General features: G+C 39.6%; 1 pseudogene; it reads left to right on the top strand.

The window, feature by feature from the left end:
- Positions 1-48,870: 48,870 nt before the first annotated feature.
- On the top strand, positions 48,871-49,636 carry LOC101422599 (mediator of RNA polymerase II transcription subunit 6 pseudogene; annotated as a pseudogene).
- The last annotated feature ends 22,453 nt before the right edge of the window (positions 49,637-72,089 follow it).

Below are 72,089 nucleotides of genomic sequence, written 5' to 3'. Positions count from 1 at the left end.
GACACACCCAAACCTGATTCTGGTAGCACTCATTTTAGATCTAGAGGAAATCAACAAGATGCTCTGTGCCTCGGCCTCTTAGTTTCACTCTCTCTTGCCACTTCTTCCTCCCTTCCCCAGTGGCTGGGATGTGAGAATTGACCTTCGGTGTGAAGTAAAGACACAGAGACTTGGTTTTTTTACTTGTTAAAGAGATGTGTGTGTGTGTGAGTCAGACCAATATCAAGATGCCAGAGTGGGTGACACCATGGGGTAGAAACCCAAGTAGTGAGAGTGGGGGTGGACCCACATCCTGGGGAGGACTAATGCCATCAAATAGAGGGAACTGTATCCCTCGAGAGAAAGGGTGGCTCCCAGGGCATTGGGGCAGCTGAGCAAGTTAGGCCCTGAACACTATTCCATCTATCTCTGGAAGTGGCTCCTCAGGAAACGGAGGTTGGCTGTCACTGTGGGCACCAAGGTGGAAGGGAAAATGGACGTTAAATGTGTGTAACCAAAGTAAATGGAGGGTAAGAGAGGAGTTTCGTGAGAGTACACAAGGATGGATATAAAACATGTAATATTACACCATAACATATAGGAGATGACAGACTGATAATGTAAACCATAATGTAAAACATAGGATAACTAAGAATGTAAAAAACTGTGTATCCTAAAGTATGCACCACAATGTAAGCACAGATGTCACCTTGTTTGAAAGCTATTGTCTCAGACTCTGTACATCACGTTAAGTAAATATGATGTGAATAGGGTGTAAGAGTATCGCTGTGGAAGGGAAAAGGTTTTGTGGTGGATGTATGGGAGTGCTGTATACTATATATATGCATTGCTGTGGTCTAGGGCTCCTGTGAAGAGAAGCTCAATAATTAGGGGGGGGGGGTGGGGAAAGATAGGATGTAGAATTTTTTCCAAGTCAACACGTATTCTTTATCTAACCTTTAAACCCATCGCCATATGCCATTTCCTAGTAAGGGACCCTGACATTATATTGGGCTTCAAATTTCAGGGAGTTCTGGATCACAGAGTGGTTCAACAAAGGCAAAGGAGGAATACTGGTATGGGATACCATTGACAGGGGATATATGGCTGACAGGGAGCTGTACAGAACATATGTCCAGGGTGCATGGCAAGGTTTGGATATACTCATAGTGGCAACAATTAAAAACCACAGCAGGGGGGGTACTGGGTTCCTGGCCAGTGGTGCTCTGTCGTGGTCCGTAGGGGAGCAGCGACAGTCTCCCAGGTGCAGCGGCGGGGACCGGGAGGGAGTGAGGGTTCAACAGTGAGCCCCTGACGCTAATGACTATGCTTGTGAGCTGATTTGGTTTTGTGCTAGCATTACTAAGGGGTAAATTACCTACAGAAGAAAAATGATCTTCTACAATTGTACATTTCTATGAAAATTGGACAGAATCTGTTAAGCTCTGCACTATTGACATTGCACACCAGGTGATGCTTTGCTTTGCAGAGATGCTAGGCATTGTAGGAGGTTTAGCAGCCTCCCAGGACTCTCTGCAGTACATCCTAACAACACATTTCTCCAGCTCTGAAAACAAAAATGTCCCAATGCCCTGCAAATGTCTCTGGTTGGGGAAAATTCCCCTGGTAATCAATGACCTCCCTTATTGGCATGTAAACAATTTCTCAGGTTACTCAACATTTAGGAAATAACCACAACTGGGGAAAAGTCAGAAAAGACTCAGAGGCCTGTTACGTTTAGTTCAGAACTGAGGTTCAATAGGAATGTAATTTACAACTTGAAATGTTCCGGAATTAAAGATTATGATATTATATGGATATCACAAAGAGAGGATCCATCAAGAAACAAGGCTGAGGTTGCCAGCCTACCGAGGATGAAACAATTCCTGAAATAAAATTGTCTAAGTTAAAAAAAAAGGGAAATTTTAATAATTCTGCACATTCCCTTCTGGAGATGATAAGGATAAACAGGAAACATGGACTTCCATGAATATAATATCTGATGTTCTGACTCAGGAAAGAGTAGGTTTGCATGTAGGACCCTGAGTGGGGTAAGCCCAGCTTCTGAAATGAAAATCCCTCCCAGCATCCACTGCACATGCAGGTGAGTTGAGAAACTGCTCTTGGTGGGTCTGTCAGCCCCATCCTGACGACCTGCGAGGAAGTTTATGCCTGGTGTCCCAATGTTTTCTAATAGCTGTATCTCCAGAGAGGAAGGCAGTAGCACTACTATGTTCTTGAGAGCTCAGCCTCAGGAGAAACGGGTTTTGGGATATGTCAGCAGAAATGGAGATGTGGCCCAATATACAAGGAACATTTTCTGTATTCTAAAATGATTATACTAGGTATGCTTCAGTTATTTTTCCCCCTTCCTGGAGTCTGAAAGACACAGTTCTTATTAGAACCAATGGAAATGGAATACCAGAGACATACAGAGGAGGGAGAGGCTCTGCAATGACTCCTTATTCTACCCAATTCCTGAAGTTGGACCTAGGAAAGGGCACCTGAAACAATAAGAAATACAAAGACATATGCTCAGATTTATAAATTAGAAATAGAATGAGTCACATGCTTGGATACATCATCTCCATTAACTTCATGTCTGAAATCCCTGGGACACACACACCTTGAATTACCATACTAATTTCTGTTAATTTCTGAATAAACAAGTAGCTGGTATTTTGGTAGAAATTGTTTTGACTCTGTAGAACAATTGGGTGGCAATGCCATTTTTTTTTTTAATTTTTTTATTTTTTATTGACTTTGTAATAATATTACATTAAAAATATATATGTGAGGTCCCATTCAACCCCACCCCCCCACCCCCCCTCTCCCCCCCCCCAACAACACTCGTTCCCATCATCATGACACATCCATTGGATTTGGTAAGTAAGTCTTCCAATCCTTGAACACTTGATGACTATCCATCTACTTAGGTCTTCTTTAATTTCTTTCAACAATCTTCTTAAAATGATTTATTTAAAAATCATTGGAAAGTGCTTCACATTTTTGGTTACATATATTCCTAGCTCTTATATTCTTTATGTTGCTATAGTAAATTTTATTTCTTATTTTATTTCAAGGTTATTATTTGCAAGTGTGTAGAAATATATTTGGCTTTATTATTTTGATGTTTTATCCTACATTTTTGCAGAATTTGTCCATTTGATCATAGTTTTTTAAACTGTTTGTGAATGTGTATGCTCCTTAAGATTTTCCTATACAAATTTTCATTTGTGAAAATGAATAATGATGGTTTTATGCCTTCCTTCCCAAGAACTGTATATATTTTCTAAACTTTTTTTTGGTTCTCGGATATCATTATTTATTCATTTTTAAATGTTACATTCAAAAATTATAAGAGATTCATATATACCCCCTACTCCCCCTCATCCCACTCCTCCCATGTCAACAATCTCTTTCATCATTGTGGCACATTCATTTCATTTGGTGAATACATTTTGAAGCACTGATGTACTGCATGGTTAATAGTTTACATAGTAGTTTACACTCTCCCCCAGTACATTCAGTGGGTTATGGAAGGATATATAATGTCCAGCATCTGTTTCTGCAATATAATTTCGGACAGCTCCAGGGCCCAAAAATTCCCCCTCATCACATTTCTTTTTCCCTCTCCCTGCCCTCAGCAACCACTGTGGCCATTTTCTCCAAATCAATGCTACAATTTCTTCCATTACTAATCACAATAGTTCTATAGTAGAATATCAGTAAGTATACTCTAATCCATATATTATTCCTTCATCCTGTGAAATTCACAAAAATATAACAATAAACATTGTCCCTACCCAAGTGATTAGTATTTTTTCCCTTTTATACAGAAATCCCTTCATTCTCCCAAGTCCCCCAAATATTCCTTCCCCACTAAGCCCAGGAAGCAGCAGCCCTTGGCACTTGCAGGGTCTGGGATTAGACATCAATAGGAGCAGCTGGAGCCTTCCTCACTCCCTAGCAGAGGGTTTCTCTCCTCTTTCAGGGGAGGGCTTGGGGCTCAGAGAAGGCCAGGCTCCCTCACTCTCTAGCTCTGAGCAGCTGTCAGAATAAGTGCTAGAGCTGACACTAAGGCTGACTCTAGACCTGCCTCTAAACCTTGAGCTGCCTCAAACCAGAGACTGCATCTGGTTTCAGGGGTGGTGCTAGGGAACTCTAGTTCAAGGGCTGCATGAGGCTTGGCTGTGCAGATGGTGCTTGAGCTCCAAGTGGAGAAAAGATCACCCACATGACTGCCATCCCATTATCCCTTCAAAGACACAAAATATTCCACTACCCTTGAGGAACCCAAGCTGAAAAACCCCACTCTAGGAAATCCACCCTGACTTAAGTCCACAAGATGAATAGCCTGAGGTTGCTCTTCATTTGTTCCTGACCAACACAAACCTAGACGAGCTCATCTCTGCACCCCCAGTCACCTCTATCACCTGCTCACAGGCACCAAACACCAGTCCTGCTTGCCTTCTGACTTTTCATGTGTGGACTTTGCCTGCTTTTGTTAGATAAGAAGAAGATAGGCATACTGAGGCTGGGAAAGTCCAGGATCTGACAGAAATCCTGAGAATTCATAAAGCTAGGTGCTCAAGGTGGAGGAGATGGACATAGGGGTTGTCAGGTGGGAAAAAGTGTGAGAGAACTGACCCTTTCTTCTACAGTGAGCAAATGTGTAGGGACTTGATCCCAGCGCCTGACCCTGACCTTCAGAAGGCCAGCTCCACCCCACCTATGAACACCAAAACACCAATTCTACTCTGGTTGTCCTGATATTACAGGCATGGTCACTGAGCATAGGGCTAGCAAAAGTCTTGATTTTAGGGGCTCTAAATCACTAACCTGATCATCTCTGCCCTTCTTCAGGGAAGACTGACATACTCCTTGATCCCTCTCCTCTCACCTAATCAATGAAGGCAGAGGGGCTGTGTCTGCTCTGCTCATTGCACTGTTCTCCACAAATACCTGATGGCTATGACAACAAGCAGAATCTGTCCTCCCACCTCAGCTCTCTCAGTGACACTTTTTACACCTCAACATATAGCTTTTGCACCATGTGCTACATTGTACAGCGTGCCTTCTGTGGGTCTCTGCTTCCCACTGAGATTATTCTCCTGATAGGTGGAAACAAAGCCTTCCCCAGATTTAATGCAGCTGTGTACCCTCACTGAGGGGTGGAAGAAGATTTGTGAGTGGTTGCTTGCCACACTTCCTTTCTAGACCCTTGATCATAGGATGGGGAAGGCTGGGTGGGGCAAGAGCTGAGTATGGGTTGTGGTGGGAATGGATTTTTTACATGACTGTCCCTGAGATCCCAGACCCCTTTTGCTCCCCTGGTTTCCCAAGGGCCCACCCACAGCTCTCTCTCTAACATTGTTCCTCCTACAGGGTGAAATCCCCAGGCTTCAATCCTCCAGCAGGATAATCAGATATATGGGAACCAGGGTTCAGCCCAGCCCTTCCTGATCCACAAAACCCAATTAACACTGTTCTCCACTGTCCTGTGGGAAACAAGGGACCCTCCTACTTGACCCAAGTCTACTCACTTTTTTAGTTGTTCCAGGAGCCCATCATCCCTTTCATTATTCAGGACAATGCATCCATATCTAGAGGAAGCTGGGTGACATTTCCTCTAATGTACTGTGTACACTACTTGCTTTTGTTGTGCATTGTTACTGTCTGAACTCCCAACAAGAATGGCAACTGGGCAGTCAGGGAATTTTTTCTCTTTTTTTCAATTACTTATGCTTAGTGCTCTCAAAATGCCAGAAAATAGTAGGCACTGTATGTATATATTTATAGAATGTACAGGCACCAACTAGCACCTTCAAAATAACTGAGAGTGCCCGGGCCACTTCTGCCTGTACCTAGCAATCCCTGTTTGAACTGCCCCAATTAAGGGAAACACTTGTATGAAAACTCACTTCTTCTTTACCAATATGCAAATAGCTTTGACCATGGCCACGGTGTCAGAGGGGTGAGTCAGAGTGCTTCTTCATAGGATAGAGGAAAACAGTAAATACGAAAAAGCACCGCACTCCAGCAACCCTTAACCCAGAGCCAGGCATTTGTTGAATACATTTCGTGGTTTATCCCATTTAATCCTGACAATAAACCTTTGATGTTTGTCATCTCTATCCCACCTCAGAGAGGAGCTACCTGAGGCTTAAAAGAAGTGAAGTGATATTCCAAAGACTCACTGTTTGTGACGGAGTCAGGGCTGTGGAGACATGAGGTGCTCACCATGTGAAGATCAGATTGAGGACCTGTTGGTGGGTGGCCAAGTCTCTGTGGCTGTATAAGAAGTTGGTAATGAAAGAGAAGGCCCCACCCTGGAAGGCAGGCACCAGTATCCCACCAACTTCTCCAGCCTGCCCTGCTTTGTCTTATTCTACCACGCAAGTCTTGGCTAAATCAAAGCTAACTCATTTTCACACTGAGGTTGGGACAAAGGAGGGACATGTGATTCCATTTGCTGTCTGACACAAGATTGACAAAAAAAAATGATACCCATGCCTGACAGAATGCAGACTCTTGATGATAACAGAAACAGCCCTTTTTTAAAATTTATCTGGCTCTAGATATTATGGATTTATGTATGCCCACATTTCAACCCAGCAACCCCACTCCTGGGGTGTTATATTGAGTGTATAAAGAGCATTAGAATATTAAAAGGCACATATGGTGTCTCCTTCAGCACTGTTGAAATGGCAACAGAAAGGAATCAAGTTCCATCAGCAGTGAGAGGCTGTCTCTGTGGTAAGAGGACTCTCCTCTGGTCTATCACACAGCCCAGTCACCTGGCCTGGAGGTGTCCCGGTATAATATTCCTCAGCATGGCAGATTACAGAGACATAGTATAGTATTATCCACAAACCCTATTTCCATAAACACATTCCTGTTAAATGTGATTAGTAAGGTTGTGGAAAGTATGGAAGGCAATCAAGCAGAGCATACCTGGGATTGGGTGATTAACTTAATCAAAAGTATAGCAAAATGCAAAGACACTCATGGTCTAACCTGAAGTAAAAACACTATAAAAGCCCATTTTCTGATATTTCTATAAATATAGGAAAAGTGACGTTGTACCTGGCCAGGGCAGGGGCTGGGCTGTCAGAATGGGGGAATGATGTCAGCCCAGATATCTTTAAGAGTGGGACCACGGATCAATAATCAGGGAAGCCCTGGCAGGGAGCCTGGGGACTTATCACAGTGGAGTCTGGGGATTACTCTTTGATTGTCTTTGTCCCTGTGTGTAGAGACCATTCTTCACCTACTGTTACCTCAAGGCCGCATTGACACTTGATGGCATTGTGCTCCACCTGATCCTTGCCTGTGGAGGTGGTGTATATGTCTGTTGTCCAGTTCCTCACCAATTTGCTGGGTAGAGGTCTATGAAGACAGTGTTCCACAGCCAAGTCAAGAGGCATCAGGACACAGGCCATTGGCACAGGGGAGAACACATCTTATGATGTTCTGCTACGTTCACTAGGAAGAGAAATATTTCTGCACAAATTTCTAGCTCGTAATGAAAGGGGATGACAGTTCTGAATGAATGAACACCTAAGCAGATAAGCACCACCCCTACATTTCTTTACTTGTCCTGGCAGCTTTGTTCTGGCTGTGAACATTGTATGCCCACCAACTTTTATCTTCCCCAAAATGTGATCCTGCCAGGGCCTGTCCACTCATCATTCCCTCCCCTCCACATACACATGCTGAGAATGGAAATTGTTGTTACGTTGCCCAGAAAGGAACAGAAGTATTCACCTTGTCCTCTTTCCCCTACTCTGTGTCATCCTGTGTTATGTTTGGGTATCTCCTGCTAAAGGGCCAGTCTTCGGGGGAAGAGTTTAGGCAAAGTCTGTAGCACTGGAAATGCTCTCATATCAGGATTTCCTGAGGCAAGAGCCTTGGGAAATAGGCAAACAAGAAGACATCTTGTTCTCACAAGTGACTCTGCTAAAGTGAGCTGGGTAGAGGACTGTCTCTAGATTTAGGGTTCCTGGTTACCAGGGTTCCAAGTTCTATTGGGTTACATCTCCACCGAAGTGAAGTTAGTTCCTGGGATCTCTTTACCTCTTCCTCCTCCTTTGATAAAACATGACCTAAGGCTCCTCTGGGATTCTGACTCTTCACCCTCCTCTCTCATCTCATTTATGAATCTACAGTTACACCAACAGTCATCTCTGCAGTTCATGATGCATTCATTAAAACTTAATATTGAATTAATTGAATGAATTAATTAAATTAAACAGGGATATTAAGAACATATATCCTTTCCTTGACACTTATCTTAGTTTTACAGCATTTGGTTTCTCACCATTAGTATGATAATATCTATATCATTTTGGTAATGCTGTTATGCTAAAGGAAAGTGCTATTCTATTGCTAGTTCATTACATATATTGTTATGAATGTATTTCTCATTATTAAGTGCCCATTCAGTATTTTTTACTGTGTATTTTAATTTTTATAATCTATTAAAATTGTTAATTATACTGGTTTTACTTTACATATTATGTATCTTTCATACCGATTTAGGATTAAGCTATCTATTGATACATTGACATGAGGGTTTGTTTTTGTTTTTGTTTTCTGTTGCAAAATAGCTCTCTATCTTTTGGCAATACAAACTAGCCTGGGATCAATTTTCTCTGATATAATCATAGCCACACCAGCTTTAATAAGATTAGTGATTCCACATAATAACAGAGCATTTGTAAACTATCCTGCCTGCACTGGAGACACTTGGGAATATAGAGAGAAAAAGGAAATAAATGACCCAGGTAAATCCTGTCAATTTTTTATTTGAACTCCGGATGACATTTACTGTCAGACAGATAATGGACACAAGTGTTCCTTGGAAAGTTTTCAGTAAGATATAGTGGAGATTTTTAGTTCACTTATGATAAGTAAACTTTACGTATTTTGAATTGCTGAGTCATGGCCTAAAGTATCATCCTTATACTAGTACATTTTTGTGTATGTAGAAATACATCCTGAAGGATCTCCGAAACTCTCCTGTGCAGCCCCTGGATTGACCTTCCATTCCTACTAGATGGAGTAGATTTTTAGGCTCCAGTGTAGAGGCTGGACTGGGTGGAAAATCAATGATACTAGCAGTGCTACTTATATCAAAGAGTTCACGAAAAGCCAATTCACCAACTACAGATAAAACACAATGAGCATGCAGTTATCTGCAGTCTGAGAGCTGAAGATATGACCTTCTTTCACTGTGGGAGAGACACAGTGAGGGTTGAGAATGTGAGCCCAGGCACAAACATACCCTGAAGGAAGGAAGAGGGTTCTGGGCTGCAGGGGACACTTAAATTTGTGTTCAGCACCAGAAGCACGTGAAAATTGGAGAGTAAGGGCTAGTTTCTCTTAAGGTCTTGCTTTGTTCTCAATGTAGCAGATGCCTTCAGGGACTCTCACTAGAATTATGACTATATGCTTATCACAGTCATCTCTTAACTCAGAATTTTTTTATTTTCAGAAAAATTCTCACATGTCCCAAATGCAGATTTCCACGTACTGAGTCAGAAATTATTTTGTCAATGTTCATCATGACCAGAGTTCTGGGGAAAATCAGGGAAAACTATCGAAAGTTCCCCATTTAGATTCAGGACAGAGACCTGTTTGGTATTCTCTGGTTTGTACACTCTTTGACATTCAGATTAGAACTAAAAATTGTGCCTATGCCAAGGTTAGTAATCCATAGAACGTAACGCGCTCTGCATCTAACCTCTCATCTGTCACTCAAAAGTTACACATCCGATGCACCAATATTGTGTTTCCTTCTTTCACTGCAAATCCATTTTCTTTCTCCTCAGTGTTTATTCTTACATCTTACTTTCCATATTCTGCAAGTCATCAAGGTTTAATATGGTATCCATGTTCTAAATCCCAGGTTTCTGTCACTTTCTGAACTCAGGTTGTGTCTCAGGCTGTGGCTCATGCAGGTATGTGGGAAAGGCTGAGTGGACTTCATCATTCACCACTGACTGGAGCCATCCCTTCTTTCTTCTGGGTCTAGTCTAATTTTTAAAATACAATTGGTGATTAATAGACAAGATGATCACATATATGATCAAAATGGCGTGTGAATGTAGACTTGTTCTCTTGTGATGATCATGTTGTTCCATCATCACCTTAGTCAACTGTGGCTTGAGGGAAAGATCCTGATGGCTCCCAGTGGGAAATGAGCTCTGGAATATGGTGACCAGATCTTTGTAATGTGTTCTTGTAGCTTGACCAAACCCACTAGGAGCTGAATATTACATAAAGTGACAAACCCTAGGTCATAATTTGTCCACAAACTTCCTGTCTCTTACTTTCACCACTCTTCCTAGGTCTCCTCTTACACTTTTCTCTATCTTCCAAAATGTACACTAGTTATATTTAGTAGTTACATATTTATAGGCCTTGGTGTTTCTTGAGTACTTTTTTGAGGTATCTGAGATGTAAACAAAATTGATTTTCCTCCTACTTCCTACTTTCCCATCCAAGGTATTATTTACTTAATTTTACATATGTCCAAGGAATAGATATTTGGTATTATATTTTCTCTGTAATACTTGCCATTGTTTAACGATTTCACAAATCTTATCAGAAATACAAAATACTAATATTCCTTATATTTTAATATTTATATTCTAACACATACAATGCTTATCTTCATGAGTTAAGATATCTTCAAAGAAAAAAAATTTCTTTCATGAATAGGCAATTTTATCTTGATAATATAAGCATATTTTTTTTCCATTTCCTCCTATGACACTCTTGAATAATGGAAGGCTTGTTTGAAGAAAGAGTGTGTGCTATTAGGAGTGAGGATGTGTCACACCCTTGGCTCTCCCAGTGATTTCACCTTATTAGTGTTCCTCAGTTCAACACTCATGTGATGGCTCTAATAAATGATTTGAAACCATTTATGCAGGTAGCCTCACCAGTCATCTTACCATGCCTGATTCTATGCTTCATGCCAGGTTTTTTTCCTTTTTCATGTTCTAAATTCTCTCCAACTCCACATCTTCGTTTCAAATGTAACATCTTATATATAGCTGGCTGGGAAATTTGGTGAAACAATTAACATACTGTGAAGAATAGATAATAGTATCTTAAATTATTGTAGCATAGACACCAAAATGACAGTCAATAAATTACCGATTCCCATTTTGACAATGAATATACTCTGAGGAAAAAAAGTAATGAATTATTTTCACTGTATTGAAACCATGAATTGTTATGTTTTATTTCCTTGTAATAGTTGTTGATATCTCTCTTCAAAGATATCTACAGGGCAGGTTACAGGAGGGTCAAAGGACAACATAGCCTAAGATAAGGATAAGGGGCAAGTGAAGGGGGAGCTCAGGACCACCAACCAAAGAGCCAGGTTTAGGGATAGATGCAGAGGAAGCAGGAAAGCTTGACCTTTCTAGGGGCAGCATCCAATTCACTCACTTTATTCCCTCTCTCTCAAGTAGCACCAAAGGCAAGGTATCTTGACTTCTATTAAGTTCCTCCAAAGTTTTGATCCTATTACATACAACACTCAACAGGTTTTCAATATATATTAATAAATATATAAGAGAAAAATAGTGACCTTTCACGTTTTATTATTATTTAATCAAAAGAGAATTTCTTTTTTTTCTTTTTTTATTGATTTTGTAAAAATATTACATTAAAAATATGAGGTCCCATTCGACCCCACCACCCCCACTGCACCCCTCCCCCCCCAGCAACACTCACTCCCATCATCATGACACATCCATTGCATTTGGTAAGTACATCTCTGGTTATCTCTCCACCTCATGGTCATTGGTCCACATCATGGCCCACACTCTCCCCCATTCCATCCAGTGAGCCCTGGGAGGATTTACAATGTCCGGTGATTGCCCCTGAAGCACCATCCAGGGCAACTCCAAGTCCCAAAGGCGCCTCCACATCTCATCTCTTCCTGCCATTCCCCATACCCATCAGCCACCATGTCCACTTTTCCCACTCCATTGCCACCTTTTCTCTGAGGTCCTTGGATTGGTTGTGTCTGTTGCACCTCTATGTCAAGAGGAGGCTCAGATTCCACATGGTTACTGGATGCAATCCTCCTGCTTTCAGTTGTAGGCACTCTAGGCTCCATGGTGTGGTGGTTGTCCTTCTTCAACTCCATCTTAGCTGAGTGAGGTGAGTCCAATAATTCAGATTGTAGGAGCTGGAGTCTGTTGAGGCTCAGGGCCTGGCTATCATATTGTCAGTAAAAACATTCAATCCCCTAAATATATCTTAAACCCCAATACCAACTACAATTCCAGTAAAGTAGCATGATAGTCTTATGAAAAGAGATCCCCTCTGGGTCCAGTTTCATCACGCAGAAACACCAGCTCCAAAGAAGGGCCATCTGACATGGCAGTGAACCCTATCTGCCATGACCGTAGAACCCGTGGGTCCCTTTAGCCCTCAAAGGAACCAATACCTGGGGATTGTATCTACTTTATCTGTCTCTTAGACTCTGCTCAGTTGTGCATAAGGGAAATCCTTCTGACAGCCTCCAGACTCTTTTTTTTTTTTTAGAGACTCATAGCCATATAAACTCATTTCTCCTTTCTATTTCCCCCTTACATTAGATCAAACAGCATTTTAAAGTCATATTATTCTATGTAGACAGGGATATTCTACTGATCCGCATCGAACCTTCAATTCAAGGTCATTTTCCAATTGCATTATCAGTTGTTAGTTGATAGTGATCCCTCGGTGTCAGGGAGGCTCATCCCCGGATGTCATGTCCCACGCTTGGGGGAAGGCATTGCATTTAGATGCTGAGTTAGGCTTCGAGACTGGCCACATTTGAGTAACATGAAGGCTGTCAGGAGGAAATTCCCAGGCACAGTGCTGCTCTAGGCCTTGTTCTTATTTCAGGCCTATAGGCTACCAAGCATAGTCATTAGTATCAGGGGCTCACTGTTGGACCCTCATTCCTTCTTGGTCCTTGCTGCTGCACTTGGGGACTGCCGCTGCTCCCCTAGGGACCACAGCATAGCACCCCCGGCCAGGGACCCAGTACCCCCCCAGCTTTAGTTTTTAATTGTTGCCACTATGAGTATATCCAAACATTACCATGCACCCTGGACATATGCCCTGTATAGCTCCCTGTCAGCCATATATCCCCTGTCAATAGTATCCTATACCAGTATTCCTCCGCTGCCATTGTTGGACCACTCTGGGATCCAGAACTTCCTGATTATTGAAGCCCCAATATCATGTCAGGATCTCTTACTAGCAAAATTGGATATAGCGATGGGTTTAAAGGTTAGATATAGAATACGTGTTGACTTGGAAAAATTCTACATCCTATCTTTTTCTTTTCCTTTTTTTTTCCCCCCTAATTATTGAACTTCTCTTCACAAGAGCCCTAGACCACAGCAATTCATGTATGCAATATACAGCACTCCCACACATCCACCACAAAACCTTTTCCCTTCCACAGTGATACTTTTACAACCTATTCACAACATATTTACTTAAAGAGATGTACAGAGTCTGAGACAATAGCTTTCAAACCAGGTGACATCTGTGCTTACATTGTGGTGCATACTTTAGGACACGCAGTTTTCTAACATTTTTAGTTATCCTATGTTTTACATTATGGTTTACATTGTCATTCTGTCCTCCCCTATATGTTTATGATGTAATATTACATATTTTATATCCATCCTTGTGTACTCTCACGATACTCCTCTCTTACCCCACATTTACCTTGGTTTCACAGATTTAATATCCATTTTCCCATCCCCTTGGTGCCCACAGTGACGGCCAACCTCCGTTTCCCGAGGAGCCACGTCCAGAGATACTTGCAACCGTGTTCAGGTCCTAAATTGCTCAGCTGCCCCAATGCCCTGGGAGCCACCCTTTCTCTCGAGAGATACAGTTCCCTCTATTTGATGGCATTAGTCCTCCCCAGGATGTGGGTCCACCCCCACTCTCACTACTTGGGTCTCTAGCCAATGGTATCACCCACTCTGGCAAAATGAGCATTCAGACATTCCCCAGGAGCCCGTCCCGCATCGGACCATCCCTTCCAAGCATCCTAAACAGGTAACCCTCTTAATTATATTTTGAAACGATTTTTTCAGCATTTTACTCTCAACCAACACCTGACACTCTCCTGTGTTCGTATGCTACCCCTCCCTCCCCCACTTTTTGGGCAATATTACCCATCCGCCCATCCCCAGCCCCCCTCAAACCCGCAAAGCCCCACCCAAAGGCAACCCCCTTGCCCCCATTTTATCTCTTCTTTCTGTTCATACTTACCGCCAGCTCATCATAAATTCCACCCCTGCAGATGTCGGCTCACATCCTTCCTCCACCCCGATTTCCTGTAAGCCTATCGTTCAGTCTCTAGCTCTCTGAGGCAGCTTGCTTATTTCATATCATTGAGGTCATGTAGTATTTGTCCTTCAATGCCTGGGTTGCTTCACTCAACATAAGGTTCTCAAGATTCATCCATGTTATCACGTGTGTTTGTAGTGTATTTGTTCTTACAGCTGCGTAGTATTCCATTGTGTGTATATACCACATTTTATTGATCCACTCATCTGTTGATGGGCATTTGGGTTGATTCCAACTTTTGGTGATAGTGAACAATGCTGCTATGAACATTGGTGTACATATATCGGTTTGTGTCCTTGTTTTCAGTTCTGCTGGGTATATACCCAGCAGTGGTATTGCTGGATTATATGGCAAATCTATGGTTAGCTTTTTGATAAACCACCAAACTGTCCTCCAGAATGGTTGGATCCTTCTGCATTCCCACAAGCAGTGGATGAGTGTTCCGCTTTCTTCACATCCTCTCCAGCATTTGTATTCTTCTATTTTTTTTTATAGCTGCCAATCTTATGGGTGTAAGATGGTATCTCATTGTAGTTTTGATTTGCATTTCCCTGATAGCTAGAGATTTGGAGCATTTTTTTCATGTGCTTTTTAGCCATTTGTATTTCTTCTTTGGAGAAGTGTCTGTTTAAATCTTTTTTCCATTTTTTAAATGGGTTGTTTATCTTTTTATTTTCAAGATATATGAGTTCTTTATATATGCAAGTTATAAGTTTCTTATCAGATATATGGTTGCCAAATATTTTCTCCCACTGTGTAGGCTCCCTTTTTACTTTCTTGACAAACTCCTTTGAGGTGCAGAAGGCTTTAATTTTGAGGAAGTCCCATTTATCTATTAGTTCTTTTGCTGCTCGTGCTTTTGGTGTGATATTCATGAAGACATTTCCTATTACAAGGTCCTGTAGATGTTTCCCTACACTGCTTTCCAAGGTTTTTTTTGGTCTTGGCTCTTATATTTAGGTCTTTGATCCATCTTGAGTTGATCTTTGTATAAGGTGTGAGATGGTAATCCTCTTTCATTCTTCTACATATGGATATCCAGTTTTCCAGGCACCATTTGTTGAATAGGCCACTCTCTCCTAGTTGAGAGGGTTTGGTGGCTTTATCGAATATTATATGGCTATATATGTGAGGTTCTATATCAGAGTTTTCATTTGATTCCATTGGTCTGTGTGTCTCTCCTTATGCCAATACCATGCTGTTTTCACTACCGTAGCTTTGTAGTATGTTTTGAAGTCAGGTAGTGTGATTCCTCCAATTTCATTTTTCTTTTTCATTATGTCTTTGGCTATTCGGGGTCTCTTTCCTTTCCAAATAAATTTCATAGTTAGTTTTTCTAGTTCTTTAAAGAAGGCTGTGTTGATTTTTATTGGGATTGCATTGAATGTGTAGATCAGTTTTGGTAGGATAGACATCTTGATAATATTCAGTCTTCCTATACATGAACAAGGAATATTCTTCCATTTATTTAGGTCTTCTTTAATTTCCTTGAACTGTCTTGTATAGTTCTAAGTGTATAAGTTTTTTACCTCTTTAGTTAAATTTATTCCTAAGTATTTGAATTTTTTATTTTCTATTGTGAGTGGTATTTGTTTCTTGATTTCCTCCTGATCTTGCTCATTATTGGTGTACAGAAATGCTACTGATTTTTGCGCATTGATCTTATAACCTGCAACTTTACTAAACTCATTTATGAGTTCTAGAAGCTTTGTTGTAGATCTCTCAGGGTTTTCTATGTATAGGATCATGTCATCTGCAAATAATGAAATTTTGACTTCTTCCTTTCCAGTTTGAATGCCTTTTATATCTGGCTCTTGCCTCAGTGCTTGAGCAAGTACTTCTAAGACAATGTTAAATAGGAGCAGAGACAATGGGCATCCTTGTCTTGGTCCTTAGATTAGAGGGAAGGATTTTAGGACTTCTCCATTGTAAACAATGTTGGCTGTAGGTTTTTCATATATACTCTTTACCATGTTCAAAAAATTTCCTTGTATTCCAATCTTTTAGAGTGTTTTTATCAAGAAAGTGTGCTGTATTTTGTCAAATGCTTTTTCTGCATCTATAGATATAATCATGTGATTTTTTTCCTTCAATCTGTTTATATGGTGTATTACGTTGATTGATTTTATTATGTTGAACCATCCTTGCATACCTGGAATAAATCCCACTTGGTCATGGTGTATAATTCGTTTAATGTGTTGTTGAATACGATTAGCAAGTATTTTGTTAAGTATTTTTGCATCTAGGTTCATTAGAGAAATTGGTCTGTAATTTTCCTTTTTTGTGGTGTGTTTGTTTGGCTTTGGTACTAGGGTAATGTTGGCGTCATAGAAGGAGTTCGGCAATGTTCCATCTGTTTCGATTTTTTGGAATAGTTTCAGCAGGATTGGTGTCAGTTCTTTCCGGAATGTTTTGTAGAATTCACCTGTGAAGCCGTCTGGCCCTGGGCTCTTCTTAGTTGGGAGATTTTTAATGACTGATTCTATCTCTCTGCTTGTGATTGGTTTGTTAAGATCATCAATTTCTTCTTTCGTCAATATGGGTTGCTTATGTGTTTCTAGGAATTTGTCCATTTCCTCTAAATTGTCATTTTTGTTGGAATATAGTTTTTCAAAGTATCCTCTTATGATAGTCTTTATTTCTGTGGGGTCAGTGGTGATATCACCTTTCTCATTTCTTATTTTGTGTATTTGCATCTTCTCTCTTTTTTTCTTTGTTAGTCTTGTTAAAGGTTTTTCAATGTTGTTGAACTTCTCAAAAAGCCAGCTCTTGGTCTTGTTTATCTTTTCAAGTGCTTTCTTATTTTCTATTTCATTTAGTTCTGCTCTTATCTTTGTTATTTCATTCCTTCTTCTTCTTGTTGGGTCACTTTGTTGCTGTTTTTCTAATTCCTTCAAATGTGCAGTTAATTCTTCAATTTTTGCTCTTTCTTCTTTTTTGATATATGAATTTATGGCTATAAATTTCCCTCTCAGTACTGCTTTTGCTGTATCCCATAAATTTTGGTATGTTGTGTTATCATTATCATTTGTTTCAAGGTAGTCATTGATTTCTTTTGAGATTTCCTCTTTGACCCACTGTTTTTCTAAGAGTATGCTGTTTAATTTCCAAATCGTGGTTGGAAACCTGGGCCTCTGTCCCTTGCAAATTTCCAGCTTGACTCCACTGTGGTCAGAGATATTGTTTTGTATGATTTCAATCTTTCTGAATTCATTCAGCCTTTCTTTGTGGCCTAGCATATGGTCTATCTTGGAGAATGATCCATGTGCGCTTGAGAAGAATGTATATCCTGCTGTGTTTGGGTGTAATGATCTATATATGTCTATTAGTTCCAGCTCCTCTAATATACTGTTCAAATGTTTTGTTTCTTTAGTGATTCTCTTTTGAGATGTTCTGTCCAAGGTAGATAGTGGTGTATTAAAATCCCCCATTATGATTGTAGATGCATCTATAGTTTCACTTAGTTTTTCCAGCGTTTGTCTCATGTACTTAGAGGCACCCTTGTCAGGAGCATAAATATTTATGATTGTTCTATCTTCTTGACAGATTTTCCCTTTCACTAAAATGTAGTATCCTTTTCGGTCTCTCACAATTGTTTCACATTTAAAGTCTATTTTGTCTGATATTAATATAGCTACTCCTGCCTTTTTTTGGTTATTGTTTGCTTGTATGATTGTTTTCCAGCCATTCACTTTCAATCTCCATGCATCTCTGGGTCTAAGATGTGTCTCTTGTAGACAGCATACAGATGGATCATATTTCCTTATCCAATGTCCCAGTCTGAATCTTTTGATAGGTGAGTTTAATCCGTTGACATTCAGTGTTATTACTTTCAAGGAATTATTTGTGTTAGCCATATTTTTATTGGATTTGTGTTTGTCATATTTTGTTTGTATTTTCCCCCCGTCTAGTTTGTCTTTTTTTGTTGCTCTTATACTCTCCTCCAACTCTGCCTGTCCTGTTTTTTCCTTTCTTCCTGCAGAACTCCCTTTAGAACTTCTTGAAGGGGAGGTTTCTTGTTGGTATACTCTTTCAGTTTCTGTTTATCTGCGAATATTTTGAACTCTCCATCATGTTTGAATGTTAGTTTAGCTGGATAGAGTATTCTTGGTTGGAAATTTTTTTTCCTTTAGTACCTTGACTATATCATACCACTGCCTCCTTGCCTTCATGGTTTCAGATGAGAAATCAGCACTTAATCTTATGGAGCTTCCCTTGTATATGATGGTTTTCTTTTCTCTTGCTGATTTTAGGATTTTCTCTTTGTGTTGAGCATTGGATAATTTGATGAGTATATGTCTTGGGGTGGGCCTGTTGGGGTTTATGACCAGTGGAGTGTGCTGTGCTTCTTGGATATGTACATCTGTCTCTTTCAGTAGATTTGGGAAGTTTTCAGCCATTATTTCCTGCAACACTCCTTCTGACCCCTTTCCCTTCTCTTCTCCTTCTGGAATACCTATAATATGTATATTTGAGCATTTTGCATTGTCATTCAGGTCCCTAAATCCTAGCTGGATTTTTTCTATCTTTTTATCGACCCCTTCTACTATCTGTTTGATTTCTGATGTACTGTCTTCCACATCACTAATTCTCTGCTCTGCCTCTTCTAGTCTGTTGATATTTGCTGCAAGTGTATTTTTGATTTCTTGAACTGTGGTGTTCATTCCCATCATGTCTGTTATCTTTTTGCATATGTCTGCAATTTCCCCTCCCAGTGTTGTCTTCATGTTGTTAACCTCTTTCATTACTTAATCAAATTTGTTGGTGATAAATGTTCTGAGATCTTTCATTGCTTGTGCGAAGTTCTGCTCCCCTTCCTGATTTTTAGTTTGTTGATTGGATTCAGCCATATTTTCCTGATTACTGATTTAGTTTGTTGATTTTTTTGCTTTCTGGTCATCCTTTTATCTTGACGGGTTTAATCAGTTCCTTAGCTTCTTTGTCTAGTCTTGGAGATTAATTAGCTGTTATTTTTGCATAAGTGTTATATCTTCTTTTTGTCACTTTGTTCTTCTTATTCTAATTTCTTGTTGCTGGTTAAGTTCACTTTAAAGGAAAGTATTAGTGCCAGGGAAAGGCAATTGTGTAAGCAAGGAAAAAATGAGGAATAGTATTGGTGATATATGTTAACAAAGCAAGAATATGAGATCTGGGAGGATGGAGGTTAGATTCATGTAGATTGTGTAGAGTTATAGCTGTAGGTAGAGTACCAATTATGAGGTAGATAACTGAATATGGGAGGAATATGGTATGAGCTACAAAGCTATTGTTTTTGTGAGAGAGGGAAAAAGGAAAGAAAGGTAATAGTTTCAAGAGTGGACACCAGACAGAAAACAAAACAAAGGTATTAGAAATTAAGAGTTAGACACTTTGTGGATCAAAGAATGGGAGGTGGGGGGTGGAATATAGGAGAGACAGTATATGATAGCGGATATCAAGATGCAGGGGAAGGGGGATAGTGTAGGTAGCCTAAATCAGTTCACACAGAAATGAGGCAGTGGAGGATGGGAAAACCCAGCAAATGTGAGGTGTTCCCTGTAGCACCTATTGTATACTTGAATTAAAATAAAATAAGTGGAAAATGAGGGACAAGAGGGAGAGAGAAAACCGAAAAAGAAAAACTAATAATAATAAAGAAAAGAAAGACGAGAAGAAAGGAAGAAAGAAAAAGAGGGTGGGCAAACGGTGGGGAACAGGTAGGGGGAAGAGAAATACAGGTATACACGAGCCACAATTGCAACACTATCTAAAACAACAACGAAAAAATCCCTAAATAACTGTATTAAAAAAAAGGACTTTGGGGGACACGCTAGGAGAAAAGACTAGGGGATAATGCAATATTAGCAATCAGGGCATCAAAAAGAGTAAAAAATAAGATAAAATGAAAATAAAAACAAAACAATATGAACCAATAAAGATAAAACGCAAACGTTAAGGTCCAGGGCACTCAAGGACCCCAGGTAGACCCCAGGGCATGATGGATTCAGGGGTGGAAAGTCTGAGACACTGAAGACTCAAGATGTGTGAGTCTGGGGTGTGGACCACCAGAGTCCAGGGGACCCAGGCCTGGCAACCTCAAATCTGGTCAACAGGAAGCTTAGGAGCCCTGCAGTGCAACGCAGCCCTCAGGGATCCCCGTAGCTGGGTGCCAGCCCCATGGGGGAAGCCAGATCCGCAAACTCTATATTTAATGTCTGAACCCTGCAATTCACCTACTCCTCAGGGTTTCAGCCTTTGGACAGCTCCCTCCCTGTGCTCCCACGCAACGGCCACTGGAGGGCGCCTCTACACCACAGCCAGTTCAATGACCCAGATCCCAAGGCCCGCCGGGTGGGCTGGGAAAAGAGAATTTCTGATACCATTTATATTTAGCTAATTCCTTCCCTAACCCAATATGGCTCCTTAGTCTGTTTGTGCATTGTTCTTGTTTGTTGTTTGTGTGCTGTTTGTGCTTTTGTCTCTTTTTTTTCCTTTTAGGAACCTGGGATCTCCCATGTGGGAGGCAGGTACTCAACTGTTTGAGCCATATTCCCTCACCTTAGCTAATACCTTTTAAAAATATTTTTCTTGTAGCACCAACAAATCAATTATAAGCATATTCTATTTTCCCTCAAATTATCAAAGAAATTATATAAGTATAATATCTAACTCATTCTAGTTTTTTATGAAGCAGGTATGGTCATCTGAAACAACTTGTCACAGTCTTCCTCCCTGCATATCCACAGGCTTCTAAAGGCAGGGCTTACATGATGGTCCTCACAGGGAGGCCAGGCTTACTCAGAAATGTGTTTGGACCTGAGGTCCCAGTGCAACCTGGGAAGTCAAGCATGAGTCCAAATGACTCCACCCTGCCCTGCCCCTCATTATGAGAGCCAGCTTTCCCATTGTTGCCTCTTGTGCTCTGTTTTACAGATCCCAGTGCACATATAGTGTCCAGGTCAGGGACAGAACATCCAGATCACAACTATCCTATGTAGCATCCTGGCTCTCTGATCCAAGCTATCTGGGGAACATCTGGGATAAGAGTAGCTGGGCAGTGGTGTGAAAGCCATTCAGGTGTCCTTGTCACTTCTAAGTCAAATTTGGTCTTTCATGGGTTTCTGTGCCCTGAGTACCTTTTTCTCAGTTTCTTTCAACCAAGCTGCATTGGATTTTCACCAGTGTTTTCAACTGTCTATTTCAGAGTCTGTCATCTACAGATTAAGGGTTTCATTGCTGGGTGGCGGACTTGGCCCAGTGGTAAGGGCATCCATCTACCACATGGGAGGTCCGTGGTTCAAACCCCTGTCCTCCTTGACCCATGTGCAGCTGGCCCATGTGCAGTGCTGATGCATGCAAGGAGTGCTCTGCCACACAGGGGTGTCCCCACATGGGGGAGCCCCATGTGCAAGGAGTGTGCCCCATAAGGAGAGCCGCCTAAGGCAAAAGAAAGTGCAGCCTGCGCAGGAATGGTGCTGCACACACGGTGCAATGACACGATAAGATGACGCATCAGAAAGAAACACAGATTCCCGTGCCACTGAAAACAACAGAATAGGACAAAGCAGCAAACAGATATAGAGAACAGACAACGTGGGTGTGTGTGGGGGCAGGGAGGGGAGAGATATAAATAAATAAATAAATCTTTTTTTAAAGAGGGTTTCTTTGCTCAGTGAGGAGAGGGGATGTGGTCTGGACATACTTTCTATGATGGCCTCTGTTTCCTTCATCTTCTATTGAATCCCCACAGTGTCCATAAGATAAGAATTTTATTTGTTTTCAACATGCAGTTAATTCTTTTTGGTAGTGGAGCTAGGGGGGTGATAGTGGTTACATTTCTCCAATGGATGCACTCCCTCTCCCTAAACACCAATTGATGAGTGGAATTTTCTTTGCTTTGTATGTATTTTACAGTTTTGTGGTGTTTTTTGTGGATTCTCCTTAATTCTAGAAGAAAACCCTGCAAGAGTGTAGGGATCTGGCCTCTGGGAGATTCACTCTAGCAACTTTACCAGACTTACAGCTTAGAAATGTATTAACAATTTCTAGTTCAAGCTTCTGACTATCTTCTATGTGAACTAGTGATACCTGCCCAAACTAGGTTGAAGTTTGGGTCCTATTTTTCTTTCTTGGCACCTCTCTGTCTCCAGATTTCAGATTTTTCTTTGCTCTGTGACTTCAGTTCTTTGATGTGTTTAATATTTTGAGACTTTACAGTTTTGGCAGGTTTCTTGTTTTCCTTATTAGAAAAACAAAGGTTTTTCTTACTGAGCTACATCTCCAATAAATGATGGTTCCTTTTAAATTAATATCTCAGTCCTCAATTTATGTTTTTCTGCTTGTATTTTACTATAATCATCAAGGAGAACCAGGCCATACCTTCCATGCTTTTCTTGGTAATTTCCTAAGCTAATTATTTAAGGCTGACTTAAAAATTCTGCCTTCATCAGATAACAGAACACAGTTCTGAAAATTCTCCTGGCACCTTATAACAAAGATTGCCTTTCTTCCAACTTCCAATAACAAAATAAGTATTTTAAACTAAGTTCTCAACAGAATTAACTTTAATATTCATATTTCTAACAAGAGTTTCTAAAAGTCAATCTAGACTGTTACTATTAAGCACCTCTGAATCCTTCTGGCCTCTACACATTACCCATGTCCAAAGCCATTTCTACATCTTTAGCTCTTTGTTACAGAAGCACCCACTTCCCATTGCAAAAACCCCCTTCATATGGCAGGGCATCTGTAAAAATTACCACAGGTTGGTTGGCTTGCAAAAATGGAAGTTATTGTCTTAGAATTTTGAAGATTGGAAGTCAAAAACCAAGATATCGGCACGGTCAAACTTTCTTCAAAATCTGGAGTTAACTTGCTGTTAATATGTAATATTGCTGAGACCAACTCAGCAATTAGGTCTGCATGAAAGGAAGGCAATGCAGAACTGAATAAAAGGACAGAAAGAAAGACACAAGAGAGGAAAAAAGATGGGACCAGAGGACATCACAGATTTTGAAACTGAGAGCCTCAAACCTAGGTTCCACATCGTATTTATTTGAAAGCTAACGAGCAGCTGTTTGCTATGGAAGGCAACTTGCAACATCTTCTACGATAGCAGGAAGCAACTTGCAACATCTACAATAAGGTAATTTACAATAACAGGAAGCAATTTGCAACATCTTCTACAATATCAGGAAGCAATTTACAACATCTTTTACAATAACAGGAAGCAACAAATAGGTAAGCCAGTTTTCCACAACATATCCCCCTTTTTGTTTTTATAAGCAATGAAGGCAGATTATGTGGTTTCTTAATGCCTCCTACCCTGAAGAGCTCATTGCATGCTTATCGTTTAAGTAACAATGTCAAATCAGAGAACTGCATTTTATACATAATCCATAACTACAGCAGATTATATACAAACTCTCAACTAGCAGATGGTTTATTTCTCATGGGCTTAATATTTCCTACCAGGAAGATAATATAGGCCAATACTTGATCAAAAATGACCTCATTTCCCCCAGTTTGTATAGTTTGAGGCATAGGCAATGACAAATTACTGTTAGTTCCACAATTTGAGCTGAGGGGCAGCTGGAAGTTTATCACATAATTTCAGTGCCTTCATTGGTCCTGCTTTTAGCATCTTCACTGGACTTGAGGCCACAACTCGGTATGAATTAGCTTAGTTCATCATTGTGAGGACTCATTTTCCAAGCAGAATACAAGAGCTGGCATGTTATAAGAGCCCCAATATAGTGACTATAACTGAGAAAGCATATCTTGCCCTTCCTTAGTGCAGGAGGGAACTGATGTCACAGTCATTGAAGTGAGCATGAAGGACACCCATGGATTATGTCCACAAACTGCTGATGAACAACAGGCAGGTGGAACTGCCGGGCTATGCACCACAAGATCTGGTAATCATGACATTTGCCTTTCCAGTGGAACCACTCTGCTCCTTCTCAGGTCTCAGTTATATGACTCTGGATCTTCATGAGGCATCTGCCTCAACAGACCTGACAAGGATGTTAGAGGAGTGGGCAGAGACATGACAGAGAGTTACCTGCCATTGTGGCTGGTGTCCCAGATATTCTTCCACCCCCATAGAGGGTGATTCACAACAGTCCATCATTTTTGTCTTGATTTTAGTATTTGCAATCCACCCCTGGATAGGGATGACAGTCTTCAGAGTAACCAGACACTATTGGGTTAAGCCTTTCATTTTCATCAGGGCTTCATATGCTGCACACAATTACTTTTTTATATTGTACTTATTGTCTCTTCCCACAATTGTGACCACAACCCAAGGGATACGCAAATAGAATTTTGCCTTTGCCACAAACCCCACCTAAAGCCAATATTGGGCTGGCCATATCCAATTCACAGGCTAAGTCAATATCCACCTTCTCCCCACCATTTTTTTTATTATTGTTTTTACTTTTTTTTTTTTCCAAGGTAGTTTGTTGGAGATCCCCCTATTCCCATGAAAGATCTTTCCCAATTAACACATCTCAGTGAGGGATAAAATATTTTTAGTATTCCAGCAATATTACAAATTCTATTAACATGAGAAAACATTGTACTTCATCAATTTCAGCAGAGAGTATAGTTTTGTCTTACCCAACCAAACAATATTTAAGAATTTGATAGAGTAGCAGCACCTTAAACCTTGTCCCAATTGTTTGCCTATTCCAGGCCCTTAAGATACCATTGTGTCTGATGATTTTTAGTTGGGTCACTGCAATAGGTTTCTTCTATGCAGCCAGATTCATTGCCATCAGGCCAGGGCAGAAAACCTTGAAGAACTACAAAAGTCCATTTTTGCCCTTTTCACATAGTTTTTGCACATTTTGTATTTATTCAGGATTATTTTACTTTTACAAAACATTATCTCACTGAATGCTACCACAATGCTTTTACAACTTGCTATATGCATTTTATTAATCAAGTCTTCCAACTATAGAGATCTCATTAACATTTTAAACTTAGGCAATAGTATAAGCACTTTTTATTAGTAGTAGTATTTTTTTAATAGAGCTCTTTTAGAAAATTTTATTTATCAAATTATATCACCATCAGGAGGTATCAAAATACACACTGGCAATGAACAATCAAAAATACCATTACAACACACACTGAAACAATTAACACACACACATTGACATTGAACAAACAGATACAGAAAAGCAGTGCTTTCTTCCTTTCTTTCTTGTGTCTAATACTTAAGGTAAGCCCATTCTAATCTATAAACCTTTTTGTGCACTTAAACACTTTTTGTAGGAATATTAGCAAAGCATACATATCAGGTAAGGACTCAATTCTGATGTAAGGTGTAACTGAGCTCTTGGTCAGCTGTTGTTTGGCTTCTTGACTTTAGAATTTTACCTCACCCCCAGGTGGGTGGTGAAGCTGCTCTAAGCTTCAGAATGGGAACCAGCCATGCAGTTTTCAGTGTCAGTCTCTCCATCTGCCTGACTGGAGGTTCTGGGTTCCCAAACAGATTTAATAATCATCCAAGTGGACCAAATAGTAACAGGGAGTGGAACACCTTGTACATGTAATTTTTCTAACTCTTTTCCTACTCTTTCCTAGTCTTCTAATTCTAAACTCCCTACTGCTGGGAACCATGAGCAATATTTTTCTATAATCTGTAAAATTTCTAAAATATGAGACTCACTGGCCTCGGCTCCTCCTGCCTTAAGAAGTTGTTGGAGGAGACAGACATATGGGCAATATTTTGTTGAACAGTCGCCTTTTCCCATTGTAACCCTGCTAGAATACCTGAGAGTGCCCTTACTCACCGAGGACTTGGAAGGCCTTCTAAACCACTTGGGGCTCTTTGTTGTGACAACATCTTAATTTAGCTTGAAACTCTTCTTCCCCTCAAGTCCCTGTTCAGGCTCCAGTTGCTGAGACCAGCTCAGCAATAGGTCTGCATGAAAGGAATGCAATGCAGAACTGAAGAAATAAAAGAACAGAAAGAAAGACACAAGAGAGGAAACAAAGATGGGACCAGGGGACTTCACAGGTTTTGAAACTGAGAGACTGAACCCTAGTTTCCACATCATATTTATTTGAAAGCTAATGAGCAGCTGTTTGCTACAGGAAGCAACTTGCAACATTTTCTACAATAGCAGGAAGCAACGTGCAACATCTACAATATGGTAATTTACAATAACAGGAAGCAGCCACAACATATTCTACAATAACAGGAAGCAACTTGCAATATCTTTTACAATAACAGGGAGCAACAAATAAGTAAGCCAGTTTCCCACAACATAATATAACGCTACCTGTCTACTTTCTCTGACTCCTGACTGAATCCAAACATTCTCTGTTAACAAGGATAAAATCATGTTGTATTATGGCCCACGCTGTTTCCATTTGGCCTCAGTTTAACTAATAAAATCTTTAAAGAGCCTATTTCCACATAGGTTTACTTACACCATACCAGGGGGTGGGATTTCAACATGTTTTGCTCTGTAACAGGAATTACAGACTTGGGCACATTTCTCTAACTGCTAGACTTAAGACACCTATAGAAAAACTACAATCAACAAGAGACACATTCTTCATATGCACAAAATGAATTTTCTATGGCATATAGCATATGATATGCCAAAAAATTCACCTCAATGAATTTATAAGTATATAAATAATATAAAGCATGTACTCCACACACAATGAATGAAATTAAGAATGAATAAAATGAAAATAAGGAAAATTCAGAAATATATAGAAATTATAAATGGATGCCTACATTAATCAATGCTAGAGGAGATCTAAAGGAAAATAATGAAACACTTTGAGATGAATGAAGATGAAGTACAACAGAGCAAAATTGTGGATGCATATAAAGTAGAGCTGAGAGGGATACGTATTGCTGTAAATGTCTTTATTAAAAAATAAACTCTTCTTTAGATAACAGAAAAATGAGAGCAAACTAAACCTAAAATTAAATGAGAGGAGATACTAAAAATTAGAAGAGGAATTAATGAAGCAGAGAATACAAATAAATGGAGCCAAAATTATTTTTGTGAAAAAATTGAGACCATAAAATTTAATGACTTTTCCTTAAATTAAATTTACCAAGGGGAGAAAAGAGGGTAAGAAGACCAAATTTCTAGAAAAAGGTAGTAGAGAGGATGCATGACTACAGAATTTAAAGAATTTTTAAAAAATGATTAGAAAGGAATTCTATCAACAAGAGAATTATAATTAACTATGTAATTTAGGTCAAGTGGGTAAATTCCTAGAAAGATATGAACCACCAAAATTGAGTCAAAGAGAAATAGACAAACAGAAAAGATCTTTGACAATAAAATGATTCAATTTAATAATTATAAAAATATATCAACACAATAGTCCACGTCATTATATTTATAACTGCAAATGTAATTTTTAAAATAATTTCACAAATGCCACACAGTTCTAAATGTTGTATACTGAAATCTATTGAAGGAAATACTCCAGGTTTTTTGTTGTTGTTGTTGTTTCAGTATACCTTGGTCCTAAGTTAATCTTTACAATGTGCATTTCCAAATATATAGTAAAATCACTCTTATGATATCCAAAATATATATATTCAGGGATTTACTTCTACTGCATTGACTTTTAAGAACAATTTCTTTATAGAGTTTATGGAACATTTCTTTATAGAAATGACATTTTGAAATATTTTTTCAATGTATAATTGTGTTATGTCCATCTATTTGATTTGATCCTCTTTATATCGAAATAGTCCTAAGAGGCTTTAAGAAGAGATATTTAATCTTGTGTTTAACCTTGACTCCTAGGTATATTTTTATATTTGAATCATTTTCAAGTGATGACATTTTCCTCCCACTAGCTATGTCCTTCCTCTAGGAAGAAATATAAGTAAATTTACTATGCTTATAAATACTGAATTTAGGAGCTTTAATTAAATATTATATTACTTCTCATAGTCTGTCTATACATTTATTTATTTTTTAGAAGGTACTGGTGACTGAAACCAGGACCTCTTACGTGGGAACCAGGTGCTCAACAATTATGCTACATCTGCTCCAGATAGTTTGTCTATATATTTTTTATATTTAATGTTTGTCTTTGTTTATTTTTTTAATGTTACATTAAAAAAATATGAGGTCCCTGTACACCCCCCACCCCCTTCACCCCACTCCTCCCCCATAACAACAACTCCTCCATCATCATGAGACATTCGAGCACTGCTGCACCTCATGGTCAATGGTCAACACCATAGCCCACATTCTCCCACAGACCACCCAGTGGGCCATGGGAGGACATACAATGTCCAGTGACTGTCCCTGCAGCACCACCCAGGACAACTCCAACCCCGAAAATGCCCCTACATCACATCTCTTCTTCCCACTCCCTAACCCCAGCAGCCACCATGGCCACTTTCTCCACACCAATGCCACATTTTCTATGATTACTATTCACAATACTTCATGAATAGAATATCGGTAAGTCCACTCTAATCCATACTCTATTCCTCCATCCTGTGGACCTTAGAATGGTTGTGTCCACTCCACATCTATATCAAGAGGTGGCTTATACCCAGAGGACCTGAATCTCTGGACTGACCATGTGATAGCCAGGCCCTGAGCCTCAACAGACTTCAGCTCCTACACTTTAGTTTATTGGACTTACCCCACTCAGCCAACATGGAGGTGAAGAAGGTCAACCACCACAACAGAGAGCCAAGAGTGGCTACAATTGAAAGCAGGAGAATTGCATCCAGCATCCATGTGGAATCTAAGCCACCTCATGATATAGATGTGGAGTGGTCACAACCAATCCAAGGTCCACAGAATGGAGGAATAGAGTATGGATTAGAGTCGACTTACTGATATTCTATTCATGAACTATTGTGATTAGTAATCGAAGAAAATGTGGCATTGTTGTGGAGAAAATGGCCATGGTGGCTGCTGGGTGTAGGGAATGGGAGGAAGAGATGAGATTGGGGGCATTTTTGGGACTTGGAGTTGCCTGGGTGGTGCTGCAGGGACAGTTACTGGACATTGTATGTCCTCCCATGGCCCACTGGGTGGACTGTGGGAGAGTGTGGGCTATGATGTGGACCACTGATCATGAGGTGCAGCAGTGCTCTGAGATGTATTCACCAAATGCAATGAATCTCTCATGATGATGGAGGGGTTGTCGTTATGGGGGGAGGAGTGGGGTGAAGGACGTGGTGGGTATATGGGGACCTCATATTTTTTTAATGTAATATTAAAAAAATAAAGACAAAAAAAGAAAAAAAAATTAACAAAAAGGGGGGGCTTAGATTCCACAAGGATGCTGGATGCAATTCTCCTGCTTTCAGTTGTAGGCACTCTTGGCTCCCTGTTGTGGTGGTTGACCTTCTTCACTCCACGTTGGCTGAGTGGGGTAAGTCCAATAAAAGAGGGTGTAGGATCTGAAGTCTGTTGAGGCTTAGGGCCTGGCTATCACATGATCAGTCAAGAGATTCAGGTTCCCTGGGTATACATTAAACCCCAGCACCAACTACAGATCCGGTAAAAATAACAGTAGAGGCTTGTGAGCAAAGATCACATCTGAGTCCAGTTCCATCACACAAACTAGTAGGACCAACTGACATGGCACTGAACTCCTTCTGCCATGAACATAGAACCTGTGGGTCTCTGTAACCCTCAGAAGAACCAGTATCTGGGGTTGTATCTACTTTATCTGTCTCTGGGACTCTGCTCAGGTGTGCATAACGGCAACCCTCTGATAACCTCCTGGCTCTTTTTGGAGACTTGTAGCCATATAAACTCATTTGTCCTTTCCATTTCCCCCTTTGATTCAGGTCAAAAAGCATTTTTAACTCCTGGTATTCTATGTAGATTGAGATATACCTGGTATTATATGTAGATTGAGATATTCTGCTGGTCCAAGTGGACCCTTTTATTCAAGGTCATTTTCTAGTTACACCATCAGCTGGTACTTGGTAGTAATCCCTCAATGCCAGGGGGGCTCATCCCTGGGAGTCATGTCCCACACTGGGGGGAAGGCAACACATTTACATGCTGAGTTTGGCTTCGAGACTGGCCACATTTGAGCAACACGGAGGCTCTCAGGAGGTAACTCTTAGGCACCCTGCAGCTGTAGGCCTTGTTCTTATTTCAGGTGCACAGGCTTATAAGCATAGTCATTAGTATCAAAGGCTCATTGTTGGACCTTCCTTCTTTTTTGGTCTTTGCCATTGCACTTGGGGGATTGTTGCTGTTCCTTTAAGGACTGTGATAGAGCTCCCCTGGATAGGATCTCAGCATTCCATCAGTTGTTGTTTATAATTGTAACAACTATGAAAATATCCAAACAATTTTATGTACCTTGGATATATGCCCTGTAGAACTCCCTGTCAACCATGTGTCCCCCATCAATAACATCCCACACCAGTATGCCTCCTCTGCCATTGTTGAACCTCTCTGGGATCCAAAACTTCTTCAAAAATGAAGCCCAATATATTGTCAGATTCCATTAATAGTAAAATAGAATATAGTGATGACTTTAAAGGTTAGAGATACTTTTATATCTGTTCTGTATAAGCAATCATGTCATCAATAAATATTGAGGGATTTATTTTCCTTATCTTTATTATTGTATTTACTTGCTCTCACCTCAATGAAACTGTGTCTGAAGTCATGCCTGTCCATTAACTGTGAAATTCATTCATTGTAAATAGATTTTATTAGATTATCTTTGTTTTTATTAGTGATTTTAAAAATACAACCACTTACAATTATATGAAGAAAAAGGAAATCTGGTTGTGATAATAATCTTTTGTAGATACATATTTGGTTTCCTAAATTCTTTTGAATTTCTGCATCTAATTTCACAAAAGACATAGCTTTGCAATTTATTTCTCTTGGGACAAATTTGCCAGATTTTACCAAATTATTCTTTAAAATTAATTTTCCTTTCATTGCAGTTGCAAGAGAAGGCTCAGCTAATATCCCACCAACTAGTGTCATAAATTCATGTTCCTTATTCCAATAGTTTCAAGGGATCTCTCTATCCTTGGCACAAATTCTTTATAAATTAAGGGAGACCAGGGACAGCAGTATATACGGTGGGTGATAAGTTTGACAACGGGTATTAACCAGAACCTTTCTCCAGACAAGAACATTCTTCACCCACTTCCCACAATGCTCAGATAGCAATGTAGAGAGGCACCTCTGCACTTTATTGGACAAGGAGAGATCCTAAGATTAGGACTTCGGAAAACATTTTCTGAAGTACTGAATACATACAAGATACGCATTCCCTTTCCTTCTCACCACTTTGTATTTGTGGGGAGAACAAAGATTTATAGCTCAAACTAATCCGTAGACTAGAGTAGGATGTCCATGTCATCTAAGCTAGTTTCTTTTTCAGGTCCTTAGCAGCTTTAATTGGTGATGAGTCACCAGCATAAAAGTATCCAGACTATGCCAATTTTGAGAAAAGGAAGGGGTGACAGAATAGCTCTGTGCATCAAGTTGCAGGAATCCTTTACTACCTGCCTTCCCTGGGATCTAGAGGCAGGAAAGAGAGGAGCCCTATTAGCCCACACAGAGAAAGACAGGCTAAAGGCACATGCTTATGAAAATCAGCTCCTCTCCTTTCCCTTCAGCTGCTGAAGAAGAGCCCACTTGTGTTTCTCTTTCCTTCTTCAGGGACCACCACCATGGGAACTATGCTGACCTGGACTTCCCTTCTCATCACTGTCAAAGGTAACCTTCCTCTTGTATCAGGTTCAGCTGTGACTACTCTGTCAGGGACTGTTCTGACTCTGGTGCCTCTTTATTTGCAGGGTGTCCTGTGTGAAGTTCAGTTGGTGGAGTCAAGGAGAGATGTGAGAAAGCCTGGAGGTTCTCTCAGCCTGTTTCGCAAAGCATCTGGATTCACCTACACTGATTTTGCAATGAACTGTTCTTGCCAGACTCAAGGGCAGGGACTGAAGTGGGTGGTGGGAGTGAATAAACCAACTGGAAGTTCTCAGTGGTACTCTCCATCAAGGGGGATCACAATCTCCAGAGACAATCCTACAAGCCCAGTCTCTCATAAAATGACCAACCTAAAAGAAGAAGACATACCTATTACTCTGTGGGACCCACAGTGAGGGGAAGTCAGGTTGAGCCCAGACAAAAACCATCCTTCAGGGCATGAGGGGGCTGGGCTGCAGGGGGCATTCATGACCACCAGAGGGTGCACAGGGACCTTCTCAGGGGCAGGTGCAGAGTGGACTCAGTTGCCTCTTAGATCCTGGGGTTTCTTGTTCCTGCCTAGCAAAATCTCCCCGAGGATCCCTTGTGGTTTCTTCCCTGATTTCTCATCTTATAATGCTTATTGTTGAATCGGGCCTCAATTCAATTTTCAGCATTTCAATACTTTTAGGCTTGTACTATCGATCTCTTTCAGAAGGTTGTTGCTGATCAGGGAGTCAAGTAATTTCATTCCAAACTTCAGTCCTGTGCCAAAATGTTTGCTTCTTCTACACTCTCTCAGTCATGTCTAAAAATGTGATTATATCAAGAGACTAGTGTGCATTAGGATGGTATGCTTCATTCTTCTCTTTTTATCTGTCTTTCTTGGATCTGAAATAAAATTTTAATGGTATATATCTTCCAGTTATCTTTGGGTCCTGGGGTTTTAGTTCTCAGTCTCTCCACAATTCACTTTTCTGTCATGGCCAAGGAAGAAGTATCATGCATGGACCATTAATTTTCCTCATTCTCTATGCAGTGAAACATGTATACATTATCAACTTTGTCTCATGAATCAGCTTCTTGTCTACATTCTCACACATGCAGCTCAGTTTGTGTGGGTATCTCTACTCCATAGAATATATTCTAATAGATATGTATATCACACTGTGATTATCCAATCACCTGTTGATTGACAATGGATTATTTCCTTATTTTGTCAATTTTTAACAATGCAACTGTGGACATTTGGGAGCAAAGACCTGTTTGAGTCCCTGATTCCAATTCTATTATATCTAGAAGTGGGATTGCCAGGTCATTTCACCAATATGCTTTTTTTAAATTACTGCACAAAGATCCAAAGAGACGACACTGTATTTAGCTATCATATCTCCTAATCACCTTGGTGAGGGATAGCTTGGATATTATGTAGTTTTTCAGTGGACTATTCTATAAATGGAAATTGGATCAAGGTGGTTGAAAATACTATTCATATTATCCATTTCTACCCTTATTAACTTCCTAGTTATTGAACAATTACAAAGGGCGGGGTGTCAAAGTCTCCAACTAAAATGTGGATTTTTAAAATTTCAATTATCAGTTTCACGAACTCTTATTTAGAGAATTGATCACTTTTCACCATGTAATTTCTCTATTACTAATAATCTTTAATCTTAAGTTTGGATACTACACTTTGCTCAAAATTGATATTGAGATATACACTTTCTTTTTGTCCATGTTTTCAAGGTGTATATATACATATATATACACACACACACAGACACACATCAATCTACCTACCTACCCAAATTCTACTTTTTACTATTTGATGCATTTAAATTTAAAGTAGTTTTCTTGTAAGAAATGTATAGCTACAGTAATCATTTAATATAAAATAGTGATAATAATATTAATTAGTATTAATTTTCACTTTTTCTAACTTTGTTGTTGCTATAAATATAAGAGCAAACTTTTCTCAGATTTCTGTATAATCAAACGAGCAGTAGCTTTTTCTATGAAAGCTGAAACCTGGAAAATTTCTGAGTATTCATGTACCTATGAATAGATAAATATCTTTTTTTCTAAGTAACTATTGGAACACCACTCAGCAACAAAATCAGTGAATGCCTCGTATCCACTAAAAAGTGTTCAAGGTAAAATATGTATTCTGACAGAAACTTAACTAAAGTATATACTGTACAATTCATTTTTTTATAAATTTTGGAAGATGCAGACTAAATAAATAAAATTTATACCAACTGATGTCTTGGGACAGTGAAGGAAAGGGAATGATTTAGAGAAAGGAATTAAATATATAAGTTTAATGGGTAAACACATATGTTATTACTTACCAAACTAGAAACAACAATATGTGCACTTTATGACATGTAATTTATATCTCAAGAAGGCTGTTGCAAATAAATCAATGCATCTGTGCAAAAGCAGCAATATAAAGACATAATGACATTTGAAATATCAGGGACTCCTACAAATTAATCTGCATGAACTCTGGAAGTCTATGTTCTTTATGTAAAGATGGGAATGTAGCAAAATCACACTATTATTGAGAGGGAGGTTCTGAAGCCTCACATAGAATGTCACATGATGGGCTTTTGCTGGCTCATGGGAGCAGTCCAGTCTAGGAGTGGGGAGGCCAGGTCCAGACACTGGGACTTCCCAACAGATGTGAGCAGCCCAGGTGTGGCCCTACAGCTCTGCTAGAGGGACCCCAGCCTTGGTATGCCCAGGTGCTCTAATTCAGTCATGGACAAAAACAGAGACCATTTGCAATGAGTTTTTTTTTTTTCTAACCTGAGTTTTCTTCCTACAATTTTAAAAATAATTTTATGGATAAAAACAAATACTGAATATATGAATGCACTTGAATGAAAAACTTGCTATGTGTGATATTTTCCGATCAGGATGTCTTTGTGCCTGGACATGTCCAGTGTGGGGTGCAGATGTTGGAGTCTGGAGAGGTACTTTGTACAGCCAAGAGGGTCTCTGAGACTTCCCTGTGCAACCCCTGACTCCAACCTCAGTAGTAACTGACCAGACTGGTACTGAAGACTCAGAAGGGGTCAGGAGCAATGGAATTTGGATGAACTATGCAGACTCTGTGAAGGCCCAGTTCACCATCTTAAGAGGCAAGACCTATAACTATCTGTATCTGCAAATGGATGGTCTGAGAGTGAAGGATATGGCCTTTTATTACTAAGACAGTGAAAAGAGGCAAGGTCAGCTTAGACACAAACCTCCCCTACAAAGTGGCCACCAGGGGGCACTTAGGACCCACAGCTCAGGATGCCCACTGTCATCTGGAGATTCCTCTAAGGGCCTGTGTGTCCTCCTCTCCCAGGAAATGGGTGTTCTGACCATTGTTCTGTGTCCCTGAGGATGTTTGGAGAGTTGAACAGCTGAGAGCAGAGTCAGAAGCTTTGATGCCCACAGACTCTGTTGAACCCAGAGGAGCGGGGCAAGGTGCTACAGCTTTACCGCAGCTAAATCAGCCACACTAATCACAACTGTAGCTCAGCCATCCATGGTCACGAGACCTGCTGAGGACAGTTTCTGCTTTCTCACCTCATGTCAGCCCACATTTCCAGCTCTTAATCAGAAGTCTTAGATATGCCCTGTTAATCTGTCTCATCCTGCCTCTGTTAACTATATGCAGATATTGAGGTTATTTGCTAAGTAATTCACTTGAGTAATACTGAAGTGTCAGGTTGCAGTATGCTGCTTTCAAGGCTGTGTTCCTGAAATGATTAAGGAAAAAGGGATTTTAGATACAACAGGATCAAAATTGGTCAATATGCAGGTGAGGTCACTGAGGCTGAGGGACTTGACCTTCTCCAGCGACACAAGTGTGACATGCCAAGGGCAGGAAATGGGCAGGCGTCCCTTGTTCAATTGTGCAGGACAGAGGTGAGAACAGAGGTGTGGCTCACATAAGATCCCACATTCTGGTTCCTGGGGTGATGCGAACACTAATTACTGTTGATACTAGTAAGTATCTCTGTGTTCCTACCCTAAAATTCACACAGTTTATGCTCTGATACCTATTATGTGTCTTCTCACATGGAAGTTCATAGGTATGAGGGAAAATTCTTAGGGTTACAGGGGAAGAAGGGATGGAGCTCTGCTGGGCTCTGTCCCTCTGACTTCTATGATCTCAGCCATGACCCCAGCTTCAGCGTCACAGGGCTCAGGAGGGCAGCTCCAGGTGATAGTCAAGGGGCTTGACTCCTGGGCAGGGAGATACCCATAGCCATTGTGACCACATCCCTCCTGCAAACCCTTCACTTTGCTACTATCATGACTAGAAGCTGCATGTTATTTCCCCAGATGTAATGGGAATATTTTCTCTGTATTAAAACTTCACTTGTGGGAAGCAGACTTGGCCCAGTTGGAAGCAGACTTGGCCCAGTGGATAGGGCATCTGCCTACCACAGGGCAGGTCCGTGGTTCAAACCCTGGGCCTCCTCAACCCCTGAGGAGCTGGCTCATGCACAGTGCTGATATGCACAAGGAGTACCGTGCCACACAGGGGTACCCCCGCATAGGGAGGCCCATGTGCAAGGAGTGCACCCCGTAAGGAGAGTCGGCCAGCACAAAAGAAAGTTCAGCCTGCCCAAGAATGGCGCTGCACACAAGGAGAGCTGAGGCAGCAAGATGACGCAACAAAAAGAGACACAGATTCTGATGCGGCTGACAACAACAGAAGTGGACAAAAAGAAGAATACACAGCAAGATGACGCAACAAAAAGAGACACGGATTCTGATGCGGCTGACAACAACAGAAGTGGACAAAAAGAAGAATACACAGCAAATGGACACAGAGAACAGACAACTCGGGCAGGGGGAGGGGAAGGGGAGAGAAACAAATTAAAATAAATAAATAAATCTTTAAAAAAAACAAAAACTTGTACTGTCAGAGAAAGGAGGAGTTGGGCTTTTCTGAGATCCATGACTGTTGGGGACGATTGGTGAGGGCGTGCGCTAAGATCAGCGATGCCAATAGCATGGCCGCCGGAGCGGAGCCCATTTCCTGGTTCTTCTCCCTCCCTGCTCCTTTGTTCTCTGTTCCCGCCACTGCCTAGGCTAATACAGTAACGCGCAGGCGCAAGGCGCGAAATTGAAGTCTGCCCTCCACCCCAGCAACGGCAACAGCCAGTCCCTGGACCCTGACACTTCCCCTAGTGACAGCAATAGCCAATCCCTAACCGCCATCCCTCCCACTACCCCTCCCCTTCCCAAGAGTATAAATGCTTTGTTCTCACAATAAAACTTTGCAGCTTGATCCTCACCCTGTCTCGCTGTCATTCCTCGCGTCTCCTGTCTCACCATTCTCCTCCGCGCGACCACGAGCCCCCATTCCCTGCCCCGCTGGCCGGGACATTCACACATGACTGAATTTTTAAGACTACTGTAACAAAGAATCTCTAATTAGAAGACCCCTTAATGCAATATAAATGCATTGCCTTGCAGTACTGCAGTCGATGAATTTATAGTCTTTAGGGGAGAATACTTCACATCCTTCTCCTTGCTTCTGGTAATTTGCCCAAAATCCTGGACCAGCAATTTCCAACTCAGTCATCACATGGTGACTTCTTTGTGTCTTGTTTGTGCCCAATTCTTTCCTTCTTACAATGGCAAACATCATGTTGGATTAGGGCCCAATGTAATTCAGTTTGATCTCCCATTAACTAATAACATATTTAAAGAAGTTATTTCTAAACAAGGTCACATTCATAGCACTAGCATTAGAACTTGAACATATATTTTGGGAGACAGAATTTAATCACTAAGGCTGATCTAACACATTGGTGAGTTGATGACCCTCCACTGGCTGTCTCTAACAGTAAATTAAAGGAGGGTTTATGTTCCTTAAAGTCTTACCTAAGGAGAGTGTCCTAAGGTGCAGGATGTCCCTGCAAACTCAGCTACATACAGGGAATAAACAGGTTTAGGTTACTGCGAGGAATGATAAAATAAACTGCATGAGAGGTTGACTTGAGCAATTTTAATTCTATTATAATTACTGAGTTGCTTTATCAAAGCCCTTTCCTAAGATGAAATTTCACACATGTTAAGTGAGTCAAACTCGTTCTGAATTATTGCATATATTGGCTTGGATGCAGTTTGTCTGAATTCAGTGTGGTACATTAACTGATGCTTCAAGGCTGCTTGAAAACTTTAGAATATCCAATAAAAATCAAATAACAGAAGATATACATGGATAAGAATATTTATTAAGCAGATTATTGGCTGTGTACTTGTGTTAAGTGTTTGATAAATATGTTTATCCATTAGAGTAGAGACACACTGACAATATTACCCATGACATCCTTGTAAATTGGCTGCATCCACTCTCTTATCAGCTTCTTCAGGAAATATTCTTGGCCTAGACAAAGAAATCCCTGTACTTAGTGAAGTGGGGCCCAGGGAGTGGACTGTGTTCTCCTAGGGACCAACCAGCATCCTCCTCACAGAGGAAACCCAGAGACAAGGAACTCCCCTACCCCCTTTCACCTTTACATAAAAAAGTTCCTCCCACATGCAAATCACCACATAGGTCAACTGATGAAGACACAGCACACATGGACTTAAATTCAGGACCCCCTGAAAATGGAAAATATTGTCTGCAACTCATGGGCCTCATACAAAGGAACATGAAATCCTTGTGGTTCTTCCTTTTTCTGGTGGCAGCTCCCAGATGTGAGTGTCTCAGGATTCAGACATGAAGGTAATGGGGATGATGCCTCAGAGCACATGGCTGACTTTTCTCCTTGTCCTCAGGTGTCCTGTCCCAGCTGCAGCTGAAGGAGTCAGGCCCAGGATTGCTGAAGCCCTCACAGACCCTGTCCCTCACCTGCTCTGTCTCTGGATTCTCCATCACAACCGGTGGTTACTGCTGGGATTGGATCCGTCAGCCCCCAGGAAAGGGGCTGCAGTGGTTGTCAAGAATATGCTATGATGGTAGCACTAGCTACAATCCATCCCTCAAGAGCCGACTCTCCACCTCCAGAGACACATCCAAGAACCAGTTCTCTGTGCAGCTGACCTCCGTGACCACTGAGGACACAGCTGTGTATTACTGTGCAAGAGACACAGTGAGGGGAAGTCAGGGTGAGCCAAGACACAAACCTCCTCATGCAGGAAGAAGCTGACAGCAGGGAATGCTCATGGCCCACCCACAGCAGAGACTCAATTTCAAGGAGGTTTGTGGAAACTGCAGTTCCTGTAATAATACGTTTCTCTTTCTTACTTAATAACATTCAATCTCCAGGGATCCTTCACTACATGTATTCTAAGAATGCCATTATGTTTCCATGTTTCTAACACAGAAAATAGATTTACAATGCTATTTTTATATTATATAATAATTGATACACACATATTAGGAGTTTTCATCATTTTGTTCCCTTGGATTATCCTGGAAGTGTGAATAGCTTTTTTTCTTGACATTATGTGATTAATTCTCAGTTTCCAATTCTATGTCCTGTTTGTGCCCTGGCAAAACATAATAATAATAATAATAATAGTTTTGAATTTCCATTTTGTTTCATCAAAGTTGGGACAAATTATTTCATGGTAGAATAATTTTATCTGAATTGAAAAGAAAAAAAAAATCCTGCTTTCTTTCCCACAATGTATATACATATATCGTTTCTCTCCCAGCTATTCAGTATTATTGACACCCTGGCTTACCACCACAATGTAGAGTCCCATGACCTCAGGGTAAAGTAAAAGAAAAAAGATGCAGGCTGGCATGATCCTCGGCTGCATTGTCCAGGGGTCTTATCTTGTTTTCTCCATCATAGGCAGGGCTTATTGTGGCTGTAAATGATCCAAATGAAAAGCTGAGTGAATATGAGAGGTCAGCTAGTCTGATGAACTTGAAACAACTGCCCACTTCTAACTGCTGGTGGATGCTTCAGAGCCTCCTCTAGTGTCAGGAGCCCTGGAAAGTTCTTCCTGAGCTAGCACCTGTGAGGAAGGTATGGAACTCTCCTCAGAGAAATGAGAACAAATGCAGGGCAGGGTTTGTTTGAGCCCTAGTTTCTTTGCTGACAGGCTGGCTTCTTCCTGAGAAGAGGCTCAGTCTTACTTGCCTCCCTCATTCCCTGGAGCTGGACTATGAAAGTTGCACTTGTGCTGTCCCTTGAGGAGCTCTGTATTTCTAGGGTGGACCCAGGCCTAGGATATGAGCCCTGAAGAATGACACCTAGATTGGAATTAAGTAAAACAGCAATAGACAGGAGAGGAAGGTCCTGTGATAAGTGTCCAGTCTCTTCCATTCTTGTACCAAAGGGACCTGATATCCTTGCCATTGGGTGAGCCCCAGGAATCCCATGATGTTTGTTAGTTGGCTGGTTTCCAAGGAGGTATTGTAGTCGTTCTATATTGGGTTAGTGGAGGTGGAGACATGAATATCAAAATATAGTAGACATGAGATTATCCTAATATGATCTGTGAGGCAACATTGTAGAATTTTCAGAAAGTTTGATAGATTCAGCCCTCTCCTCGCTGAGGTTCAACTCTGACTCTACTATATTTCTTTACATTGCAAAGTCTGAGGATATGAGTTTGTTATGCTCTGTAATAACGAACAGTTACACAACTGTTGTTAATATGTGTACTGTATACTTTCTTTTTGCCCCAGGGTAATCTGCATTCTTTTTTATTTTTTTCTAATCTTTAATTTAATTTTTATTTTTTTATTTTTTTATGGCATACTGGAGATTGAACCCCGGCCCTCATATATGGGAAGCAGGCACTAAAACAACTGAGCTACTGCTGCTCCTAATTTTTATTTTTATAAGAGAATTTGTGAGCTTACAAAAAGTCATGCATAATGTATAGAATTCCATGCATCACTCCTCCACCAATGCTTTACATTGTTTTAGAGTATTTGTTACAGATTATGAAAGAGCATCATCAAACTATTTCCACTCACTATGGTACACAGCTGTATACATTCCTTTTAATGTGTTCTTCCCTATATTTTTCACTGACAGTTGTTTTAATTTAATTAGTTAAACATAAGAGCCTCAATGCCAACAAAGATGTATGGTTTAAGAACCACATGAAATGGGAGCAGTGGGAATCCAGAATGTGGAAGTGGTTCTGGGAAAGTTGAGGGCCTTCATGGCTTCCTCTAAACTCCAGTTTCCAGGGAAGATCCAGATGCATAAAGAAGCTGCTAATATCTGTACTGTGAGTAGGAAAACATAAGAAAAAAAACTTTCTTCACAGTTAGAAATGTTAATTTCCAACAGAGAAACAAGCTGTACAAATTCTGCTCACATGTGCATCATTCAATAGGGTTCCCTTTATAGACAGGTGGTGAAAATCACATGGGCACTACAGTGTGAAAACACCTGGGAAGGTTCCAGTGAAAAATCCAAAGCCATGGACATACTAAGGACTGAGTCTAGAAATCAACCCAGATGAGGAGTCAATGGGACACCAGACTCTGTAATGTGTGCTGCACAATGACCTCATCTTGTCTGGAGCAGGATATTAGCATGAAGAAATCTGTGAACTCATTAAAGAATGTGCTCCTTTGAGAGGAGAGGAAGTAGAAGCCAGGTACTTCCCTATCATAGTAGGGCTCTCATGGCATTCAGAATTAATGTCTACCATCAAAGATCTCTCTCTGTGGACTCATAGCTTCTCTGAACTGGAGTGGCACCTGGGCTGCCATTGTGTTTTGGAAGCAGAACACTTTCTTTCTAGTTTCTGAGGTCTACATATGGAAATATATTTCATCTCAGATTAAATAACCCCAGAATGTCACCAATACATGATAAGATGATATAGATGGGAGATTGGTAACCTATGTGCAGATATTATTTAGATAGATTTATGGGTTTATTTGATGCTGCAGTGAGTTAAGTTATGAGCAATTTGAGATGAGCTAAATTTATTTTATTTTTTTGTGAGATGCACATGTTAAAGGGGACCTTGAAAATGTGATTAATTTAAGGGCCTTGGCATGGGAAAATTATCCCAGACTGCCCAGGTAAGCCCTTAAAGTCATCACAATTTCCTACATGAGAAGGGAGTGGGGAAATATACTAATTCAGAATAAGGAGCAAATTGATGTCCTAAGCATGATTCTTCCTTGCTGACTTTGAAAATGAAGAAAATGAACATGAGCCAAAGAATAAATCTCTGAAAGTGGGAAGGACAAGAAAAGATAACTTCCCCTGGTTACTCCAGGGAGAGCAAGTCTTCCTGTGGACCCCCTGCCTTTGCTATAATGAATCTACTTAAGAAGTCTGGATGCCAGAGCAATAGCAGAATAAATGTGTGCTGTATACTATTGTGGTTATTTGTTACAGCAGTCATGAAAAACACTATATCTAGTGCAACTTAATATGTGTTGGTTACCCACCTGCTCTCTCTCCACATAAGGAGATTCCATGATGGAAAGCAAAACATGTTGTTCATGAAACCTTGACCCCTTAACACAAGCAGGGTGAGAGGATTAGTGTACATGTCTGCGAAAATTTAAAAAATCTCTATGCTGACCCCATTGAATGCTCTGGCACATGATAACTGAAAATCACTGTAGATAGGGTAAAAAGGCTTCCTTAATGAAATTTTTTAAAATATCTGAAGACATGCAATATAAAGTCACCTCATCTCAACATCCCCAAAATATCAATAATGACACCATCAACACAAACCCCAAATCTCATCTCAATCTCATCACTGGGATGAATGGGACACAGTGTTGGAGAAACCACAATGATGATAAGTCTTGATATGGAGCCAGAATTATCTCCAGATTTCTCAGGTATAACTATTTTTTTCAGGTATTTTGTCAATTTTTTTGTCTTTATTTATATTTTTAATGTTACATTCAAAAAAAATGAGGGCCCCATATACCCTCCCAACCCCTCGCCCCACTCCTCCCCGCATAACAACAATCTCCTCCATCATCATGACACATTCATTGCACTTGGTGAATGCATCTCCGAGCACCGCTGCACCACATGGACAATAGTCAACACTATAGCCCACACTCTCCCACAGTCCACCCAGTGGGCCATGGGAAGACATACACTCTCCGGTAACTGTCCCTGCAACACCACCCAGGACAACTCCAAGTTCCAAAAGACGCCCCCACATTGCATCTCTTCCTCCCACTCCCTACCCCCACAGCCAACATGGCCACTTTCTCCACACCAATGCCACATTTTCTTCAATTACTAATCACAATAGTTCATGAATAGAATATTAGTAAGACCACTCTAATCCATATTCTATTCCTCCATCCTGTGGACCTTGGAATGGTTGTGTCTGCTCCACCTCTATATCAAGTGGGGGCTTAGATTCCACATGGATGCTGGATGCAATTCTACTGCTTTCAGTTGTAGGCACTCTTGGCTCCCTGGCATGGTGGTTGACCTTCTTCACCTCCATGTTAACTGAGTGGGATAAGTCCAATAAACCAGAGTGTAGGAGTTGCAAGTCTGTTGAGGCTCAGGGCCTGGCTTTCACATGGTCAGTCCAGATATTCAGATCCCCTGGGTATACATTAAACCCCAGCACCAACTACAGATCTGGAAAAATAACAGGAGAGGCTTGTGAACAAAGATGACATCTGAGTCCAGCTCCATCACACAGAAACACAAACTCCAAAATAGGGCCAACTGACATGGTACTGAACTCCATCTGTCATGACCATAGAACCTATGGGTCTCTGTAGCCCTTAGAAGAAACAATACCTGGGATTGTATCTACTTTATCTGTCTCTGGGACTCTGCTGAGGTGTGCATAAGAGCAACCCCTCTGAAAAACTCCCAGCTCTTTTAGGAGACTCATAGCCATATAAACTCATTTTTCCTTTCCATTTCCCCCTTTGATTCAGGTCAAAAAGCATTTTTAACTCCTGTTATTATATGTAGACTGAGATATTCTGCTGGTCTGAGTTGACCCTTTTATTCAAGGTCATTTTTCTAGGTACATCATCAGCTGATACTTGGTAGTAATCTCTTGGTGCCAGGGAGGCTCATCTCCAGGAGTCATGTCCCACACTGGGGGGAAAGGCAATGCATTTACATGCTGAGTTTGACTTTGAGACTGGTCACATTTGAGCAACACGGAGACTTTCAGGAGGTAACTCTTAGGCACCCTCTAGCTCTAGGCCTTGTTCTTATTTCAGGTGCACAGGCTCACAAGCATTGTCGTTAGTATCAAGGGCTCATTGTTGGACCTTCTTTCTTTTTTGGTCTTTGCTGTTGCATTTGGGGGATAGTTGCTGTTCCTGTCTTCTGTTTTTTTGATAGCTGCCATTCTATGGGAGTAAGATGGTATCTCATTGTAGTTTTGATTTGCATTTCCCTAATAGCTAGTGATTTTGAGCATTTTTTTTTCATGTTCTTTTTAGTCATTTGTATTTCTTCTTTGGAGAAGTGTCTGTTCAAATCTCTTCCCCATTTTTTAAATGGGCTGTTTGTCTTTTTAATTTCAAGATATAGGAGTTCTTTGTACATGCAGCATATAAGTTTCCTATCAGATATATGGTTACCAAATATTTTCTCCCATTTTGTAGGCTCTCTTTTCACTTTCATGACAAAACCCTTTGATGTGCAAAAGGCTTTAATTTTGCAGAAGTCCCATTTATCTATTTGTTCTTTTGCTGCTCGTGCTTTGGCTGTGAAGTTCATATCTTCTTGAGCATGTTAGTTAGGGAATAAAGTGATGGATCTGAAACCTAGCAGAAAAAACACCATCATTGAACATGTGACCTTCAGTACCCCCAAGATGACTGCTGGAAGACCCTTGTGAGAAATTCCATTTGGAAAGAGATATCCTCTGGTAGTCAGGAGAATCCCCTGATAGTCTCCAATGGCCTATCCCAGGGCATTGATGGTTGGGGTAATCAATCAAAACAGTAAACAGCTGGAATTCTTCCCTGTAATTAGCAAAGGGGTGGAACAATTAATGGTTTAGACAGAAAGTGCAAAGGCCAAACCAACACTGGTCTTGTCTTTTTCCCCACTTCATAGAATACTATGCAAGTAAAACCTGGGCATTTTTAATCTGTAATGAGGAATTGTTGTCTCTTAATCAGCCCAAATGATCTCTTTTCAGTTCCTTCCTCTCTACCTGGGACTCATAATCTGTTTTTTCTCCTATTTCAATTGACACCCTTCCTTAATTAATTACTTGCCAAACTAACCTGGCTTGCTCTTGAAATTCATATCTTGTAGCTTAGCCAAGAACCTAGAAAAATCCAACAACAATCTTAATATCCTTTAACTCTTTAGTCATATTGGCCTTTGTAGCAGCTTGATATGGTTTGTGAATTCCAGAAATAGATATTGAATTATGTTTTTAAACTGGTGTGCTCCTCTTGGCATGATTAAATTATGATTTGGGCTCTGATTGGGAGATATCAGTAAGATGTTGTGTCCCTGCCCATTTGGTCAGCAGGGAACAACAGATAAAACAACACCACAGAGCAGAGGATTCAATCAGAGTTTTGATGTTGGAGTCTTGAGCTGGAGCCCAGGAAGTAAGCACAGAGAGGCACTTCATTGTGAACAAAGAGAGAAGGCCCAGGAAGAAAAACAAGCTATTCACCAATAGTCTACAGCCAGCCTTGTGGAGATAACAGAGGAGCTGAGCCCAGAAAGAGGAAAGCCCTGGGGAGAAGGAACCCAGGAAGCTTGAAACCTTCCATACATTGGCAGCCATCTTGCTCTAAAGCATGTCAATAGACCGGTGAGGAAGGTAACTTGCATTTTATGGCCTGTTAATTGTAAGATTCTACCAAAACAAAATACCCTTTGTGAAAACCAACACATTTCTGGTATTTTGCATCAGCAGCCCTTTGGCTAACTAGTATAGAATTTGGTATCAGAGAGTGAGGTCCTGCTTTTCAGTTACGAAAATGTTGGAATGGTTTTATAAATGGGTAAGGAGCATTTTTTGGAGGAATTGTGAGATGCTTGATGGACTATCTCTAGCTTGGAGGGAGATGGGGCAAGAAGGCATCCCAGTGAGTGCACCCTCATCATCTATACTGCAAAAAAGTGGCTAAGTAGGAGAAAATCCTGCCCAAGTGAGCTGTTTTGGGAACCCACAAAGCAAGAGGTTTCTACACATCAATCTGCAGAGAGTGTGACAAAAGGAGTGCTTACTCAAGGTGCTGCAGGCAATGTTTCTTGTTTGCTGTGTTTCCTCATTCTTGATTTCCTCCTTTCTGTGTGTACTGATTGTGAATACCAACGCTATCCCCTTTCTTTTACATTTTTCGAACTTCCACCTTCTATTGTTCTCTTACATTCCATCTCTTTGTTTTGCCCCCAATTTTTGACTTTTTATTTCTAACACCTCTATTCTGTTTTCTATCTTTTATTCACTCTTTACGTTATTGTCTTTTCTTTTCCCTTTCCCTCTCTCCTGACCACACTGGTCTTTTAATTCAAATCTTATTCTTCTCCATATTAAGTTTACTATATCATTATAGGTGCTCCACTTTTTTATTGTTATAACTACACAACTTACATGAGATTAATATTCATTCTCCTAGTTTTCACATGGTTCTTCTGCTAACATTTACTATCAATATTACTATTACACTTTTTCTTTTCTTACTCTTTTGCATTGCCTGGCTCTAATATTTTCCTTCAAGGAAACGTGGGCAACAAAAAGGAAGTGGAATAAGAAAAACAAAGTGTCAAAGAGAAGATTTAACACACACATATACACACACACAAAGCACATAAATAAAACTCAAGACTAGATGGAGAAAGTAATCAACTGAGCAAACCCATCAAGATAAAATGATAACCAGAGAGCAAAAAAAAATTATAAACAGTAGGAATAACCAGGAAAGAATGGCCCAATCCAATGAGCAAACTGAAATCCAGGAAGAGGAGCAGAACATTGAGTAACTAATCAAAACTCTCAAAACAAATATCATAGACCAATTTAATGAAGTGAATGAAGAGATTAAGAATATTATGAAAAAATTTGGAGAGCAAACAAAAGAAATGGTAAACATATGCAAAAAGATATCGGATATGATGGTGATGAATGCACAATCCAAGAAATCAAAATTATGCTCTCAGCAAATAACAAGAGATTTGAAGAGGCAGATGGAAGAATTAGTGTTATGGAAGACAGTACATCTGAACAGCAGAATTGATCAACAAAATATAGAAAAAAATCCAGTAGCGACTTAGGGACCTAAATGACAATGCAAAATGCACAAATATGCACATTATAGGCATCCCAGAAGGAGAAGAGAAGAGAAAGAGGACAGAAATGGTTTTGGAGGAAATAATGGCTGAAAATTTCCCAAACCTATTGAAGGAAATGGATGTCCATGTCCAGGATGCACAGCACACCCCAAACAGCATAAATCCCAACAGACCGGGAAATGAACTTGGCCCAGTGGTTAGGGCATCCGTCTACCAAATGGGAGGTCCGCGGTTCAAACCCGGGGCCTCCTTGCCCCGTGTGGAGCTGGCCCATGCGCACAAGGAGTGCCCTGCCAAGTAAGGGTGTCCCCCCGGTAGGGGAACCCCACGAGCAAGGAGTGCGCCTATAAGGAGAGCCGCCCAGCGCGAAAGAAAGTGCAGCCTGCCCAGGAATGGCACTGCCCACACTTCCCGGGCCACTGATGACAGCAGAAGCGGACAAAGAAACAAGATGCAGCAAATAGACACAGAGAACAGACAACGGGGGGGGGGGGGGGGGGTAAGGGGGAATTAAATAAATAAATAAATCTTTAAAAAAAAATCCCAACAGAACTACCCCAAGACACAAATATATATATCAATTTATCCAATTTCTCAATACAAAGAGTAAATACGAACAACAACATCACATACAAGGGAAGCCCAATAAGATTAAGAGCTGATTTCTACTACAAAATTATGGAGGCAAGAGGACAGTAGTACGACATAGCCAAGATATTAAAAAATAATAAGTTCCACCAAGAATACTCTATCCAACAAAGCTGGCATTCAAAAATGATGGAGAATTCAAAATATTCACAGATAAACAGAAACTAAGATAGTATGCCAACAAGAAACCTGCCCTATGAGAAATACTAAAGGAAGTTCTGTAAGAGGAAAGAAAAATAAAATAAAAAACAGGAGAGACAGTGTTGGAGCAGAGTGCAAAAACTGCATAAAACACAAAAAGGAAAAACAATATATGACAAACCCAAATACAAAGAAAATATGGTTAATGTAAATAATTCCTCTAGAGAAATAACACCAAACATCAATGGATTAAACTTACCTATCCAGAGACACAGATTGGAAGAATGGATAAGGAAATATGACCCATCTATATTCTGTTTACCAGAAACACATCTTAGACCCAGGGATTCAAGGAGATTCAAAATGAATGTCTGGAAAACAATCTAAAAATCAAACAATAACCAAAAAAAGCAGGAGTAACTATATTAATATCAGACAAAATAGACTTTAAATGCAAAAGTATTGTGAGAGACAAACATGGACACTACATATTTTAAAAGGGGGAATCTTTCTAGAAGAAAGAAAAATCAAACATTTATGCTCCTAACCAGGGCATCTCCAAATATGTGAGGCAAACACTGGAGAAACTATATGAAAGAGCCCTCTGCCCTGCCCCTCTCCTCCTTTCTTCGTCCTGCCTTCTGCTCGCATCCATACTTCTCCGTCTGCCGCTCTCTCAGCAACTCTTCTCCTGGCCGGCCAACTCCTCCCTTCTTTGCTTTTCTTCTTCCTGACTGTACCATCTGTAACGTCATCATATCCATTATGTCTCCCCTGCGCCGGAGGAAGAACCAGCGGCTGCTTTTGGAATTATGGCGGCCGTGCATATCCGAGATAATCTACTGGGAATCTCTTGGGTTGACAGTACCTGGATCCCCATTTTGAACAGCGGTAATGTCTTGGATTACTTCTCAGAAAGAAGCAATCCTTTTTACGACAGGACGTGTAATAATGAAGTAGTCAAGATGCAGAGACTAACATTAGAACATTTAAATTAGATGGTTGGAGTGGAGTACATCCTTTTACATGCTCAAGAGCCTATTCTTTTCATTGTTCTGAAGCAAGAGCGGCAGTCCCCTATCCAAGTTATTCCACTGGCTGATTACTGTATCATTGCCGGAGTTATCAGGCACCAGATTTGGGATCAGTTATCAACTCCAGAGTTCTTACTGCAGTGCATGGCATTCAGTCAGCTTTTGATGAAGCTATGTCAAATTGTCGATATCATCCCTCCAAACGATATTGGTGGCACGTCAAAGATCTTAAAGAGCAAGATAAAGTCAAACCTAAAGCCAAAAGGAAAGAAGAACCTAGCTCTATTTTCCAGAGACAACGAGTGGATGCTTTACTTTTGGATCTTAGACAAAAATTTCCACCCAAATTTGTGCAGCAAAAGTCTGGAGAAAAGGCTGTCCCAGTGGATCAGACAAAGAAAGAGTCAGAACCTGTACCAGATGCTGTAAAATCTGAGGAGAAGGAGACCACAAAGAATGTTCAATAGTAAGTAAGCACTAAAGGCCCCCCTGAGAAACGGATGAGACTCCAGTGAGTGATGGACAAGACTCCTTTTTCCATTATTATCATAACTTATTTCTGTGGCAGACTATTGAACTTTAAAATACTTTGTCACAGTCCTTTCCTTTGTATGGAATGTGCTGTTCTTAAAGAAAGGGTATTAGTCCATCATGTTTTCTCTATGAACTTGTCTTATGTATCTTTTGTTAAAAATGGAAAAAACACATGTCCATCAATAGATGAATGAATAAACAAAATGTATAGACATGCAATGGGATATTATTCAGCTGTAAAAAGGAAGGAAATTCTGATACATGCTACTACATGGATAAACCTTGAAGGTATGTTATATTAACTAAAATAGACGCAAGAGGACAGATATTGTGCTATTCCACTTATATATGAAATATCAGAATATGCACATTCACAGAGAGAAAACAGTAGAAATTACCAGGAACAGGGGGAAGTGGGTGTTTTAGTTTTCTAGACTGCTTATAGTAAATACCAGTTTTACTACATTGCCATGCATCCCTAAATAAATCATTCAGCTTGAACAGTGGGAATTTATTGCCTTCAGTTTTGAGGCTGAGAAAACATCCAAGTTAAGCCGTCATCAGGACCATACTTTCTTCCCAAAGACTGGTTGCCAGCGATCCTTAGATCCTTGCCACATGGCAAGGCACATGGTGGCATCTGCTGGTCTCTCCCTTCTTTTCTGAGTTTCGTTGATTTCAGCTTCTTCATTTTTTTTTTCTCTCTCTCTGTATTCATTCTGTTTATAAAGGACTCCAGTAACAGGATTAAGATCCATCCTAAATGAGGTGGGTCACACTTTAGCTGAAGTGGTCTCATCAAAAGGTCCTACTTAAGAATGGGTTTACAATAGGTTAAAGCATAATGAATACAGGGTTTCTGTTTGCAAAATTTGTTAAGGGATGGTGGTGATGATAGCACAACATTATGAGTATAATTAATGTCACTGAATCAAATGCTTAGGAGTAGATGAGATGGGAAATTTTATTTAATATATATGTTATCACAATTAAAATTTTAAAAAGTGAGGCTAAGACAATGACAATTAAATGCAGTACATGGTCATGAACTGGAACTAATAATGGAGGAGAAAATGCTCTAAAGGACATTATTGGGACAACTGAAAAAACATATGGACTGTATGCTTTGTATCAATGTTAAATTTCTAGACTTGGTAGCTGTACTTAAGGTGGTTACATAAGTTAGAGTCTTTGTTCTTAAGAAATGTACATGGAAGTGTTAAGTGTTAGAAAAGCATGATGCATGCAACCTACTCTCAAATGTTTAAAAAGATAGATACAACAAATGTGGCAAAATGCTAATAGTTGGTAAATTTGGGCATCTGGTTGGGGAGTGTGTTGGAGTTCTATATATCATTACTTTATTTTGCAATTTTCCTGTAAGTTTGAAGTTATTTCAAAATAAAAGGTAAAATAAAAAACTATATGAAAGAATAGAAGCCTCCACAAACATAGTGAAAGATTTTAATACACAACTATCACCATTGTACAGAACATGTCAACAGAGAGTCAATAAGGAAACAAAGACTTTGAACCATACATTAGAGGAATTGGACCTAATAAACATATACAGAACATTTCACCACAATACAGCAGGATAAACATTCTTCTCAAGTACACATGGTCATTATCCAAGAGAGGCCACAGAGAACAACTCAATGAATTCAGAAATATTGAAATCATATAAAAAGATTTCTCTGACCACTGTGGAATGATACTGGAAATCTACAAGGGTCAGAGACCTAAATTAGGTACCAAGATATGGAAATAAACCAACACACTCTTAGGTAAACAGTGGGTCAAGGAGGAAAACTCCAAATTAATCAATAACTACTTTGAAACTAATGAAAATAACCACAGAACATATTAAAACTTCTGGGATGCAAAAAAAATTGTACTGAGAAGGAAATTCCAAAGCATAAATTCATACATCAACAGAGAAGAAAGAGCTAAAATTGAAGACTTACCTGCACAATTGGAAGAATTACTAAAAAAACAACAAACTAACCCCAAAGGAAGAAGAAAGACAGTAATAATAAAGATCAGAGCAGAACTAAATGAAATAGAAAATGAGAAAGGTCTAGAAAAAATAAACAAAATTAAGACTTGGTCTTCTGAGAAGATCAATAAAATTGACAAACCCTTGGCTAGACTAACAAATAAAAAAAGAGAGAAGATGCAAATGCACAAGTTAAGAAATGAGAAACTGACCCCACAGAAATAAAAACTATCATAAGAGTATACTTTGAAAATGTATATGCTAACAGAAGGACAGTTTGGAGGAAATGGATAAATTCCTAGAAATACATGAGAAACCTGCATTGATAAAAGAAGAAATTGATGATTTCAACAAACCAATCACAAGTAAAGAGATAGAATCAGTCATTAAAAACCTCCCAACTAAGCAGAGTCCTGGGCGAGATGGCTTCACCATTGAATTCTACCAAACAATCTAGAAAGAACTAACAGTTTTGCTTAACCACTTTCAAAAAATAGAATAGAAAGGAAAATTGCCTCATTCATCAATGATGCCAACTTTACCCTAATAACAAGACAAACACAGTCACCACAATAATGTAAATTTATAGACCAATCTCTCTATTGAACCTAGATTTGAAAATCCTGAACAAAATACTTGGTAATTGCATTCAACAACACATTAAATGAATTATGCACCATGACCAAGTAGATTTCATACCTGGTATGCAAAGATGGTTCAACATAAGGAAATCAATTAATTTAATATACCACATAAACAGATCAAAGGAAAATAATCACATGATCATATCTACAAATGCAGAAAAAGCATTTGACAAAATACAGCACACTTTCCTGATGAAGAAAGTGTGAAATATAGGAATAGAGGGAAACTTTCTGAACATGATAAAGGGCATATATGAAAAACCCAAGGCTAACATCATTTACAATGGTGAAATCCTAAAAACTTTCCCTCTAAGATCAGGAACATGACAATAATGTCGACTATCACCCCTCCTATTTAACATTGGGTTAGAAGTACTTGCTTAAAAATTGAGACAAGAACCAGATATAAAATGCATCTGAATTGGAATAGAAGAAGTGAAAATTTCACTATTTCCTGAAGACATGTTCTTATACAAAGAAAGCCCTGAGAAATCTGCAACAAAAATTCTAGAACTTATAAATTAGTTTAATAAAGTCCCAGGTTATAAGATCAATGTACAAAAATCAGTAGCATTTCTGTACACCAGTAATGAGCAATCTGAGGTGGAAATCAAGAAAAAAATACTATTTACAATACTAAATAAAATTAAAATACCTAGGAATAAATTTAAGTAAATTTATACACAGAAAACTACACAACACTGTTAAAAGAAATAAAAGAAGACTTAAATAAATGGAAGAGTATTCCCTGTTCATAGATAGAAAGATTAAATATCTTTAAGATGTCTATCCTACCAAAACTAATCTACAGATATAATGCAATTTCAATAAAAATCAATACAGCATTTTTTACTGAAACAGAAAAACTAAGTTTAAAATGTATTTGGAAAGTAAAGGGACCCCAAATAGCCAAAGACATATTGAAAAAGAAAAAAAATGAAATGGGAAGAATCACACTACCTGACTTTAAACATACTACAAAGGAACAGTGGTCAAAATGGCATGGTATTGGCACCAGGATAGACCTACTGACCAATGGAACCAAATTGAGTATTCTCATATACATCCTTACATATACAGTCATATGATATTTGACAAGACCACCAAGCCCACTCAAGTGGGAGAGAATGGCCTCTTCAACAAATGGTGCTTGGAGAACTGGATATCCATATGAAAAAATGAAAGAAGATTACCATCTCACACTTTAAACAAAAATTAACTCGAGATGGATTAAACACCTAAATATAAGAGCTAAGACCATAAAGATCTTTGAAAACAATGCAGGGATACATCCTTAGGAACTTGTAATAGGAAATGGCTTCATGAACTTCACACCCTGAGGATGAGAAGCAAAATAATAAATAGATAAATGAACCTCCGAAAAATTAAACTCTTTTGCACCTCAAAGGAATTTGTAAAAAAAAGTGAAAGACCACCTACTAAACTGAAGAAAGTATTTTGTAAACACGTGTCTGACAGGAGACTAATCCTGCATATGTGAAGAAATCCTTTAATCTCAAAAATAAAAAGTCAATCAGCCCTTTTTAAAAACGGGCAAGAGATTTGAACACTTACCCAAAGAAGAAATAAAATGGCTAAAAAGCTCATGAAAAATGCTCAAAACCATTAGTTATTAGGGAATTGCAAATCAAAACTACAATGGTATACCATCTTACTCCCATTAGACTGGTGGCTATTAAAAAACAAAAGACTACATGTGTTGGAGAAGATGTGGAGGAAAGGGATCCTTCATTCAATGCTGATGGGAATGCAGAAGGATCCAGCCATTCTGGAAGACAGTTTGGTGGGTCCTCAAAAAACTAGCTATATAGTTTTGTCATATGAATCCGTAATTCCACTGCTGGGTTTATACCCAGAAGAACTGAAAACAAGGACACAAACTGATATATGCACACCAATATTCAGAGCAGCATTACTGATTATTGCCAACAGTTGTAAACAATAAAATGTCCATCAACAGATGAATGGTTAAACAAAATGTGGTATATACATACAGTGGAATACTCCTCAGCTGTAAGAAGGAATACAGTACAAACACACGGGATAACACGGATGAATCTTGAGGACCTTATGTTGAGTGAAGCAAGCCAGGCATTGAAGGGCAAATATTACATGAACTCTCTGATATCAAATAAGCAAACCAAGCTGTATCAAAGAGGTAGAGACTGTATGATAGGCATACATGAAATTTGGGGTTAGAGGAAGGATGAGAGCTGATGTCGACATTGGTGAAATCTATGATAAAGTGGAGGTAAGTAGTTGTAAAGGGAAGGACTAAAATGGGAACATAGGGATACTATTGGTTGGGGCGTTGCAGGTTTGAGGGGCCTAGGTTTGGGAGTATGAGTTAGATGGCCCAAGGAATTGGGGGAGGGTTGGAGGGAGCAGATGAATATGGGAGATTGTCGGGTATGTGGTTGAATCTATAATGTTGAGAAAACTCCAAAAATAATACAAGAAAGGGTTACTTGTTTCAGGATCTAAATGGGGGAGCATCAAACACAAGGTCAGGCTTCTAGGGAGTATGTGAGTGCTCATCTAGTCATCATGTGTTATAGCATTCGATGGAAACCCATAAAATGAGTGGGAAGGTGTACCCTCATTCTGGGGAGGCCTAATGTTCTGAAACAAAGGAAAGAGTGTCTCTCAAGAGAATTGGTGGCTATCAATGGGGGAGGACAAATTACTGTGTCAAGCTCTCAACATTGTTGCAAGTATCTGTGAATCTGGTCCTTCAAGCAGTGATGCTTGGTTGTCACTGTGGGCCATGAGTGGTGGTGGAGAGAGTAATAGAATAGATGGAAGCAGGAGTAACTTGGTGGCAATGGAAGTGTTCCCCAAGATCATGTAATGATGGATATAGGATTTGTTAAATTTCACCAGAATTTATAAAAGTGTATACTCTGAAATGTAAGCCATAATGTAAACCATAATGTAACTAAAAAATTAGAAATGTACACATTCTAAACCCAAATGGAACCGTGTTTGGTAGCTATGTTTCAATATCTATACATCAACTAAAGCAAATGTTATATGAACATGTTAAAAGATCATTTCTGGGAAAGGGAGAAAATGGTTTGATGTTGGATATATAGGAGTCCCCTACAGTACATATGTGACTTTACTGTGATGTAAACATTTTTTTAAGACAAAATTAAAAATTAAAATAAAAGGATGTAGACAATGAGGAAGGAATGAAGAAATTGCTTTGCCAGTGTACATACAGGACAACATTTATTACATTGATGAATGGCAAAATAACTTTTATAATATTTTTCATTTGTAATGCCCCAATTTATTTTTTATTTTATTTTAGTTTTTCTAAATTAGTATGTATTCTGTTTCCAATCTTTAAACCTATCACTACTATTTCATTTTTCTATTAATTGAATTTGGCAATATATACTAGGTTTCCCTTTTGAAGAATTTTTGGACCACAGAGGGGTTCAACAATGGCAGGGGAGGAACATTTGTGTGGGGTGTTTTTGATGGGGGGGCACATGGGTAGGAGGGAGTTCTCCAGGACATGTATATATGGTATACAAAAATGTTTGGATATTCGTTGGTTATTTTCATAGTAGCTGGAGTAACAAACAACAACCAAGGGAATGCTGAGTTCCTAGTCAAGGGAGCTCTGTCACATTCCGCAAGAGAACAGTAACAATCCCCAAAGTGCAGTGGCAAAGTCCAGTGAAGAATGATGGTCCAATGATGAGCCTTTGATTTGGATGAATATGCTTATGACACTGTGTGTCTAAAACTTCAACTAGGCCTAGAGTTGCACGATGCCTACATGTCACCTCCTGAGAACCTCCAAGTTGCTCAAATGTGGCCACTCTATAAGCCCAATTCTGCATGTAAAATGCATTACCTGCCCCCCTGCGTGCAACATGACTCCCAGGGATGAACCTCCGCAGTGCAGAGGGATTCCTACCAATCAACAGGTGGTGATGTAACTAGAAAAAGACCTTGAATAAAAGTAGGAAATGTTAAAGACAAATGAGTTTAAATGGCTAAGAGTCTTCAACATGAGTCAGGAGGTCATCAGAAGGTTTGTGCTTATGCACATATCAGAAGGATCCCAGAGATAGACAAACTAGATACAACCTCAGGTACTGATGCTCCTGAGGGCTACAGAGACACAGAGATTCTACCATAGTGGTAGATGGCTCTGGAGTTCAGAGCCTTGCCAGTGGGCACTACTTTAGAAGTTGTGCTCCTGCGTGTGATGGATTTTGACTCAGATGTGACCGTTCTACATATGCCTGTTCTGTCACTTGTCCTGAACCTGTGGTTGGCACATACTCAGGAGACTTGAATCTCTGGACTGGCCGTGTGCCACCTGGGCCCTGAACCTCAGCAGAGTTGTAAAACTTTGTTTTCAGTTTTTTGTACTTACCCAGGTCAGCTAACAGGGAGGTGAGGTTGGTCAACCACCACGCCAAGTAACTGAGAGAGTCTACAACTGCAGGCAGGAGAATCCCATCCATCATCCATGTGGGATCTAAGCTCCCTCTATAATTAGAGGTGGAGTGAACATCACCATCCCCCAGTCAGCAGGTTGGAGGAATAGAATAAAGATTAGAGTGGACTTACAGGTACTCTACTTTAGAATTATTGTGACTCTAGCAATGGAAGAAATATATCATTAATGTGGACACAGTGGCCATAGGAGTTGCTGAACTCAGGGAGAGGGAAAAATAAATATGATACTGGTGCATTTTCAGGACATGGAGTTGTCCTGAATGATATTGAAGGGACAGATGCAGGACATAATATATCCTTCCATAACCCTCTGAATGGACTGGGAAAGAGTGTAAACCATAATGTAAACTATAATCCATGTTCTGTAATAGTGCTTCAAAATGTATTCATCAAATGCAATGAATGTACCTCACTAAAATAAATAAATAAATAAATAAATAAATAAATAAAAATACTGTTTATCCTGTAAAAAAAGGTCTTCGTAAATTTATAGACCTATAATGAGAAGGAATATTTGTGGGGAATATCCATGATCTAAGTCACATATAGGTGCTGTGTATATTATGTGACACATAAGGAGGCCCATGAGCATCTCCTTCTGTGATCCTATATTTGTCTAATATTACCAAAAAGAGATGGCAAACCAAGCTTTAAAAATAACTAAAACCCCAGTTTATTTTGCATGCAGTGTGCTGATGGTGCTTCATATATATTAAGTGCCATGGCAACCACAAAGTTACAAGTTACTGGGTATTACTTAAAATTGTGAACTTGTTTTATGGCTTCTCAATAACTAAATGTAGTTTTTCCCTTTGCAGGAGGGTTGAATGCATTTTTAGATTTTGTTATTTTGTTATTTTGATTGTTTTTTTGTTGTTGTTGTTAATAGAACCACTGCATTTCCACAGATATAAGGTTGTTTTTAAATGCAGATTAGAGAAACTTGTATTGTACTGCTCTCTGAATATGCATGTGGGACGTACTTGTGTATATGTGTGGGGAAGCACAGGTGGATACACCATTGGAAGATTAAGCAAATACTTTATTGACACCTATCCTCCCTTAACATTAGAAAATAACAATGCCATTTCTTCATGAAACTTATCATGTTCCAGTCAATAACATCTAGTAGAGATATTTAATCAGTGTTTCCTTTCCTATAAAATAAAAGAGTATACAATACAATTTAGGCCAATATTACATTTTCTAAGATTCTGAAATAGTAAATGAGGCAGGAATGTGTGAAAATCAGTTGTATTTGAGCCTGACTGAGAACAGTGTTGAAAAATCCCAGGGAAGTTGCCTATAACCCATATGCATATTCAGTAAACTCACGATCATCTTTAGTCCACTTTTATTGCTGCCGACACCAAAGCCATCAGAAATAACATTAGAGTATACAGGACATTCTGTAAAAATTAGTGCTTGGGGAATTGTATGGCTCAAGCGTTTGGACTCCCATCTACCATATAGGAGGTCCAGGGTTTAAAACACAGGGCCTCTTGGTGAAGGCAAGTTGGCCCTTGTGGTGAGCTGACCAGAGAAGAAAGCTGGCCTGCACAGGAGTACTGGCACACACAGAGTCCTGGAACAGCAAGGTCATGAAACAAAAAGAAAAAGAGAGAGAGAGAGGAGAGACAATAAAAGATGCAGCAGACTAGAGAGCTGAGGTGGTGCAAGAGATGAGCACTTCTCTCCCACTCTGGAAGTTCCCAGGATCATTTCCCAGAGCTGCCTAATGAGAATACAAGCAAACACAGAAGAATACACAGCAAATAGACACAGAGAGCAGACAATGGGGGGTGGGATGGGGGATAAATAAAAAATTCTAAAAAGTAGTGCAGGATCATGCTCTCGTAGGAGCACCATGAGGAAGGCAATGATCCTATTTGATCAAAGACTTTCAAAATGAATAATCTCCCTATAGTCACACAGCACAGAAGGATCGGCATTTAGGAGCAAATTCAATTTCAGGGACTATTTCTGCAGCAGATGCGTAGTAGGCCTGGGAGAGAACTTGTGAGCACATTGTACCCCTGAGAATACTCCAAGTCTTACACCCTGTACCATCTGGGTCATGGGGTGGGAGAGGAAAGGCAAACATGCAGTTATTTACTTTTCAGAAGAGTTAATTGGTCAAAATGACAATAATGGATATGAATGGACTCTTCCTGCAGGAATATTGACACTTTTGGGTTCATGCTCATGGAAACATATTGGAAACAGCACAGTTTTGGTTTCTTTTAACAGAAAATACAAATGATATATAGATTTACCCTATCCCATTATAACGGTTTCCTTCCTCTCTCTCAGTATTAAAGAAAAGGTAAAATGGAAGATTCTGGAATAGCTTCGGGATCTACACTCAAAAATATACCACTCTGTCTCTGAAGACAGGATTAAGCAATGTCTGTCTTGTTCTCTGGACAGTCCTCTATAACAGGTATAACAAGGGTGATGGTACTTGAAGAGAGCATCTCATAAAAGAAACCTGTCTGTTTGAATGGGATTCATCAGAGCACTTCTGAAAACTGCATTTCTAGAGCCCTGGATCCTGAAATGGTTGGAGTGTCAGCCTCTGGAGATAAGTACATGAGAGCTAAGAAATTATGACTCAATAACCCCCTAACCGAGATAAGTCCCTTATCTGTGTCCTGCAGTCTAAGTCAATAGAGTTCAGAACTATGTAAGGGAAATGCAAATCTCCTCAAGCTCTGTCCTCTACTGGGTTGAAAAGCTGAGTGCTGAGTCTTGATCCATGATTCCCAGATGCCACCATATACAGGTTTTATTTTGGTCTCCAGCTGCTGATCATCCCTTCCTGTGACTGCTCTGGGTTGGAAATCCCACGGAGATAAAAGGACTTCTCTTCTCATCCTGAACCAACTTCAACTTCTCCTTTTACTTTCTCTATAGGTACTGTGTCACTAGTTACCCTAAAGATGCCTGGTCCTGGGTTGATGAAATTTACACAAATCCTTAAGCTGACCTGCATCTGCTCTGGTTTCTCACTCAGAACTTCTGGAATGGTGTTGCCTGAAACCATTATTACCCCTCACCGAAGGCACTAGTGTGGTTTGCAACCATATGGTGGGATGACGGTAAGTTTTATACATTGTTCCTAAAGAGAGAGCTCACAATCTTCAAGAATACCCCCAAAAAACAGGTGATCATAGTAATGACCAACATAGACCCTGTAGACAGTCACATATTACTGAGATTGGAGAGTACAGAGGCACAGCCACAGGATCCCTTCATAAAAACCCAGGGGCTCGTTCTCAGTTGAGCCCTGACCTCTGCAGTAAAGAAGAATTCATTGGAGATTACATTTACTGTAATTCCCAAGGGTTTCCTGTTCTCATCAAACAGACCACAAGCCTAAACTTCCTTTTTCTTCCCTTCTTTGAAGAACCATGTCTCCTGTGAATTCATAAAGTCAAGATCCTATGTTCTCCTTTATAAAGACTCAACTTGACAGGGTGCAATATATCAGGAAAATGAATCATGCTTACGATGCAGTCTATTACTGGAACTAATATTCCTCAAAGTAGCAGAATACAAATAAACACACTTGTGGTGGACTGAAACTATATGTAACCCAGAATGTCACCTTCTTAAAACTAATTCATTCCTTTGGGGATGAACCCATTTTAAGTGGGATATTTTGGTCAGGCTATTTAAGTTAAGGTGTGACCTAACTAATTTAGAGTGTGTCTTAGTTTTCAAAATGGAATACTTGGTAAAAGAAAGAAATTCAGAGAAAGAAAAAGAACACCATGGAAACAAGAAGCTCAAACAATGAAACCTAGAAGAGAAGGGTGAGCTCATTGGACACCACCGTGTTCCTTGCCATGTGACAGAGGAATCCAGGATCACAGGCATCCAGTCTTCAGGAAGAAAGCTTCGTCTTGATGAAGGCTTGATTTGGATATTGTCACAGCCTCAAAACTGTAAACTTGTAAATCAATAAATTTCCACTTTTAAAAGCCATTCAATTTCATGGTATAATGCTTTCAGCAGCATAGCAAACTATATCTGCAATACATGTTGTTTAATATTGTTTATCGTTCCAAAAATAGATATTGATTTTGTTTGTAAACTGGTCTGTCCCTCCAGACATATTAGATTATACTGGATTCAGAGGTTTCACTTTTACTCGATTAATTGAAGATTTAGGCTTTGATTTGATCACATTATTAGCACATTGCAACCCTGCCCCCTTTGTGGAGGGGTCTCATATCAAAAAGACATGGCAGAAAACAGAGTTTGCAGTTTTAGTCCTGGAGCCTAGGAAGTAAGTATGCAGAAAAGCTTGGTCATGAGGCAGAGGCCCTGAATGGCTCAGTCATTCACCTGACAATTCACAGCTGACCTTGTGGAGAACACAGAGCAGCTGAGCCTGGAGATAAACAAGCCCTGGGAGAGAGATGAGACGTATGCCAGGTTGCGGCTGATATAAGAGGAAGCTGGGACCATGGAGCCTTAAGAGGAAAAGAAAGTTTGAACATCACCAGCCATCTTGTTCCAACATGTGGCAGTAGACTTTGGTGGGGGAAGTAACATGCTTTATGGCTTGGTAATTATAAGTTTCTACTATCAATATAAATACCCCATTTAAAAGCCAACAGATTTCTGGTACTTTGTTTGCATCAGCACCCCTTTTGGCTGATTGATACACATGTATTTATTAAATTATTTGATGTAAATTTGGGGAAGCACCAGGAGATAAGAAAGCAGGAAAAGATGCCTAAAATATAATTATTCATTCCCTTTGTAATGAAGAAGGAAAACATACTTCATATTTAAAAAAACGATTTTTGAAACAATAAAATAACATTAAAAATCTAATCATGGGATTCTTACATTGAATGTAAAAATGAAAATGAAGATTCAGGTCTTTCACATGATGGGTTTGAGCATTAAATTTTTGGACCAGGAAATAATTGAATCTCCATAGCGCCCATAGATAACCAAGATAAGAAACTTGACCCCTGGAATAATAGCCACCTACACTTGACACCAAGAAACAAAGCATATGAAATCAGATGAACAACAAGGCCAAATCACTACAGCAAAGCATTTATTTTGAAATCATAATCTTAAGTTTGATCATAAGAAAAATTGTACAGAATTTTAGTAAAAGTCAACCACAAAAAAATTTTAAACAAACAAATTAAAAATAATACTATTCTCACAGAGCTCAATGAATGAGTAAAGACCACCAAGAGAAACCAGGCAAACAAAAGTCGTTGAGGATAGTGTTCAAAATATATGACAATGAAATTCAAACAATAGTCATTAAGTAAAATCTATGGGGATTGGATGTGGCTCAAACATTTGGGTGACTGCCTCCTACATGGGAGGTCCTGGATTTGATTCCTGGTGCCTCCTAAAGAAGATGAGCAGACACAGTAAGCAGACAACATGCAGACACAGAGAGAAGACAGTGAGCACAATTTGCAGATAAATGAGGGGGAAATGAGTAAATTAATCTTTTTTAAAAAGTCATGTTTGAGAAAATAGAATTCATAATGAAAATTAAAATGATAAGTTGTAAATCAACTAATTAAGAAAAGATATGTATGCCTATGTGATATTGAAAAAAAATGAAATACCTAGCTACAGATAAGTAAAATATATTCACAAATCCCATATCCACCAACTGACTTGTAATGTGAATGTATAGAGAATTCTCAAAATCCATCAGTAAGTAAAGAAGGCATGCAATTATAAAACAGGTAAAGACTCAAAAATCTGTTATAGTCATTTTAAATACAAAATGTGAAGGTAAAAATAAGCATATAGAATGGTATACAAAACATTTTCCATTAGGGAAATGCAAGCCTGGTGTCTGGGAGTTATGTATCTCGGAGAAACATGTTTTTAATCTCAAAACATTGCTGTGGGGGAAGCAGATTTGGTTCAGTGGATAAAGCATCTGCCTACAATGTGGGGCATCCAGGGTTCAAACCCAGGGCCTCCTGACCCGTGTGATAAGCTGGCCCACGTTCAGTGCTGATGTGCACAAGGAGTGCTGTGCCATGCAGGGGTGTCCTCCATGTAGGGGAAATCCATGTGCAAGGAGTGCACCCCATAAGGGGAGCTGTGCAGTCTGAAAAAAGCACAGCCTTCCCAGGAGTGGTGTTGCACAGATGGAGAGCTAATGCAACAATGAAAAAAAGGAGATACGCAATGGAACCTAGATATATTGGGCTTCACTTTTGAAGAAGTTTTGGATCACAGAGAGGTTCAAAAATGGCAGGGGAGGAATACTGGTGTGGGATGTTACTGACAGGGGACACATGGTTGGCAGGGAGTTCTACAGGGCATATATCCAGGGTACATAAAAATGCTTGTATATTTTCATAGTGGTTAAAATTAAAAACAACAAATGAAGTAGTGCTGAGTTCCTAGCCAGGGGAGCTCTATCACAGTCCCTAAAGGAACAGCAACAATCCCCCAAGTGCAACAGCAAAGACCAAAAAAGAAGGAAGGTCCAACAATGAGCCCTTGATACTAATGACTATGCTTGTGAGCCTGTGCACCTGAAATAAGAAAAAGACATAGAGCAGCAGGGTTCCTAAGAGTTAGGTCTTGAGAGCCTCTGTGTTGCTCAAATGTGGCCAGTCTCAAAGCCAAACTCAGCATGTAAATGTATTGCCTTCACCCCAGCGTGCGACATGACTCCCAGGGATGAGCCTCCCTGGCGCTGAGGGATTACTACCAAGTACCAGCTGATGATGTAACTAGAAAATGACCTTGAATAAAAGGGTCCACTTGGACCAGCAGAATATCTCTGTCTACATATAATAACAGGATTTAAAAATGCTTTTTGACCTAAATCAAAGGGGGAAATGGAAAGGACAAATGAGTTTATATGGCTATGAGTCTCCAAAAAGAGCCAGGAGGTTTTCAGAGGGTTTGCCCTTATGCACACCTAAGCAGAGTCCCAGAGACAGATAAAGTAGATACAACCCCAGGTATTGGTTTTTCTAAGGGCTACAGAGACCCACAGGTTCTATGGTCATGGCAGATGGAGTTCAGTGCCATGTCAGTTGGCCCTACTTTGGAGTTTGTGTTTCTGTGTGATGGAGTTGGACTCAGATGTAATCTTTGTTCACAAGCTTCTCCTGTTACTTTTACTGGATCTGTAGTTGGTGCTGGGGTTTAATGTATTCCCAGGGGACCTGAATCTCTGGACTGACCATGAAATAGCCAGGCCCTGATCCTCAACAGACTTCAGCTACTACACTCTGGTTTATTGGACTTACTCCACTCAGCTAACATGGAAGGTCAACCACCACACCAGGGAGCCAAGAGTGCCTATAACTGAAAGCAGGAGAATTACATCCAGCATCCATGTGGAAACTAAGCCCCCACTTGATATAGATGTGGAGTAGACACAACTATTCCAAAGTCCACCGGATGGAGGAATAGAGTATGGATTAGAGTCGACTTACTGCTATTCTATTAATGAAATTTTGTGATTTGTATTTGAAGAAAATGTGGCATTGGTGTGGAGAATGTGGGCAGGATGGCTGCTAGGGGTAGGAAGTGGGAGGAAGAGATGAGATGTGGGGCCTTTCCGGGACTTGGAGTTGTCCTGGGGGGTGCTGCGGGGACAGTTACCTGACATTGTATGCCCTCCCATGGCCCACTGGGTGGATTGTGGGAGAGTGTGGGCTATGGTGTGGACCATTGACTATGAGGTGCAGCAGTGCTCAGAGATGTATTCACCAAATGCAGTGAATGTCTCATGCTGACAGAGGAGATTGTTGTTATGGGGGGAGGAGTGGGCGGAGGGGGGGGGGTGGGTGTATGGGGACCTCATGTTTTTTGAATGTAATATTATAAAATAAATAAAGACAAAAAAAAATAAAGATTATATGCTGAGCCTGGCTCAAAGAGAGATTACATATGACCAACAAGGAGTTTTTCAGCAGATAACTCTTAGGCAATATATATTACAAAGCTAAATTTCAGTATTACAAGAACAAGGCACCTAAGTACAAGCATTGATATCCAGGGCCCGGCTATTGGACTGTCCTTCTTCACTAGGCAATGTATATATACTCTAAAGATTCTTGCCACTGTATTAGAGAATGCAGCAGGACACCCCACGACAGGAATTCAATTTTCCATCACCTTGTATGTGTTTCTCTATCTACTGAGATAATACTCCATGATCACGTGAACACATTCATATTCCATAGAGGCATGCCTGAAGTGCACTCTTCCCAACACTTGCCCCATCACCAACGACTTGCCCCTGTGATCCTGCCCTGCCACCATTGCAACCTTTCTACAATCAAAACCTTCCCCCGAAATAGCCCAGGTCCGGGACCAACTTAGGGCGCCGGCAGGCGGGCGGGATTGAGTGGCTCCCTAGGCCAAAGGCAGCGACCCTATCCCCTGGGGTTCAGCGCGGCTGTCCACCGCCTCAGGGACACCGGCGTGGGGGGGGGGGCGTTCTTCAGCGCGTGCGGCCGCTGTGGCTTCTCTGTGCAATTGGCCACGCTGGTGAAAGACAAGGCGGTTGTCTTTCTCTAGGGGACGCTGCAGCAGCCCCAGTGCGGCTTCAGCAACGCCTTGTGTAGATCGGGGGCTGCATAGCGTCCTTCTGTGACTACGCGGCCTGCAATGAGCTGGACGACCCCGAGCTCCTGCAAGGCATTAAAGACTATTCCAACTGGCCCACCATCCCGCAGGTGCACCTCAAGGGCGAGTTGGTGGGGCACTGTGACGTTCTTCTACAGATGCACGAGAACGGGGAACTGGTGGAAGAATTGAAAAAGCTGGGGATCCGTTCCGTCCTTTTAGATGAAGAGAAGGACCAAGACTCAAAGTGAGGGTGGCAAGTGTCCTCACCAAGCAGAACATCCTGCTGTCAGGAGAGGAAGCTCTTGATGTCAAAGACTCACTGATAGAAAAGCCTTAACAGTTCTGAGTTTTTTAGGCGGCACCTGCTAACACTAATTATCCAGGTGTGTGAGCAGTCCAGTGATTTTAGTTTGTCTAGTGTCCTGAGTAAGAATAATCTATAAAGAATTATAACCACTGCACTGTAATAATTCAATGTTCTGATATTGATGTAAACAAAATGTGTTCTTATTTTGACATTTACTCTGCCTGATTCAGGAGTAAAACAAGGGGCTTTTGAGTCATTAGCATTCATGGCTCCTCTACAAGCGTGTCAGTCTGCAAAGATATTATATTCCTCCTCCGCAGTTTTGTAAAGTTTTCTCTTAAGGAAATGAGGGCCAAGGAGGAAAATGTTAGGGGGGTGATGTTTTTTTTTAAAAAAACTGCCAACTCTGTGATAACATGAATGCATGGTTCATTCTGTAGAGCAGTAAGCCTGTAAGGATTTTTTATGCCTGCAACCATTTGTTTTTCTGAATTAATAGTAATTGTTATATCATTCTATTAAAAACAAAACTAAACAAAAGTAACCTTCCCCCTAATAAACCAAAAGTAAATTCTTTCACCTGGGAAGATAGATTATCTTTTATGTATATTACCAATTTCTTTTGTATGTTCCCCCAATATCTTATTTTTTTCCATTGTGCTTTGAAAGAAGCTTTAGGTTACAGAAAAGTCACATAGAAAATAAAGGAGATTCACATATACAATAGTTGTAAGTATCAAATGAGATACAATATGTGATAGCCTAGTTCAGTGTCTGGATATCCAGGAAATAACATTCTCTTTCTCCTCCTCCCCCTCATAAAACAAATGAAATCAGTCCTTGAACTTTGGAAGTACTTTATAAATGAAAAGACATTATATTTTATCAGCATACATGTCAACATGATTCTGAATTGCTTCCCTGAGTAATTCTTTTGTAAAATAAGTACTTTATAGTTTTTAGAGTACACATGAGGTTTCATTTTTGTTTAGTGTTCCTTGCTTTCCATTGGGAAAAGCTATCTCTGAGGAATGAAACCCCAGAAGATATCCCCAGAGCATGGATTATAATACACATTATAGATTACACTCTCTCCCACTCCATTCTGTAGATTATGGTATGCTATATAGTGACCTGTATCTGCCTTTGCAATGTCTGGCCAATGTTCTTTTGCTAACTGTATGCACATACGTGCATGTGCAGTCACTCAGTCTCTCTGTTTCTCTCTCTCACACACAGACACTCACACATACAAATTGCTCAATTTCAAATAGACAAAAAAGCATGAAGATATTCACAACAAAAACACATTTAATATTTTTTTGAAAATGATGACAAAAGAAAGCTTGAGGAGATGTCATATTTAGAAGACAGATGAAGGTCAATGGAGACTCTAAAGAGAACAGTTCTAATTATTACTTTAAAAGGTAAAGTTACAGAATTACATTTAAGAGCATAATTTAAAGCACTGCTTTAAAGTTAGGTGAGAGAGGAAAAGGAAATTGATTTTAGAATAATTTGAATTGAGACAAGGATCAATCTCTGCCAAATGCGTCTATTACTTGAAGATCTTGAATCACATTGCTTTTATATTTTTCCCCCTATAATCTCTTCATTGAAACCACAAACATGTCTTCTTACAGAGTAAGTAATAGTTACCTTTTTGTTAGGACTCAAAATTTCAATAGAATAGCCATCAGGATCTTGAATAAATGCCAGACCTTCTACTTTACCATTGTCTGGTTTCTTCACAAAATTTACCCCCAGTTCTTCAACTCTTTTACAAGCACCATGCACATCAGGAGCAATAATGCAAATATGACCAAATCCCCAAGGATCTGAATCACAAGTCAGCTCAAGGGTAACTTTTCTGAGAATGCACAGGCTATTCTAATTTTAATCTTTTGGGATGCCAAAGACACACATACACACGCATACTCTAAATCATCATCCAATATAGTATGCTATTTCTCCCAGAGTCAGAATTCACAGGCCCATAAATCTAAGTGTGAAAATAGGAGATACACTGCTAATAATTGGCCACTAGTAATCTACTAGTGAAGTGCGTGTCTCTTGTCTCTGTGACCTTAAGCTCTGCTAGTCTAGACTTCTTAATTCCATAGGAAAGAATATTTCCCCCAAGAAATGTAGCAAGGATTCCACTGAACTGGAAACTAAGACTGTTACTGGGCACACTTTGGCTCATAAGTATGCCAAATAACATAAAAAGGGGAGTTACTGCACTGCCTTGAGGAATTGATTCAGATTACTAGGTGACATTGGGCTGCTTTTTTATATTAGAAATAAGTGAGAGGATGTCTTGAATACATGTGTTCAGAGAGTGTGTCTCTTAGTATCACCATGTTCTGTGATGAAAACTAATGAAAAACAACCCAATTAAAGAGGACTACTAAAGGTCTCACTCCATTAAGGGATGGGGTTTTAGGTCACTTTACTGGGTACATAACCACAATAACCTAAGGATATTGCTGAGGCCAAAGGGAATGGGCAGTGAGATATGGTAGTACTAAGCACCAACTGCAACCTTATGTCTAGTCAAAGCAAAGGGTAATAAAAATATTAGTATGTATTATTTAATATGTTATGGGTATGCTTTTTGTGTGTGAGTTCTTATATCTTTGTTTTCATGTCCTTCTTTATCATATAGTGTATGCTGTATAAATTTTATTTCACAGTATTTTAAGTTAAAATCATCAAGTTTAAGGGTGCATATCACCCAAGATTTTGAATCCTCTTCTGGGGCAAGGGTTAGTGTATCATTGGCTATATGCAAAAGAGTTGTATCATGTTAAGAGTAAGTTTGACATTGCTATTGTTTTGTTCAGAAGTTATGTTTTATATAGATGCATCCATATTCAAATTTGACGAAGGATAGCCTGTGCTTATGAATTTTAGGTGCTGACTTGGATAGGTTCTTGTGCTCAATTGTTTATTCAAACCCTGGCCAAGATATTGCTGTGGTGATATATTGTATGCATGATTCTGTTCTACAAACTGATTAAGTATATTACTCCTTCAAAACATAAAGCAATAAATGCTAATCACCTTATGGATAATAGTTTATATTGTAGTTTACACTCTCCCCCAGTATATTCAGTTGGTTATTTTCAGCCTGCTTACTTCCCTAAGAAATTTGGAACCAAAAGTTCAACATCATTCTAAATATAGTTTGTGTGCCCTACAGTATTCAGCTTTCTATATGGAATTTAGACTTGCAATCACAATCACTTATTCAATTTGCTTAAAATACATATCTTTCTTTTATATAACTGGGCATATATTTTTCTTTCTGTTTCTCTGGAAATAACTCACTAATAGACATATCCACACATTGATATAATTATTATCAATATTTGATGATTCCTTGCAGTGAAACTAAGATCTATGTTTAAATCTCCAAAGGATTTCCTACAGGAAAACCCTTCTGAATTTCCCATGTACACCTTCACACCAACCCAGGCAGTTCTGTCTCTACTCACATTCAAGGAAGAGAAATACATAGGAAATTAGGGTTGCTCATATAGATTCAATTCTACTTTGCCTCTTCCAATATCAGGTGGCCTCTTTTCCCTGGGAGTACTGGGAGATTTCCCATTGGTCACCATGAAAAGTGTATTCAGTTTATATGCCTATTGGTGATTTTCATTTTTCTGTTTCAACACCAAGCAATATGGTTGGTCAGGTGGAGACTAAAGTCCCCCACTCATGCACTGCTAGGTCTGTATCTAAGGAATGAGAGTACCTGGCACTTGGTGCTCCTGGGCAGGAGAGGTTGTGAAGGTTGTGAAAGATCTGACTTATATCCATCTCTATTGGGATAAGTCATTTCCTTCTATTGCTGATCATAGAGTCACATATCAAAAAGACCCTATGAGGGAAAGAAATATGTGGGTTCAAAAGAAACTTTTTTTTTCATGAAAGATGTTCTTGTGGAAGTTCTGATTGCAATCAGTTCACATAGAAGCCACCAAATTACAGCAAAAATGATAATTATGTTGAGTTTCCTATTGTCCGTAGAGCATTACTATCATGCATAAAGTGCCATTTGCCATCAGCCTCCTGTAATAAAGAGTTACAATGAAATACATATCTTGTCCTGAAAACATTACAGTAAACATATAATCTAACTTTCCAAAGTACTCTGTGATTGTGTCTTTATCTTGTCTCCTGATTTTCACATGTCATATTGTCACTTATTTTATCACGGACAAATGTCAAGAACTGAAAAAGAAATTGAAAAAAACATAAGCTTATTCTGAAAGTAAACTGATAAACTGCTTTCAGAGGAAACACATGCAAAATGTTCTTTTGGTTTAAAATTGGCCAACAAGATAAAAAAAATTCACACACATGTAAAAATGGATGCAATAATATTACATAATATGAAAAAATAGAGTGGCCATCAAGAATGTTAAATGAAAATGCTATAGTGCTTTGATGATTTTATTTTTTTTTGTTTTAAATTTTATTAACAATCTAAGGCAAAACAAAAAGACTTAAAATACAAAATTCTAATTTTACTTATAAACAAACATGAAATCTACACCAAGAGGTAAAAATCAGAATTTACTAAAATTTATGAGTAAAGAAGAATGACTAAAATGCATTCACAATAATTATTTTTCACTAGCCTCTGATTTGCATATCTTTCGTTCCTGCTTTCCCTGGAATAATACACAGAACTTCTTCCTCATCAACATTTGGCAACTAGGAGCTTTAATTTCAGAGAAGCTTTCTTCTTTCAAAATAGTTCATTTGTTCCTTCAAAAGTTTTTGTGAGGCACAAAGATGAGTCTATCAGAGATCCTGTCTGAAGATAATTCGGGGAGAAAAAACACCAATAAATAACCAATAAATATAATATTATTTAAGTTTATAAATGGATACAGTATGAGAAGTACAGAGAAAATACAAAGGTAGGGGCACTCCAAGGAAGGACAGTGTAGCAGTTTGATATTATTGTTGAATTCCAAAAAGAAATATTGGATTATGTGTGTAAATTGATCTTTTCCTCTGGGCATATTAGATTATACTGGATCCATAGGTTTACTTGATTAATAATTATGTAAACCTCTTGTGCCAGTAGGACATTGAGTCCTTGCCCCTTGGTGAGTGGGGACTCACAGATAAAAGCATGGTGAGGGACAGAATTAAAAATTTTTGACATTGGAGTTTTGATGTGGGAATTTGAGGCTGAATCCTTAAGATGTAGCCCCAGGAATTAAGCTCACAGGGGAAAGAGAAGCAAGCCCCTGGAAGGGACGAACCCAGGAAGCCTGAAACCTCACAGACATTGACAGCCATCTTGCTCTAACACATGAAAATAGATATTGGTGAGGGAAATAACTTAAGCTTTCTGGCGTGGTATCCGTAAGCTCCTACCCAAATAAAAACTCTTTATTAATGCCAACCCATTTTTGGTGTTTTGTATCAGCATCCCTTTGGCTGACAAATACAGAGGAACTATACTCAGTTACATGAATTGAGGAATGCTTAAAAGGACAGCATTTGGACTAGGTATGGACTCTTCATTCCTCATAAAGGCTTTAAAATGGGCCCAATTAAATTATTGTTTTGTAAATGATCAACACAGTATTCGTTTTTCATTTTTTTATTTTTTTAATGTTACATTAACAAAAATGAGGTCCCCATATACCCCCCCCTCACCTCACCCCTCCCACATCAACAACTTCTTTCATCATTGTGGCACATACATTTGACCAATAAAATTAAAATTAACTTATATTTGTAAAAGAAGCCTAACAACTTAAAGAAAGGAAGAGAATCTTTTCAACAAATGATGCTACATTCAAATTGAAGTAAATTAGACACTTACCTTTCACAAAACTTAATACAAAATGATTCAAAGACCTATATAAAAAACACAGATATATAAAACTTGTACAAGATAACATAGGTGAAAGTCCAGGGGTCTAGGGCATAGGCAAATATTTTTTATTTACAACACCACAGGAATAATTTATGGAAAAGTGATGGCATGTATTTTACTGAAAGTAAATTCTCTTCTTTACTGAAGTCTATGTAAAGGGAATGAAAATTCAAGGCACACACTAAAAGAAAATTCTTGCACAACTCATACCTGACAAAGGACTTTTATACAAAACGTAACAACACAAACAATCCTGTTCAAATTGTGAAAAAGATCTGTACAGGCACCTCATCAAAGAAAATAAGAACAGGTGAAAAATAATATGAAAGAGAAATTAGAGGGGAAGGGTCAAGCAATTGGTAAGCCCCCCACCCTTTTCCTCTGAAGATTGAGAAACTTGGAGAGGTCTTATCTCCTGGGTAGAGCTGGACTCATCAGCAACTATTCCATCAAATTTGACCTCAAGAAGCTCCAGCAAAAGTTCCAGAAATCACA

Source organism: Dasypus novemcinctus, chromosome 19 (genome assembly GCF_030445035.2).
Source record: "Dasypus novemcinctus isolate mDasNov1 chromosome 19, mDasNov1.1.hap2, whole genome shotgun sequence".
In the NCBI taxonomy this organism is placed as follows: Eukaryota; Metazoa; Chordata; class Mammalia; order Cingulata; family Dasypodidae; genus Dasypus; species Dasypus novemcinctus.
Note: the sequence above shows the minus strand (reverse complement) of the source record. Positions and strands in the feature narration are given on the sequence as shown.